Below are 72,089 nucleotides of genomic sequence, written 5' to 3'. Positions count from 1 at the left end.
ATCAAAGATATTATCCTATCCTGCCTTGTATCTGCCTCCTTGAAGACCCCACCGATGCCTGTCTCTTCTGGCTCTGGGCCATACTTCACTCTGCTTCCTGAATAATTTTTCTACAGAAACTTTCAGCCCATGTTTTCCCCTCTCCTCAAGATCCTCTAGTTGTTCTCCATCCATCTGCACATGAAACAGAAACTTCAACACGCTCACTCACCTTCCCCCCTCCTACCTCACCTCGCTACTCCTCTACTACAACCCAGCCCACATACTTAGCTCCTCTAATGCTAATCTTCTCACTGTCCCTCGATCTTATCTATCTCACCTGTGCCCCCTCACCCACATCCTGCCTCTGCCCTGGAATGCCCTCCCTCTTCACAACCAACATTGAAGGCACATCGTCTCCAAAGCACCCTCCCTGACAAAGACTTCTTTCCCTTTAATTCCATCCCTTCTGTGTCACCATGACTTGCTCCCTTTATTCAACCCCCTCCGAGCCCCACAGCATGCATGTACATATCTGTAACCTATTTATTTATATTAATATCTGTCTTCTTCTTACACACTGTAAACTTGCTGTGGGCAAGGGAATATCTGCTATGTTGTTATATTGTAATCTCCCACCACTTGCTCTACCCACAGTAACTGCTCAATAAATACTACTAACTGACCAATACAAGATCAAAAAACAAAAATTAGAGTTCATTTGCAAAGAAAGTCCTCTCTTTTAATTAGTTGTGCATTGCCTGTTATGGTTCAGAAGTGAGTGTAATTTTGTTCTGCACATAAGCGCCTAACAAATGCCATTATATATATAATGACAAAAAGAATACTTCCAAACTTGGCCTGCCTGCCACATAGCATTATTAAATGATCAAATTGGTCATGGTCAGAATGAAGTTTCCAGCAAATATGGAAAATAAACCAGTGGAATAGAAGATGGTGAGCAGAGGTGTAATGAGAAATCGGAGCTATGACCAGATTGTCAATAATTACTTTATGTAGTTTAATCCTCTTTGAGTTCGATCAAAGTATTTGGGGGGAATAAAGGTCTTTTTTGTGAGGTGGCATCATGACTTTAGGACGTTATAATTTGCAGGAGCAGATGGACAGAAGGAATTGGGAACATTTAAACATATCAAATGAGTATTAAATAGCAAATGCAAACTACAAGGATTTGGGAGGAACTGGATTAAAGGAAGATAAGTGAGGATATTCACATCTTGCCGGAGAAAGTGCAAACAATAGAGAAGTAAATAGGGAGAAATGGACTGTTTTATATAAAACAGCAGACTGTAAGATTGTTTGAACCTAATTACAAAACTTCAATGCAAGTCTGAAAAAATTTTTAAATTGAATAATTCTTGTGGAGATTTGGGAAGAGTTTTTCCAGTGAACTGTTCACGAACTAGATTGCTTCTGGTGGGAGATGAATGAAACCGAAATTGGTTTACCAAGTTCCTAAGTACTTGTGTGTGTTTGTGTGTGCGTATGAGACTGTCTGTGTTGGAGAAATATGGGGAGAAGGTTTGCCTGCCTCTCAGGGTACAAGAGACAAAAAGGTGGGAAAAATCTTTTTTATTTCAGCAAAACACCCAGTCTCGTGCCCAAAAGCCCCAAACTGTTCCCCTGACCAACCTGGTGTCAGCTCCAGTGGAGACAGCACTGCAGCTCCAAGACCAGGAGGTTGTTGTGGAGATGAGAGAAAAGGGGTGACCCTACCATGAATGGAAGAGAACTGCTGAAAGGTGGGGGGCTTGGGGCTTGAGGGAGCAGGGCTGACCTTATGCTAAGAGCTCCCCAAATCTGGCAGGCAGAACCCCATGTTGAGTATCCAGCTGGGAGGCAGGAATAGGATGGAGAAAGGGACTCAGAATTTGGCCAGCAGCCGGGAGTTATTTTACCATAGCTAATGAGTAGGGATATTAAGGCAGGGTGGGAAATTCACCTCGTTTGCGATGGGGCTGAGGATGTCTCATGGTCAGGGTGTGGGAGAACAGTAACATCTATCAGTCATTTTCCCTCTGATGCTGCTGACCAGTCCTCTCTTGGCCCAGGTCTCCAACGCCCCTCTGGCTTACAAAAAAGATGATCTTCTCTCTGTTCTGACCATAGAGTCAGCCATAATCAGGGTGGCCTAGAGAGAAGCAACATTGTATAGTTGATAGAGCCTGGCCCTGGAAGCCAGAAGGATTTGGATTCTAATCCCAACTCCACCACTTGTCAGCTGTGTGACTTTGGGCAAATCACTTAACTTCTCTGGGCCTCAGTTACCTCATCTGTCAAATGGAGATTAAGACTGTGAGCCCCTTGTGGGACAACCTGATTACCTCGTATTCCCCCCAGTGCTTAGAACAGTGCTTCTCACATAGTAAGCGCTTAACACATGCCATTATATATACTGGGTAATCTTCTGCAAATCACTTCACTTCTCTGTGCCCCAGTTCCCTCATCTGTAAAATGGAGGTTAAGATTGTGAGACCCATGTGTGATGTGGGTATCACATCACAATCTGATTATCTGATTATCTGACAATCTGATTATCTTGTATCTACCCCAATGCAGAGTACAGCCACTTGTCTGCTATGAGATCTTGGGCAAGCCACTTAACTTCTCTGTGCTTCAGTAACCTCATTTGTAAAATGAGGATTAAGATTGTAAACCCCATGTGGGACAACCTGATTACCTTGTATCTACCCCAGCAGTTAGAACAGTGCTTGGCACATAGTAAGTATGTAACAAATACCATTATTATTATTATTATTACAGTACCTGGCACATAGTAAGCACTTAATAAATACCATTTAAGAAAAAGGAAGGAGACACTCACCACGCTGCACTTTGATTCTGGACCTCAGTCATTCTCACCCCTCTGTGGTGGCCAGGGTGACATTTATAAGGAAAGGTTTCATGTCCTCACCTCCCTCCAGGCCAATGATTTTCTTGTCACTAGCAGGATCCTGACATTGTCAGGGGAAAGCAGGAGATGGCTTGTGCCCAGTGTCCAGAAATCACTTGGGTCAGCCCATCATAGTAACAAGCGAGAAGCAGCTGGGGCACAACTCTTTTCTCAATTTCTGGACTATCCCCTCAGCGATAAAAATAACAATAATAGCAATAGCAACTCTAACTGTGGCATTTGTTAAAGTCTTACTAAGTGCCAGGCAATGTATTCAACATTTCGAGAGATGCAAGATCATCAGGTGGGACATAGCCTCTACCTTCCATGGGGCTAACAATCTAAGTAGGAAAGATAACAGGTATCGAAACCCATTTTGGAGACGTGGAAATGGAGGCACAGAGGAATTAAGTGCCTTGCTCAAATTCACAGAAGAGGAAAATGGCAGTAGGAGGATTGGAACGCAAGTGGTCTGACTCCCAGTCACCAGACTCTTTCCACTAGGCCACACTGCTAGGCAGGCAGTAAGTGCTCAATATATGCCATTGACTGGTTGATTGACTGGGAAACTTATAGTCAGTTGGAACAGCAGGACTGGGAATCAGATTCTATATTTTCCCACCCTGCAGAAATACGAGAAGCAGCCTGGCTCAGTGGAAAGAACGCGGGCTTGGACGTCAGAGGTCATGGGTTCTAATCCCGACTCTGACACTTATCAGCTGTGTGACTTTGGGCAAGTCACTTCACTTCTCTGTGCCTCAGTTCCCTCATCTGGAAAATGGGGATTAAGACTGGGAGCCCTATGTCGGACAACCTGATTACCTTGTACCTCCCCCAGTGCTTGGAACAGTGCTTGGCACGTAGTAAGCGCTTAACAAATACCAAAATTATTATTATTATTATTATTAAGCACTGTTCAAGGCACTGGATACAAGTAGATACAAATTAATCCGGTTGGACCTGGAGCCTGCTCCATAGTCTAAATATAAAGGAGAACAAGTCATCCCATCAGCAACATGGGAGTGGAGGGAGAGTGGAGATTTCCGGGTAAAGGAGCCCTTGGCCAGCCAAACTCCCTCTCCTTCTTTTTTATGTGATTTGTTAAGCACTTCTTATATCCCAGGCAGTGTACTAAGTGTTGGGTTAGTTACAACCTAACCAAATTGGAGACAGTACATGACCCACATGGGGCTTAAAGTAGTAATCGCCAATTTACAGATGAGGTAACTGAGGCACAAAGAAGTTAAGTGACTTGCCTAAGGTCACCCAGCAGAAGCAGAGCAGAGCCTGGACTCAGGTCCTAAGAATTCCTCTAAAGGAGGGTTTGAATGACTGCAGTTGAGCTTCTAATTTAGGTCCAAAGAAAGTCTCTGTTGGTCCAGGGTGCTTGGGGATGGGAATGAAAGTGCTAAGTCCTGAGTACAAACTGCTTTCAAATGTGCTCATGTATCCCAGTGTACCGACCCCTTTTCCACATCCGCCCATTCGAAACCTTATTAAAAATCCATCTCCTCCAAGAGGCCTTCCCTGATTTAACCCCCCTTTCCCTTTCTCACTCTTTCTTCTGTGTTGTCTATACATTTGGATCTGTACCCTTTAAGCATTTGATATTCACTCCACCCTCAGCCCCACATCACTTATGTACATATCCATAATTTAATTATCTTAATGTCTGTCCCCTCCTCCAAATTTTAAGCTCCTTGCAGGCAGGAAATATGCTTAGAGAAGCAGCATGGCTCAGTGGAAAGAACCCGGGCTTGGGATGTCAGAGGTCATGGGTTCTAATCCCGGCTCCGTCACTTATCAGCTGTGTGACTTTGGGCAAGTCACTTCACTTCTCTGTGCCTCAGTTACCTCATCTGTAAAATGGGGATTAAGACTGTTAAGACTGTTAAGACTGTGAGCCCCATGTGGGACAACCTGATTATCTTGTATCCTCCAAGCACTTAGAACAGTGCTTGGCACATAGTAAGCGCTTTTGGATTACTGCATCAACCTCCTTGCTAACCACCCATCCTCTTGTCTCTGTCCATTCCAGTCCATGCTTCAGTCTGCTGCCTAGATCATTTTTCTACAAAAAAGTTCAGGACGTGTTTCCCCATTCCTCTAGTGGTTTCCCATCCACCTCCACATGAAACCAAAACTCCTCCCCATTGACTTCATAGTACTCAATCACTTTAAACCCCCCCCCAACCTCACCTTGCTACTCTCCTACCCAACCCTCACACATCACTCCTCTGATGCTTTCTCACTGTGCCTCAGTCTCATCTGTCTCTCTTCCAACCCCTAGCACACAATCACTCTATGCCCTAGAATGCCCTCCCCTCTCAAATCCAAAAGACAGTTACTCTGCCTCCCTTGAAAACCTTATTGAAGGCGTGTCTCCTCTAAGAGGGCTTCCCTGACAAAGCCTCCCCTTCCTCTTCTCCCATTCCCTTCTGTCACCCTGACTTGCTACCTTTGTTCTTCTTCCCTCCTAGACCACAGCACTTATGTAAATATCTGTAATTTATTTGTTTCAATTAATTTCTTTCTCCTCCCTCCCCGTCTAGACTGTAAGCTCACTGTGGACAGGGAATGTGCCTGTTTATTGTTGTATTGTACTCCCCAGCTGCTTAGTGCAGTGCTCTGTGCAATGTAAGCACTCGATAAATATGACCCAATGAATGAGTGAATGAATGACCCCTTTTATTCATTAGAAAAGAATTAGGCAGCAGAATGCAATATAGACTGGAGTGGGGAAAGACAGAAGACAGAGAGGTCAGAGAGGTGGGTATCAAGGGGTAATAGGATAAAAGCTTGGATCATCGTGGTAGCAGTTTGGAAGGAGAGGAAACAGCGATTTTAGCAATGCTGTGAAGGTCAAAGGAATAGGATTGGGTGACAGATTTTAGCCGAGGATCCAGAGCTTTCTGATGCTTGGATAGCTATCTGAGGAGATGAGAACTTCACTCCCAGAGGAGAGGAGAACAGGGACCAGAGGGATTCAGCACTTCCATCCCCCATTCCCAACCTTGGACTGAGACTTTCTTTGGATGTAAATGAGAAGCTCAGCTTTAGGGATTCAAATCCCCTGAAGTCAGTCAGTCAGTGACTTTATTGAGCACTCATTGTGTGCAGAGCACTGCACTAAATGGTTGCAAGATTACAACATAACAATATAATGGGCACATTCCTTGCCTACAACAAGTTTACAGTCTAGAGGGAGCTTACAGGGAGCTTGGCCAGATGAAGGCCCCTTTATTCTGAAATCCCATGGCTTTTTACCTTCTGCTTTTCAGAGATGTGCATCTGATTTCCTATTTATTCCTTGTTTCCATGTCTGAGACTTTGAAGTGTGTTGAAAATATTAATCAATCAATCAGTTGTTCTCATTGAGGGCTTACCTTGTGCAGAGCACTGTTCTAAGTGCTGGGGGGGATACAAGGTGATCAGGTTGCCCCAAGTGGGGCTCACAGTCTTAATCCCCATTTTACAGATGAGGTAACTGAGGCTCAGAAAAGTGAAGTGATTTGCCCAAGGTCACACAGCAGACATGTGACGGAGCCAGGATTAGAACCCATGACCTCTGACTCCCAAGCCCGGGCTCTTTCCACTGAGCCACGCTGCTTGGGAGAGTACAGTACAACAGAGGAAATTACGAGGAAATCACAGTCTAGATTGGGAGAGACATTAAAATAAATTACAATATGGATATAAGTCCTGTGGGCATTGTACTCTCCCAAGTGCTTTGTACAATGCTCCGCACATAGTAAGGGCTTACTAAAAACCATTGATTGATCGATTGATTGGCTGGGGCTGAGGACTGGGTGAATATCAAGTGCTGAAAGGGTACAGATCCAAAGAGAAGCAGCATGGCTCAGGGGAAAGAGCTTTGGAGTCAGAGGTCATGGGTTCAAATCCCTGCTCGCCGCTTGTCAGCTGTGTGACTTTGGGTAAGTCACTTAACTTCTCTGAGCCTGTCCCCTCATCCGTAAAATGGGGATTAAGACTGTGAGCCCCCCGTGGGACAACCTGATCACCTTGTATCCCCCCAGTGCTTAGAACAGTGCTTTGCACATAGTAAGCGCTTAACAAATACCAAATCAGATTTGGGGTTTTCTCATTTCCCTTGGAAATTTTTCACTGTTTTTTGGCTGTATGATGAATCTCTCAGCTTCTGTTCATGGGATTGGCTGTAATGCTGCAAAAGAGCAGTGGTGAAAAGAATGTGTTTACCTCTACATCTGGACTCTCACAGGGTTAGTACCAAATGGGTATTCTTAGGTGTGGATATGCCAGGGGAAGCAGTATGGTGTAGTGAGTAGAGCACAGGCTTGGGATTCAGAAGGTCATGGGTTCTTATCCTGACTCTGCCATATGTCTGCTGTGTGGCCTTGAGCAAGTCACTTAACTTCTCTGTACCTCAGTTACCTCCTCATCCGTAAGATGGGAATGAATACACTGAGAGCCCCAGGTGGGACAGGGACTGTGTCCTACCCGATTTGCTTGTATCCACCCCAGTGCTTAGTGTAGTGCCTGGCACATAGTAAGCACTTGACAAATACCACAATTATTGTTATTATCATTATTACTATTATCCTTAACTTTGTTAAACTCTTTGTCTCTGTATCCTCCTTTAAGGGAGGAAAATGGGGAAGATGACAAAGGATGAGGAGAAATGAGGGAGTATGAAAACCTGGTTACACCATGGATCTGGTTACAACAATAATGATAATAATAATAATATAATTATGGTGATGATCATCATCAATCAATCATATTTATTGAGCGCTTACTGTGTGCAGAGCACTGTACTAAGCGCTTGGGAAGTACAAATTGGCAACATATAGAGACAGTCCCTACCCAACAGTGGGCTCACAGTCTAAAACGGGGAGACAGAGAACAAAACCAAACATACTAACAAAATAAAATAAATAGAATAGATATGTACAAGTAAAATAAATAAATAAATAGAGTAACAAATATGTACAAACATATATACATATATACAGGTGATGTGGGGAAGGGAAGGAGGTAAGATGGGGGGATGGAGAGGGGGACGAGGGGGAGAGGAAGGAAGGGGCTCAGTCTGGGAAGGCCTCCTGGAGTAGGTGAGCTCTCATTAGGGCCTTGAAGGGAGGAAGAGAGCTAGCTTGGTGGATGGGCAGAGGGAGGGCATTCCAGGCCCGGGGGATGACGTGGGCCGGGGGTCGATGGCAGGACAGGCGAGAACGAGGTACGGTGAGGAGATTAGCCAGAAACGCTCCAGAAATGCTCTGGGCATATTACTCCCCTCCTCAAAAATCTCCAGTGGCTACCAATCAATCTGCGCATCAGGCAGAAACTCCTCACCCTGGGCTTCAAGGCTCTCCATCACCTCGCCCCCTCCTACCTCACCTCCCTTCTCTCCTTCTATAGCTCAGCCCGCACCCTCCACTCCTCTGCCGCTAACCTCCTCACTGAACCTTGTTCTCGCCTGTCCCGGCATAGACCCCCAGCCCACATCCTCCCCTTGGCCCGGAATGCCCTCCTTCCGCACATCCACCAAGCTAGGTCTCTTCCTCCCTTCAGAGCCCTACTGAGAGCTCACCTCCTCCAGGAGGCCTTCCCAGACTGAGCCCCCTCCTTCCTCTCCCCCTCCCCTCTGCCTTACCTCCTTTCCCTCCCCACAGCACCTATATATATGTATATATGTTTCTACATATTTATTACTCTATTTATTCATTTTGCTTGTACATATTTATTCTATTTATTTTATTTGGTTTATATGTTTTGTTTTCTTGTCTGTCTCCCCCTTCTAGACTGTGAGCCAGCTGTTGGGTAGGGACCGTCTCTATATGTTGCAAACTTGTACTTCCCAAGCGCTTAGTACAGTGCTGTGCAGACAGTAAGCGCTCAATAAATACGATTGAATGAATGAATGAATGACTACAACTAGGAATGTCCTTGGTTTAATGGTGATATTGCTCTTCCATGGTCTTCCTTGCTGGAGACACAGGATCGTCACTGGGTTCCCATCTCAAAGTGGGATGGCAGATAGCAGCATGGTCTGAGAAGACCTTCGGGTCTTATTCCCCAGAAAATCACCCAGGAACTTGATGACTCTGGTGTCACAGGTGAGCAAGACAAAGGGGCTGACAGTGGCATATCCATTTACCACAAACATGCTTGCATTCAGGAGGATGACATTATTCTTCATGGATGTCCCTAGAAGCAGGTAAAGGACAAAGTCTCCACAGTAGAAGACTACAAAGCAACTCACAAGCAGCATAATGATTTTGGTGGCTTGTCTCTCTGGTGATGTTTTACTAGCCTGGCTGGTACTGTGAAGATGCTGGACCTGGAGCCTGTGTCGGTGCAGAAGAAGGACCATGTAGCCACTGGAGCAGCTCATGAGACCCAGAGAGAAGATGTCGCGGAGAGCCACGAAGGTGACAATCAGCCTGTGGAGGAGTGTGTTTGAGGGCACAGCATAACAACTGATCCCAAAGGTGGTTGCATTATGTGAAGCAACCACTTGGTACCAAAGTTGGATGCTTATCAGCATGTTCAGAATCCACAAGATGGCTAAGACCGGGAGGATGAAGTTTGGGATCTGAATCTTAAGCTGGAACAGGTAGGAGGTGGTAGGACTGATGGTGATGGCCTGGACCATGCTCAGTAGAGAAGTAGTACAGATGGAGAGGCCCCGGGTGATGCGGCAGACATAGGCAAACAGCTTACACTCAGCATTGGTCTGTATGAGCCGCAGCCCCAATATTCCTGCTGTTCTGTTGATCCACCTGGTAAGAAGCATCACGGTGTGGACCAGAGCTAGGTGAATGATGACCAGGTCTGTGGGCTTTGGCTTGGAACCCAGGAGGAATGAGGAGAGGTAAAGCATGTTGAGAAGGGAGTTCCCCATGATACCTACTCCAGACTGGAAGAGGAAACAGACTTCCTGAGCCACATCAATGCTCATTGCTTTTTGATACAAATATCTGCAGCAACACAGGAGGAAGGATGGGCCAGAGACTGTGGAAGTTCATTCCTGGAGCTGAAAAGAAAATTGACAAAGAATCCAGAAAGAAGTGAATGTGTCAGTCAAATTGGTAGGGAATGGTCATGTTTATTCAGTAATGCCACAATCCATTTGTATGCAAACCATTTGTGTCAAAGGCTTTATGAAAGTCTAAATCTACATATTTACTGGTCAGTTCAAAGAACTCCATCTAATGAGTAGGGCACAATTTCACAGGTGCCTTGTTATCCTACCGCCAGCAGAGAGTGATTTTCCATGGGCCCACTGGGCCTAAACCTTCTTACAGTCTGCACTGATGTGCCAGGGTGACACATTCACTCAAGCTAACCTCACACAAAGTGGTCAGAGGGAAAGTGTCAGACATTGCTAGAGCCAGTAGTAGCTCACTCCAGATGACCTCCTCCCTGAGGGACAGGTAATTGAATTGAGTAAGAGGTAAGGGGTAACTCAGTATGATGATATCGGCCAACTCATGAAGACTGCAGAAAGAGGAATAGGCTAATTAATTGGGATGCCCCTCAAGCATTTTGAGTTAGAGATGGGACTGAACCATCCTGGGGAGACAAGGGATATGAGAAGCATTTAAGAGGTTAAAATCCCTGAAGATTCAGGAAACTATCTGAGGGGCAGGAAAATGATCATGTGGACCAGAAGGTCTTTTGCCCTGATCTCAGAAAATCTTGACAAAAGAATCAGCAGAGGATGGACCTGAGACCTGGGAGTCCTTGAGAGGCTTGAGGGATAAGGAACCAGACAGCACGATCCATACAGGATATGTAGAGTCCTAGGGAAGGGAAATGTGTGAGATATAAGCTCACTGTGAGCAGGGAATGTGTCCATCAACTCTCTTGTAGTATACTCTCCCAAGTGCTTAGTACAGTGCTCTGCACATAGTCAGCACTCAAGAAATACTCTTGATGATGGTGAGGAAAGGCCAAGGGATTTTCTATAGGAATGATTTTATACTGGCCAATTCATTTGTTTAAGATCATTTCAATTTGCTCTACATAGCGATCTACCCCAATTTAGATTGTGAGGTATGTGTGTAATCTGTCTTGAATTTACTCTAATCTAATAATAATAATTATAGTAACAATTGAGCCCACTGTTGGGTAGGGACCGTTTCTATATGTTCCCAACTTGTACTTCCCAAGCTCTTAGTACAGTGCTCTGCACACAGTAAGCACTCAATAAATGTGATTGAATGAATGAATGAATTGAGGTATTTGTTAAGGTCTTACTCTGTGTCAAGCACTCTGCTAAGCACTAGGGTAGGCAGAAGATAATCAGATCTAACATGGGGCTCCCAGGTCTAAGTAGGAGAGAGAACATGTATTAAATCCCTATTTTGCAGATGAGGATACTGAGGCCCAGAGATATTAAGTGACTTGACCAGGGTCACATAGCACTAAGTGATGAAGCTGGGTTTAGAACTGACTCCCAGGATCATCCTGACTCTGACTCCCAGGATCATCCTCCCGCCACAAGGAAATAGGCCATGCTGCTTCCTGCCAGAACTTAGTGTACAAATACCATTCCTAATGAACGGTCATTCATTGAATCATATTCATTGAGCACTTGCCGTGTGCAGAACACAGTACTAACCACTTGGCGGAGTACTCTTCATAACAATCAACAGACACAATCCCCACCCACAACGAGCTCACCATCTAGAGGGGGAGACAGACATTAATACCAATAAATAAATTACAGTTATGAACATATGTGCTCTGGGACTGGGTTGGGGGATGCTTGTTGTGATATAGGTTTTGTGATATTTCGGTTGCAAAGGGGTCTTGAAGGTGAGTGAGGGGTGTGAGGTAATAAGTCTGTAACCTGAGAACAAAAGACCAGGGACAGAAGGCTGAGTTTTATCCAAAATTTGGATTCCAAGGGGGGAATTGAATTATTTTATTATTTTTGACGCAGTGAATTGAACCTCCCTTTCTGGAGGACTTTGACTATTTAATGGAATTAGAGCTTCTCTATCCGGAGGAACATAATTACATGTTACTCACGTGTGACAAAACACCTAGGTCCCATTCCAGGAGAAATTCACTTCTGCTTTGTTTGCACATGATGAGGCAGCTAGCTCCCATCCAAGAGCATTTCCCACTTGGGAGGAATCCATTTAGGCATTACACACCCATGGCGAAGTGCCCAGCTTCCAGCCCCACGAGCATTCAGCGAGACACTCACCCATCCCATGACTCCTCACTTGGTGCAGGCAGGGTGGGCATCCCATGCTCTGGGCAGGGGTGACCCACAGTCAGCTGCTGCAAGTGTCGATCTGCTACACAGAAGGTATTTATTACCTGTGCTCCTAGGCAATTCCAGCTTCTGGATTCAGTGTATCCAATCTCCACCCTCCCAACTCCTCCATATCTAATTTGATGGGCATGGGGGCGAGGGACACCTTCCGAATTCCCGGCTTGAGCTGTCAATCTAGCAGTTTTGGTTGTGGGGGCAGTAACCTACCCACACTTCCGAGTTCCACCTTCCTGACTGGGGCAGTCACAAGATAGCATTTGAAAGCATTGTGGCTTAGTGGGAAGAGCATGGACTTGGAAGTCCGAGGATGTGGGTTCTAATCCTGGCTCTGCCACTTGCCTGCTGTGTTAACTTGGGCAAGTCACTTAATTTCTCTGTGCCTCAGTGACCTCATCTGGAAAATGGGGACTTAAAATGTGAGCCCCACGTGGGACAACCTGATAACCTTGAAAAAACCCCAGCGCTTGGAACAGTGCTTGGCACAAAGTAACAGCTTAACGAATACCATAATTAGTATTCTAGGGTGTACCCCGGGTTCACCTTGGGACAAGGTCATGAACTAAATGGTTAGGATGGAGGAATAACCTGAAAAAAGCAGTGATTGCACACTGGAAAGCAACAGGTGCTAGTGGAAAGAGGTTAGGCCTGAGAGTCAGAGGACCTGGGTGCTAATCTTGCTCCACCACTTGTTTGGTGTGTGACCTTGGACACGTCAGTTAACTTCGCTGTGCCTCAGTTAACTCATCTGTAAAATGGAGATTAAATACCTTTAGTTCCTCCCCCTTGAACTGTGAACCCCATGTAAGACAGACATTGTGCCAGAACTAATCAATCAATCAATCGTATTTATTGAGCACTTACTGTGTGCAGAGCACTGTACTAAGTGTTTGGGAAGTACAAGTTGGCAACATATAGAGACAGTCCCTACCAAACAGTGGGCTCACAGTCTAGAAGGTGGAGACAGAGATCAAAACCAAACATATTAACAAAATAAAATAAATGGAATAGACATGTACAAGTAAAATAAATAGAGTAATAAATATGTACAAACATATATACATATATACATGTGCTGAGGGGAAGGGAAGGAGGTAAGACTGGGGGGGTGGAGAGGGGCATGAGAGGGAGAGGAAGGAGGGGGCTCAGTCTGGGAAAGCCTCCTGGAAGAGGTGAGCTCTCAGTAGGACCTTGAAGGGAGGAAGAGAGCTAGCTTGGTGGATGTTGGAAGGAAGGGTGCATTCCAAGCCAGGGGAATGACATGGATCCCCCTGGATCTTGTATCATGCAATGATACAAAATCATACAAAATCATACAAATGATTGTGTATCTACCCTAGTGCTTAATACAGTGCATGTCAAACAGTAAAGACTTCATAAACATGACAATTGCGGTATTTGTTAATCATTTACCATGTGCCGAGCACTGTACTAAACGCTGGGGTGGATGCAAGCAAATCTGGTTGGACACAGTCCCTGTCCTGCATAACAGCTCACAGTCACAGTCCCCATTTTACAGATGAGGTAGCTAAGGTCCAGAGAATAATAATAATAATAATAATGATATTTGTTATGTTCTTCCTATGTGCCAAGCACTGTTCTAAGCAGTGGGGGAGATATAAGGCAATCAGGTTGCCCCACGTGGCGCTCCCAGTCTTAATCCCCATTTTACAGATGAGGGAACTAAGGCAAAGAGAAGTTAAGTGACTTGGCCAAAGTCACACAGCAGACAAGTGGTGGAGGCAGGATTAGAACCTATGACCACTGACTCCCAAGCCTGTGCTCTTTCCCCTGATATATTCATGCTGTTTCTCAATGGTATTTAAGCGCTTGCTATGTGCCAAGCACTGTTCTAAGTGCTGGGGGAGATACAAGGTAATCAGGTTGTCCCATGTGGGGCTCACAGTCTTAATCCCCATTTTACAGATGAGGGAACTGAGGCAGAGAGCAGTGACTTGCCCAAAGTCACACAGCAGACAAGTGGCAAAGCCAGGATTAGAACCCATGACCTTCTGACTCCCACATCCTGCCTCTGCCCTGGAATGCCCTTCCTCTTCACATCCAACATTGAAGGCACATCATCTCCCAAACACCTTCCCTGACAAAGCCTTCTTTCCCTTTAATTCCATCCCTTCTGTGTCACCGTGACTTGCTCCCTTTGTTCAACTCCTTCCCAGCCCCACAGCATGCATGTACATATCTGTAACCTATTCATTTATATTAATGTCTGTCTCCTCTTATAGACTGTAAGCTTGTTGTGGACAAGGGAATATCTGCTATGTTGTTATATTGTAATCTCCCAACCACTTGCTGGACACACAGTAACTGCTCAGTAAATACTACTAACTGACCAATACAAGATCAAAGAACAAAAATTAGAGTTCATTTGCAAAGGAAGTCCTGTCTTTTAATTAGTTGTGCATTGCCTGTTACAGTTCAGAAGTGAGTGCAATTTTGTTCTACACATATTATTATAATGATAAAAAGAATACCTCCAAACTTGGCCTGCCTGCCACATAGCATTATTAAATGATCAAATTGGTCATGGTCAGAATGGGGTTTCCAGCAACAAATATGGAAATTAAACCAGTGGAATAGAAGATGGTGAGCAGAGGTGGAATGAGAAAGCTGAGCTATGACCAGATTGTCAATAATTTCTTTCTGTCGTTTAATCCTCTTTGAGTACAATTAAAGTATTTGGGGGGAATAAAGGTCTTTTTTGGGAGGTGGCATCATGACTTCAGGACGTTATAATTTGCAGGAGCAGATGGACAGAAGGAATTGGGAACATTTAAACTTATATCAAATGAGGATTAAATAGCAAATGAAAACTACAGGGATTTGGGAGGAACTGCATTAAAAGAAGATGTGAGAATATTCACACCTTGCCAGGGAAAGTGCAAACAGTAGAGAAGTCAATAGGGAGAAATGGACTGTTTTATACAAAATAGCAGACTGTAAGATTGTTTGAATCTAACTACAAGCCTTCAATGCAAGTCTTAAAAATTTTTTAAATTAAATAATTCTTGTGGAGATTTGGGAAGAGTTTTTCCAGTGAACTGTTCACGAACTACATTGCTTAAGGTGGGAGATGAATGAAACCTAAATTGGTTTGCCAAGTTCCTAAGGACTTGTGTGTGTTTGTGTTTGCGTATGAGACTGTCTGTGTTGGAGAAATATGAGGAGAAGGTTTGCCTGCCTCTCAGGGGACAAGAGACAGAAAGGTAGGAAAAATCGATTTTATTTCAGCAAAACACCCAGTCTCGTGCCCAAAAGTCCCAACCTGCTTCCCTGACCAACCTGGTGTCAGCTCCCAGTGTAGACAGTTCTGCAGCTGCAAGACCAGGAGGTGGTTGTGGAGATGAGAGAAAGGGGGTGTCCCTACCATGAATGGAAGAGATCTGCTGAAAGGTGGGGGCCTTGGGGCTTGAGGGAGCAGGGCTGACCCTATGCAGAGAGCTCCCCAAATCTGGGAGGCAGAACCCCATGTTGAGTATCCACCTGGGAGGCAGGAATAGGATGGAGAAAGGGACTCAGAATTTGGCCAGCGGCAGGGAGTTATTTTACCATAGCTAATGAGTAGGGAGACTGAGGCAGGATGGGAAATTCACCTCGTTTGCTATGGGGCTGAGGATGTCTTATGGTCAGGGTGTGGGGGAACAGTAACTTCTAACAGTCATTTTCCCTCTGGTGCTGCTGACCAATCCTCTCTTGGCCCAGGTCTCCAACGCCCCTTTGGCTACCAATAAAGATGATCTTCTCTCTGTTCTGACCATAGAGTCAGCAATAATCAAGGTGGCCTAGAGAGAAGCAGCATTGTCTAGTGGATAGATCACGGCCCTGGAAGCCAGAAGGATTTGGATTCTATTCCCGACTCCACCACTTGTCAGCTGTGTGACTTTGGGCAAGTCACTTAACTTCTCTGGGCCTCAGTTACCTCATCTGTCAAATGGAGATTAAGACTGTGAGCCCCTTGTGGGACAACCTGATTACCTTGTATTCCCCCCAGCGCTTAGAACAGTGCTTTGCACATAGTCAGCGCTTAATAAATGCCATTATATATACTGGGTAATCTTCTGCAAATCACTTCACTTCTCTGTGCCCCAGTTCCCTCATCTGTAAAATGGAGGTTAAGATTGTGAGACCCATGTGTGATGTGGACTGTATCCAATCTGATTATCTTGTATCTACCTCAGTGCATAGTACAGCCACTTGTCTGCTATGAGACCTTGGGCAAGCCACTTAACTTCTCTGTGCTTCAGGAACCTCATCTGCAAAATGGGGATTAAGATTGTAAACCCCATGTGGGACAACCTGATTACCTTGTATCTCCCCCAGCACTTAGAACAGTGCTGGGCACATAGTAAATACTTAACAAATACCATTATTATTATTATTATTATTATTATTAATTATTATTATTAATTATTATTATTAATTATTATTATTACAGTACCTGGCACATAGTAAGCACTTAATAAATACCATTTTTAAAAAAAGGAGACACTCACACGCTGCACTTTGATTCTGGACCTCAGTCATTCTCACCCCTCTGTGGTGGCCAGGGTGACATTTATAAGGAAAGGTTTCATGTCCTCATCTCCCTCCAGGCCAATGATTTTCTTGTCACTAGCAGGATCCTGACATTGTCAGGGAAAAGCAGGAGATGGCTTGTCCCCAGTGCCCAGAAACCACTTAGGTCAGCCCATCATAGTAGCAAGTGAGAAGCAGCTGGGACACAACTCTTTTCTCAATTTCTGGACTACCCCCTCAGTGATAAAAATAACAGTAATAGCAATAACAATGATAACTCTGGTATTTGTTAAACTCTTACTAAGTGCCAGGCAATGTATTCAATATTTGGAGAGATGCAAGATCATTAGGTGGGACATAGCCTCTACCTTCCATGGGGCTAACAATCTAATTAGGAAGGATACCAGGTATCGAAACCCATTTTGGAGATGTGGAAATGGAGGCACAGAGGAATTAAGTGACTTGCTCAAGTTCACAGAAGAGGAAAGTGGCAGTAGGAGGATTAGAACTCAAGTGGTCTGACTCCCAGTCACCAGACTCTTTCCACTAGGCCACACTGCTAAGCAGGCAGTAAGTGCTCAATATATACCACTGACTGGTTGATGGACTGGGAAACTTGCAGTCAGTTGGAACAGCAGGTCTGGGAATAGGATTCTATATTTCCCCACCATGCAGAAATACTAGAAGCAGCATGGCTCAGTGGAAAGAGCGCGAGCTTGGAAGTCAAAGGTCATGGGTTCTAATCCCGACTCTGCCACTTATCAGCTGCGTGACTTTGGGCAAGTCACTTCACTTCTCTGTGCCCCAGTTCCCTCATATGGAAAATGGGGATTAAGACTGGGAGCCCTATGTGGGACAACCTGATTACCTTGTATCTCCCCCAACGCTTGGAACAGTGCTTGGCACATAGTAAGCGCTTAACAAATACCAAAATTATTATTATTATTAAGCGCTGTTCTAGGCACTGGATACAAGTAGATACAAGTTAATCCGGTTGGAACTGGAGCCTGCTCCATAGTCTAAATATAAGGGAGAACAGGTAATCTCATCAACAACCTGGCAGTGGAGGGAGAGTGGAGATTTCAGGGTAAAGGAGCCCTTGGCCAGCCAAACTCCCTCTCCTTCTTTTTTATGTGATTTGTTAAGCACTTCCTATATCCCGGGCACTGTACTAAGTTTTTGGGTTAGTTACGACCTAAACAAATTGGAGACAGTAGATGACCCACATGGGGCTTAAAGTAGTAATCACCATTTTACAGATGAGGTAACTGAGGCACAAAGAAGTTAAGTGACTTGCCTAAGGTCACCCAGCAGAAGCAGGGCAGAGCCTGGATTCTAACTCAGGTCCTAAGAATTCCTCTAAAGGAGGGTTTGAATCACTGCAGTTGAGCTTCTAATGTAGGTCCAAAGAAAGTCTCTGTTGGTCCAGGGTGCTTGGGGATGGGAATGAAAGTGCTAAGCCCTCAGTACAAACTGCTTTCAAATGTGCTCATGTATCCCAGTGTACCGACCCCTCTTCCACATCCGCCCATTCGAAACCTGATTAAAAATCCATCTCCTCCAAGAGGCCTTCCCTGATTAACCCCCCTTTCCCTTTCTCACTCTTTCTTCTGTGTTGTCTATACATTTGGATCTGTACCCTTTAAGCATTTGATATTCACTCCACCCTCAGCCCCACATCACTTACGTACATATCCATAATTTAATTGTATTAATGTCTGTCCCCTCCTCCAAATTTTAAGCTCCTTGCAGGCAGGAAATATGCTTAGAGAAGCAGCGTGGCTCAGTGGAAAGATCCCGGGCTTGGGGTGTCAGAGGTCATGGGTTCTAATCCCGGCTCCGTCACTTATCAGCTGTGTGACTTTGGGCAAGTCACTTCACTTCTCTGTGCCTCAGTTACCTCATCTGTAAAATGGGGATTAGGATGTGAGCCCCATGTGGGACAACCTGATTATCTTGTATCCTCCAAGCACTTAAAACAGTGCTTGGCAGACAGTAAGCCCTTACCAAATGCCGTCATTATTATTATTATTACCAACTCTGGTGTAATGTATCTTCCGGATGCTTAATACATTATTCTGAACTGTCTACTTGCTTGATCAATGCCATTGATTGATTGATTGATACATTTCTTTGAGGTACAGTAAGTAAATTGGCAATAGAGGAGGGAAGTGTGAGTGCTGGGTTGTAGTAGCAAATCAGTGAGGTAAGTAGTAAGGTAGGAGTGCTTTAAAGCTGATGGAAAGGCATTTCTGTGTGATGCGGAGGTGATGGGTTACCACTGGAGGTTCTTGAGGAATCCCCATTACTCAACAGAAACCATACTCTCAAAGGTCACCAATGATCTCCTTCTTGCCAAATCCAGTGGCCTCTATTCCATCCTAATTCTTCTCCACCTCTCAGCTGCCACTGACAATGTCGACCACCCCCTTCTTCTGGAAACATTATCCAACCGGGGAGTCACTGATTCTGCCTTCTCCTGGTTCTCCTCTTATCTCTCTGGTCACTCATTCTCAATTTTCTTCATGGCTTTCTCCTCTGCTTCATACCCCTAACTTTGGGTGGCCCTCAAAGTTCAGATATGGATCCCCTTCTATTCTCCATTTACACCCACTCCCTTGGAGAACTCAGTCGCTCCCATAGCTTCAACTACAAGCTCTACGCAGAGGGTGTCCAAATTTACTTCTCCAGTCGTGAACTCTCTCCCTCTCTGCAGTCTTACATTTCCTCCTGCCTTCAAGACACCTCAACTTGGTTGTCCTCCCCTCACCTCAAATTTAACATGTCCAAAACAGACGTTCTTATCTTTCCACCCAAACCCTGTCCTCCCTCTGACTTTCCCAGCACTGTAGACCGCACCATAATCCTTCCAGTTTTACAAGTCTGTGCCTCTGATGTAATTCATGAACAGTGTGGCTCAGTGGGAAGAGCACGGGCTTTGGAGTCAGAGGTCATGGGTTCAAAACTGGCTCCGCCAACTGTCAGCTGTGTGACTTTGGGCAAGTCACTTCACTTCTCTGGGCGTCAGTTACCTCACCTGTAAAATGGGGATTAAGACTGTGAGCCCCCCATGGAACAACTTGATCACCTTGTCACCTCCCCAGTGCTTACAACAGTGCTATTATTATTATTATTATTATTATTATTATTATTATTATTATTATTATTTCCACATAGTAACCACTTAATAAATGCCATTATTATTATTATTATTATTCAATCCACATATTCAATCCTTCACTAAATTCTGTAAGTCCCAACTTCCCAACATCGATAAAATCCACGCTTTCCTCTCCATCCAAACTGCTACCACATTAATACAATCACTCATCCTATCCCACTTGGATTACTGCATCAGCCTCTTTGCTGACCACCCAGCCTCTTGTCTCTGTCCATTCTAGTCCATGCTTCAGTCTGCTGCCTAGATCATTTTTCTACATAAAATTTCAGGACATGTTTCCCCATTCCTCAAGAACTTCTGGTGGTTTCCCATCCACCTCCATATGAAACAAAAACTCCTCCCAATTGACGTCACAGTACTCAATCACTTTACCGCCCCCCCACCTCACCTTGCTACTCTCCTACCCAGCCCTCACACATCACTCCTCTGTTGCTTTCTCACTGTGCCTCAGTCTCATCTGTCTCTCTGCCAACCCCTAGCCCACAATCAGCCTATGCCCTAGAATGCCCTCCCCTCTCAAATCCCAAAGACAGTTACTCTGCCTCCCTTCAAAACCTTATTGAAGGCATGTCTCCTCTAAGAGGGCTTCCCTGACCAAGCCTCCCCTTCCTCTTCTCCCATTCCCTTCTGTCACCCTGACTTGCTATCTTTGTTCTTCTCCCCTCCCAGACCCACAGCACTTATGTAAATATCTGTAATTTATTTGTTTAAATTAATTTCTTTCCCCCCCCCCGTCTAGACTGTAAGCGCACTGTGGACAGGGAATGTGCCTGTTGATTGTTGTATTGTACTCCCCAGCTGCTTAGTGCAGTGCTCTGTGCAGCAGTAAACACTCAATAAATATGACCCAATGAGTGAGTGAATGAATGACCCCTTTAACTCATTAGAAAAGAATTAGGCAGCAGAATGCAGTATAGACTGGACTGGGGAAAGACAGAAGACAGAGAGGTCAGAGAGGTGGGTATCAAGGGGGAATGGGATAAATTCTTGGTGCATCATGCTAGCAGTTTGGAAGGAGAGGAAACAGCGATTTTAGGAATGTTGTGAAGGTCAAAGCAATAGGATTGGGTGACAGATTTTAGCCGAGGATCCAGAGCGCTCTGATGCTTTGGTAGCTATCTGAGCAGATGAGAACTTCACTCCCAGAGGAGAGAACAGGGACCAGAGGGATTCAGCACTTCCATCCCCCATTCCCCACCTTGGACAGAGACTTTCCTTGGATGTAAATGAGAAGCTCAGCTGTAGTGATTCAAATCCCCTGAAGTCAGTCAGTCAGTGACTTTATTGAGCCCTCATTGTGTGCAGAGCACTACACTAAATGGTTGCAAGATTACAACATAACAATATAATGGACACATTCCTTGCCTACAAGAAGTTTACAGTCTAGAGGGAGCTTACAGGGAGCTTGGCCTGATGAAGGCCCCTTTATTCTGAAATCCCATGGCTTTTTACCTTCTGCTTTTCAGAGATGTGCACCTGATTTCCTATTTATTCCTGGTTTCCATTTCTGAGACTTTGAAGTGTGTTGGAAATATGAATCAATCAATCAGTGGTACTCATTGAGGGCTTACCTTGTGCAGGGCACTGTATTAATAGTGATAATAATGATGGCATTTGTTAAGTGCTTACTATGTGCAAAGCACTGTTCTAAGCGCTGGGGGGGATACAAGGTTATCAGGTTGCCCCACGTGGGGCTCACAGTCTTAACCCCCAATTTTCAGATGAGGTAACTGAGGCTCAGAGAAGTGAAGTGACTTGCCCAAGGTCACACAGCAGACATGTGGCGGAGCCAGGATTAGAACCCATGACCTCTGACTCTCAAGCCCAGGCTCTTTTCACTGAGCCACGCTGCTTCGGAGAGTACCACAGAGTTTGTAAGACATATTCTCTGCCCACGAGGAAATTACAGTCTAGATTGGGAGAGACATTAAAATGAATTACAATACGGGTATAAGTCCTGTGAGCATTGTACTCTCCCAAGTGCTTTGTACAATGCTCCGCACATGGTTAGTGCTTACTGAAAAGAAATGATTGATCGATTGATTGACTGGGGCTGAGGACTGGGTGAATATCAAGTGCTGAAAGGGTACAGATCCAAAGAGAATCAGCGTGGCTCAGGGGAAAGCGTTTTGGAATCAGAGGTCATGGGTTCAAATCCCTGATCGCGACGTGTCAGCAGTGTGACTTTGGGCAACTCAATTAAATTCTCTGAGCCTTTTACCTCATCCATAAAATGGGGATTAAGACTGTGAGCCCCCCGTGGGACAAGCTGATCACCTTGTATCCCCCCAGGGCTTTGGACAGTGCTTTGCACATAGTAAGCGTTTAACAAATACCAATACAGATTTGGGGTTTTCTCATTTCCCTTGGAAATTTTTCACTGCTTTTTGGCTGTATGATGAATCTCTCAGCTTCTGTTCATGGGATTGGCTGTAATACTGCCAAAGAGCAGTGGTGAAAAGAATACATTTACCTCTACATCTGGACTCTCACAGGGTTAGTACCAAATGGGTATTCTTAGGTATGGCTATGCCAGGGGAAGCAGTATGGTGTAATGAGTAGAGCACAGGCTTGGGATTCAGAAGGTCATGGGTTCTAATCCTGACTCTGCCATATGTCTGCTGTGTGGCCTTGTGCAAGCCACTTAACTTCTCTGTACCTCAGTTACCTCCTCATCCATAAGATGGGAATTAAGACACATCTGGACTCTCACGGGGTTAGTACCAAATGGGTATTCTTAGGTGTGGATGTGCCAGGGGAAGCAGTATGATGTAGTGAGTAGATCACAGGCTTGGGAGTCAGAAGGTCAGGGGTTCTTATACTGACTCTGTCATATGTCTGCTGTGTGGCCTTGAGCAGGTCACTTAACTTCTCTGTACCTCAGTTACCTCCTCATCCGTAAGATGGGAATGTAGACACTGAGAGCCCCAGGTGGGACAGGGACTGTGTCCTACACGATTTGCTTGTATCCACCCCAGTGCTTAGTATAGTGCCTGGCACATAGTAAGCACTTAACAAATACCACAATTATTGTTGTCATTATTATTATTATCCCTAGCTTTGTTAAACTCTTTGTCTCTGTATCCTCCTTTACAGGGAGGAAAATGGGGAAGATGACAAACGATGAGGAGAAATGAGGGAGTCTGAAAACCTGGTTACACCTTGGGTCTCATTACAATAATAATGATAATAATAATAATATGGCGATGATAATGATATGATCTTTGCTAAGTGCTTCCTCTGAGTCATACACTGTTCTGAGTGCTGGGTAGCTACAATTTAATCAGGGTTGGGCACAGTCTCTGATCACAGGAAACTCACAATATAACTAGGATAGAGAAATGGGGTTAAATGTCCATTTTACAATGGAGGAAACAGAGGTACAGACGGGCTAAGTTACTTACTTAGGGTCACATATCATGTAAGTGGCAGAGCTGGGATTAGAGTCCAAGTCCACTGACTCCTAGCCCCTCGTTCTTTCCTTTAGGCCAGGCTGCTATTCAGACAAAGAACAACTGAGGAGATAGAAAGCGCTGTGCACAGATCCAGCCATCGAACGGTACATAAAGATCTAGCAAAGCAAAATAGGAGATGGAGGGACTGTAGCCAGGAATCTGGGAAAGCTTTTAGAGAGGGATGTCTACAGTAGAAATTATCAGCACTGCAAAACCTCACACTTTAATGAAACTCTGATTATCTCCAGGGACTAACTCCTCACCCTCGGCTTCAAGGCTCACTATCAATTCGACCCCTCCTACCTCACCTCCCTTTTCTCCTTCTACAACCCAGCCCACACCCTCCACTCCTCTGCCGCTCATCTCCTCACTGTGCCTCGTTCTCCCCCGTCCCACCGTCGACCCCCGGCCGACATCCTCCCCCTGGCCTGGAATGCCCTCCCTCCGCACTTCCGCCAAGCTAGCTCTCTTCCTCCCTTCAAAGCCCTACTGAGAGCTCACCTCCTCCAGGACGCCTTCCCAGACTGAGCGCCCCTCCTTGCTCTCCCCCTCCTCCCCCTCCCCTGCATCCCCTCCACCTTACGTCCTTCCCCTCCCCACAGCACCTGTATATATGTATATATGTTTGTACATATTTATTACTCCATTTATTTTACTTGTACGTATTGATTCTATTTATTTTATTTGGTTTATATGTTTTGTTGTCTGTCTCCCCCTTCTAGACTGTGAGCCAGCTGTTGGGTAGGGACCATCTCTATATGCTGCAAACTTGTACTTCCCAAGCGCTTAGTACAGTGCTGTGCACACAGTAAGCGCTCAATAAATACGATTGAATGAATGAATGAATGACTACAGCTAGGAATGTCCTTGGTTTAATGGTGATATTGCTCTTCCATGGTCTTTCTTGCTTGAGACACAGGATTGTCACTGGGTTCCCATCTCAAAGTGGGATGGCAGATAGCAGCATGGTCTGAGAAGACCTTCGGGTCTTATTCCGCAGAAAATCACCTAGGAACATGATGACTCTGGTGTCACAGGTGAGCAAGACAAAGGGGCTGACAGTGGCATATCCATTTACCACAAACATGCTTGCATTCACGAGGATGACATTATTCTTCATGGATGTCCCTAGAAGCAGGGAAAGGACAAAGTCTCCACAGTAGAAGACTACAAAGCAACTCACAAGCAGCATAATGATTTTGGTGGCTTGTCTCTCTGGTGATGTTTTACGGGCTTGGCTGGTACTGTGAAGATGCTGGACCTGAAGCCTGTGTCGGTGCAGAAGAAGGACCATGAAGCCACTGGAGCAGCTCATGAGACCCAGAGAGAAGATGTCGCGGAGAGCCACGAAGGTGACAATCAGCCTGTGGAGGAGTGTGTTTGAGAGCACAACATAACAACTGATCCCAAAGGTGGTTGCATTATGTGAAGCAACCATATGGTACCAAAGTTGGGTGCTTATCAGCATGTTCAGAATCCACAAGATGGCTAAGACCGGGAGGATGAAGTTTGGGATCTGAATCTTAAGCTGGAACAGGTAGGAGGTGGTAGGACTGATGGTGATGGCCTGGACCACGCTCAGTAGAGAAGTAGTACAGATGGAGAGGCCCCGGGTGATGTGGATGACATAGGCAAACAGCTCACACTCAGCATTGGTCTGCATGAGCCGCAGCCCCAATATTCCTGCTGTTCTGTTGATCCACCTGGTAAGAAGCATCACGGTGTGGACCAGAGCTAGGTGAATGATGACCAGGTCTGTGGGCTTTGGTTTGGAACCCAGGAGGAATGAGGAGAGGTAAAACATGTTGAGAAGGGAGTTTCCCATGATACCTACTCCAGACTGGAAGAGGAAACAGACTTCCTGAGCCACATCAATGCTCATTGCTTTTTGATACAAATATCTGCAGCAACACAGGAGGAAGGATGGGCCAGAGACTGGCAGTTCATTCCTGGAGCTGAAAAGAAAATTGACAAAGGATCCAGAAAGAAGTGAATGTGTCCTGTTAAATTGGTAGGGAATGGTCATGTTTATTCAGTAATGCCACAATCCATTTGTATGTAAACCATTAGTGTCAAAGGCTTTATGAAAATCTAAATCTACATATTTACTGGTCAATTCAAAGAACTCCACCCAATGAGTAGGGCACAATTTCCTCTTAACAGGTGCCTTGTTATCCTACCCCCGAGCAGAGAGTGATTTTCCATGGGCCCATTGGGCCTAAACCTTCTTACAGACTGCACTGATGTGCCAGGGTGACACATTCACTCAAGCTAACTTCACACAAAGTGCTCAGAGGGAAAGTGTCAGACATTGCTAGAGCCAGTAGTAGCTGAATCCAGATGACCTCCTCCCTGAGGGACAGGTAATTGAATTGAGTAAGAGGTAAGGGGTAACTCAGTAAGATGATAGCGGCCATCTTGTGAGGACTGCAAAAAGAGGAAGAGGCTAATTAATTGGGATGTGGGTTCTAATCCCCAGCTCTGCCACTTGCCTGCTGTGTGACCTTGGGCAAGTCACTTAATTTCTCTGTGCCTCAGTGACCTCATCTGTAAAATGGGGACTTAAAGTGTGAGCCCCACGTAGGTACAACCTGATAACCTTGAATAAACCCCAGCGCTTGGAACAGTGCTTGGCACATAGTAAGCGCTTAACGAATTCCACAATTATTATTCTAGGGGGTACCCCGGGTTCACCTTGGGACAAGGTCATGAGCCAAATGGTTAGGATGGAGGAATAACCTGAAAGAAGCAGTGATTCCACACTGGAAAGCAACAGGAGCTAGTGGAAAGAGGTTAGGCCTGAGAGTCAGAGGACCTGGGTGCTAATCTTGCTCCACCACTTGTTTGGTGTGTGACCTTGGACACGTCACTTAAAGTCTCTGTGACTCAGTTATCTCATCTGTAAAATGGAGATTAAATATCTTTACTTCCTCCCCCTTGAACTGAGAACCCCAGGTAAGACAGACATTGTGCCGGAACTAATGATTTTGTATTTACCCCAGTGCTTAATACAGTGCATGTCAAACAGTAAAGGCTTAATAAACATGAAAATTTCGGTATATGTTAATCACCATGTGCCAACCACTGTAGTAAATGCTGGGGTGGATGCAAGCAAATCTGGTTGGACACAGTCCCTGTCTCGCATACGGCTCACAGGCCTAGTCCCCATTTGACAGATGAGGTAACTAAGGCCCAGAGAATAATAATAATAGTAATTAATACTGATATTTGTTAAGTGCTTACTATGTGCCAAGCACTGTTCTAAGCGCTGGGAGAGATATAAGGTAATCAGGTGGGGCTCACAGTCTTAATCCCCATTTTACAGATGAGGGAACTGAGGCAAAGAGAATTTAAGTGACTTGGCCAAAGTCACACAGAAGACAAGTGGTGGAGCCAGGATTAGAACCCATGACCTCTGACTGCCAATTCTGTGCTCTATCCACTGAGTCATGCATGCTGCTTCTCAATGGTATTTAAGTGCTTGCTACGTGCCAAGCACTGTTCTAAGCGCTGGGGGAGATACAAGGTTATCAGGTTGTCCCACGGGGGCTCACAGTCTTAATCCCCATTTTACAGATGAGGTAACTGAGGCACAGAGAAGTGACTTGCCCATAGTCACACAGCAGACAAGTGGCAAAGCCAGGATTAGAACCCGAAGCAGCTTGGCTCAGTGGAATAGAGCACGGGCTTTGGAGTCAGAGGTCATGGGTTCAAATCCCAGCTCCGACAATTGTCAATTGTGTGACTTTAGGCAAGTCACTTCACTTCTCTGGGCCTCAGTTCTCTCATCTGTAAAATGGGGATTAAGACTGTGAACCCCGCGTGGGACAACCTGATCACCTTGTAACCTCCCCAGCACTTAGAACACTGCTTTGCATATAGTAAGCGCTTAATAAAGGCCATCATTAATTAATAAATTAATTCTGACTCCCAGGCCTGTGCTGTATCCAGTCAGTCATATTTATTGAGTACTTACTGTGTGCAGAGCAATGTACTAAGCGCTGGAGAGAGGACAACTCATCAATTATTCATTATCTAATTACATTGCATCTACCCCAGCACTTGACACATTTGCAAGTGCTTTACAAATGCTAAAATATTATTATCATTACTTAAAAGAAGGATGGTCCCCTCACAAAGCATTAACAGTTGCATCCTGCAAATGAGTTTTCCTTTCCTTTTCTACAAAAACGTTCAGTCCATGTTTCTTCACACCTCAAGAACGTCCAGTTGTTGCCCATCCACCTCTGCATCAAACAGAAACTCCTAACCTTTCGCTTTAAAGCACTCCATGACCTTGACCTCTCCTACTTAACCTCACTGCTATACCAATACTATCTAGCCTGCTCACTTCTCTCCTCTAATGCCAGTCTATGCACTGTACCAAGACCTCGTCCATCTCTCTGCCAGCCTCAAACCTCAAACCTAAAATGTCTACAAGAGAACCCCTTGTCTTCCCACCCAAACTCTGTCCTTATCGGGATTTTCTCATCACTGTAGATGGCACCTCCATGCTTCCTGTCTCGCAAGTCTGTCGCTCTGGCTTTATCCTTGACTCCTCTCTCTCATTCAACCCAAACTTATTCAATCCATCACTAAATCCTGTCTGTTCAACCATCAGAACATCGCTAAAATTTATCCTTTCCTTTCTATCCAAACTGCTACCATGTTCATCAAAGAAGTTATCCTATCATCTGCCTCCTTGAAGACCCCACCTTGGCCTGTCTCTTATGGCTCTGGGCCATACTTCACTCTGCTTCCTGAATAATTTTTCTACAGAAACTTTCAGCCCATTTTTCCCCTCTCCTCAAGATCCTCTAGTTGTTCTCCATCCATCTGCACATGAAACAGAAACTTCAACACACTCAATCACCTTGCCCCCTCCTACCTCACCTCCCTATTCCTCTACTACAACCCAGCCCACATACTTAGCTCCTCTAATGCTAATCTTCTCACTGTCCCTCGATCTTATCTATCTCACCTGTGCCCCCTCACCCACATCCTGCCTCTGCCCTGGAATGCCCTCCCTCTTCACATCCAGCATTGAAGGCACATCGTCTCCAAAACACCTTCCCTGACAAAGCCTTCTTTCCCTTTAATTCCATCCCTTCTGTGTCACCATGACTCGCTCCCTTTGTTCAATCCCCTCCCAGCCCCACAGCATGCATGTACATATCCTGTAACCTATTTATTTATATTAATGTCTGTCTTCCTCTTCCACACTGTAAGCTTGCTGTGGGCAAGGGAATATCTGCTATGTTGTTCTATTGTAATCTTCCAACCACTTGCTCAACATACAGTAACTGCTCAATAAATACTACTAAGTAACTGACCAATACAAGATCAAAGAACAAAAATTAGAGTTCATTTGCAAAGGAAGTCCTGTCTTTTAATTAGTTGTGCATTGCCTGTTACGGTTCAGAAGTGAGTGTAATTTTGTTCTGCACATATTATTATAACAATAAAAAGAATACTTCCAAACTTGGCCTGCCTGCCACATAGCATTATTAAATGATCAAATTGGTCATGGTCAGAATGAGGCTTCCAGCAAATATGGAAATTAAACCAGTGGAATAGAAGATGGTGAGCAGAGGTGGAATGAGAAATCTGAGCTATGACCAGATTGTCAACAATTACTTTAGGTAGTTTAATCCTCTTTGAGTTCGATCAAAGTATTTGGGGGGAATAAAGGTCTTTTTTGGGAGGTGGCATCATGACTTTAGGACTTTATAATTTGCAGGAGCAGATAGACAGAAGGAATTGGGAACATTTAAACATATCAAATGAGTATTAAATAGCAAATGCAAACTACAAGGATTTGGAAGGAACTGGATTAAAGGAAGATAAGTGAGGATATTCACATCTTTCCAGAGAAAGTGGAAACAGTAGAGAAGTAAATAGGGAGAAATGGACTGTTTTATATAAAACAGCAGACTGTAAGATTGTTTGAATCTAATTACAAGCCTTCAATGCAAGTCTTAAAAATTTAAAAAATTAAATAATTCTTGTGGAGATTTCGGGAGAGTTTTTCCAGTGAACTGTTCACGAACTAGATTGCTTCTGGTGGGAGATGAATGATACCTAAATTGGTCTGCCAAGTTCCTAAGGACTGTGTGTGTGTGTGTGTGTGTGTGTGTGTGTCTGTGTGTGTCTGTGTGTGTGTCTGTGTGTGTGCGTATGAGACGGTGTTGGAGAAATATGGGGAGAAGGTTTGCCTGCCTCTCAGGGGACAAGAGACAGAAAGGTAGGAAAAATCTTTTTTATTTCAGCAAAACACTCAGTCTCGTGCCCAAAAGCCCCAACCTGTTCCCCTGACCAACCTGGTGTCAGCTCCAGTGGAGACAGTTCTGCAGCTCCAAGACCAGGAGGTGGTTGGGGAGATGAGAGAAAGGGGGTGTCCCTACCATGAATAGAAGAGATCTGCTGAAAGGTGGGGGGCTTGGGGCTTGAGGGAGCAGGGCTGACCCTATGCAGAGAGCTCCTCAAATCTGGGAGGCAGAACCCCATGTTGAGTATCCAGCTGGGAGCAGGAATAGGATGGAGAAAGGGACTCAGAATTTGGCCAGCAGCAGGGAGTTATTTTACCATAGCTAATGAGTAGGAAGACTGAGGTAGGATGGAAAATTCACCTCTTTTGCGATGGGGCTGAGGGTGTCTCATGGTCAGGGTGTGGGGGAACAGTAACTTCTAACAGTCATTTTCCCTCTGATGCTGCTGACCAGTCCTCTCTTGGCCCAGGTCTCCAACGCCCCTTTGGCTTACAATAAAATGATCTTCTCTCTGTTCTGACCATAGAGTCAGCAATAATCAGGGTAGCCAAGAGAGAAGCAGCATTGTCTAGTGGATAGAGCATGGCCCTGGAAGCCAGAACGATTTGGATTCTAACCCCGACTCCACCAACTTGTCAGCTGTGTGACTTTGGGCAAGTCACTTAACTTCTCTGGGCCTCAGTTACCTCATCTGTCAAATGGGGATTAAGACTGTGAGCCCCATGTGGGACAGCCTGATTACCTTGTATTCCCCCTGCTTAGTGCTTCGCACATAGTAAGCGCTTAACAAATGCCATTATCTCATTCATTCATTCATTCATTCAATCGTATTTATTGAGCGCTTACTGTGTGCAGAGCACTGTACTAAGCGCTTGGGAAGTACAAGTCGGCAACATATAGAGACGGTCCCTACCCTACAGTGGGCTCACAGTCTAGAAGGGGGAGATCGTATCTATTGAGCGCTTACTGTGTGCAGAGCACAGTACTAAGCACTTGGGAATCAATCAATCAATCAATCGTATTTATTGAGCGCTTACTGTGTGCAGAGCACCGTACTAAGCGCTTGGGAAGTACAAGTCGGCAACATATAGAGACGGGCTCACAGCCTTTCAAGTTCATAGCAAATGCTGGACAAATACCATAATTAAGAGACCCCTCTGGGGCGGGAGATCCGGGTGACCTTTGGCAAATCACTTCACTTTTCTGTGCCCCAGTTCCCTCATCTGTAAAATAGAGGTTAAGACTGTGAGACCCATGTGTAATGTGGACTGTATCCAATCTGATTATCTTGTATCTACCCCAGTGCATAGTACAGCCATTTGTCTGCTGTGAGACCTTGGGCAAGCCACTTAATTTTTCTGTGCTTCAGTAGCCTCATCTGTAAAATGGGGATTAAGATTGTAAACCCCATGTGGGACAACCTGATTACCTTGTATCTACCCCAGTACTTAGAACAGTGCTTGGCACAAAGTAAGTACTTAACAAATACCATTATTATAATTTTTATTACAGTACCTGGCACATCGTAAACACTTAATAAATACCATTTAAAAAAAGGAGACACTCACCACGCTGCACTTTGATTCTGGACCTCAGTCATTCTCACCCCTCTGTGGTGGCCAGGGTGACATTTATAAGGAAAGGTTTCATGTCCTCATCTCCCTCCAGGCCAATGATTTTCTTGTCACTAGCAGGATCCTGACATTGTCAGGGGCAAGCAGGAGATGGCTTGTCCCCAGTGCCCAGAAACCACTTGGGTCGGCCCATCATAGTAGCAAGCGAGAAGCAGCTGGGACACAACTCTTTTCTCAATTTCTGGACTACCCCCTCAGCGATAAAAATAACAATAATAGCAATAACAACGATAACTGTGGCATTTGTTAAACTCTTACTAAGTGCCAGGCAATGTATTCCACATTTGGAGAGATGCAAGATCATTAGGTGGGACATAGCCTCTACCTTCCATGGGGCTAACAATCTAATTAGGAAGGATAACAGGTATCGAAAACCCATTTTGGAGATGTGGAAATGGAGGCACAGAGGAATTAAGTGACTTGCTCAAGTTCACAGAAGAGGATAATGGCAGTAGGAGGATTAGAACTATACATTTGGATCTGTACCCTTTAAGCATTTGATATTCACTCCACCCTCAGCCCCACATCACTTATGTACATATCCATAATTTAATTATATTAATGTCTGTCCCCTTCTCCAAATTTTAAGCTCCTGGCAGGCAGGAAATATGCTTAGAGGAGCAGCATGGCTCAGCGGAAAGAGCCCGGGCTTGGGATGTCCGAGGTCATGGGTTCTAATTCCCGCTCCATCACTTGTCAGCTGTGTGACTTTGGGCAAGTCACTTCACTTCTCTGTGCCTCAGTTACCTCATCTGTAAAATGGGGATTAAGACTGTGAGCCCCATGTGGGACAACCTGATTATCTTGTATCCTCCAAGCACTTAGAACAGTGCTTGACACATAGTAAGCACTTAACAAATGCCATCATTATTATTATTATTATTACCAACTGTGTTGTAATGTATCTTCCGGATGCTTAATACATTACTCTGAACTCTCTACTTGCTTGATCAATACCACTGATTGATTGATTGATTGATTGATACATTTCTTTGAGGTACAGTAAGGAAATTGGCAATAGAGGAGGGAAGTGTGTGTGCTGGGTTGTAGTAGCAAATCAGTGAGGTAAGTAGTAAGGTAGGAGTGCTTTCAAGCTGATGGTAAGGCATTTCTGTGTGATGCGGAGGTGGATGGGTTACCACTGGAGGTTCTTGAGGAGTCCCCATTACTCCACAGAAACCATACTCTCTAAGGTCACCAATGATCTCCTTCTTGCCAAATCCAGTGGCCTCTATTCCATCCTAATCCTTCTCAACCTCTCAGCTGCCACTGACAATGTCGACCACCCCCTTCTCCTGGAAACATTATCCAACCGGGGAGTCACTGATTCTGCCTTCTCCTGGTTCTCCTCTTATCTCTCTGGCCACTCATTCTCAATTTTCTTCATGGCCTTCTCCTCTGCTTCATACCCCTAACTGTGGGTGCCCCTCAAAGTTCAGATATGGATCCCCTTCTATTCTCCATTTACACCCACTCCCTTGGAGAACTCAATCAGCTCCCATAGCTTCAACTATGACCTCTATGCAGAGGGTGTCCAAATTTACTTCTCCAGTCGTGAACTCTCTCCCTCTCTGCAGTCTCACATTTCCTCCTGCCTTCAAGACACCTCAACTTGGTTGTTCCTCCCCTTACCTAAAACTTAACATGTCCAAAACAGAAGTTCTTATCTTTCCACCCAAACCCTGTCCTCCCTCTGACTTTCCCATCACTGTAGACCGCACCACAATCCTTCCTGTCTTACAAGTCTGTGCCTCTGATGATATACATGAACACTGTGGCTCAGTGGAAAGAGCACGGGCTTTGGAGTCAGAAGTCATGGGTTCAAATCTCGGCTCCGCCAACTGTCAGCTGTGTGACTTTGGACAAGTCACTTCACTTCTCTGGGCCTCAGTTACTTCACCTGTAAAATGGGGATTAAGACTGTGAGCCCCCCATGGAACAACTTGATCACCTTATCACCTCCCCAGTGCTTACAACAGTGCCATCATCATTATTATTATTATTATTATTTGCACATAGTAAGCACTTAATAAATGCCATTATCATTATTATTATTCAACCCACATATTCAATCCATCACTAAATTCTGTCAGTCCCACCTTCCCAACATCGATAAAATCCACCCTTTCCTCTCCATCCAAACTGCTACCACACTAATACAGTCACTCATCCTATCCCACTTGGATTACTGCATCAGCCTCCTTGCTGACCACCCAGCCTCTTGTCTCTGTCCATTCCAGTCCATGCTTCAGTCTGCTGCCCAGGTCATTTTTCTACAAAAAAGTTCAGGACATGTTTTCCCATTCCTCAAGAACCTCTAGCGGTTTCCCATCCACCTCCACATGAAACAAAAACTCCTCCCCATTGACTTCATAGTACTCAATCACTTTACCGCCCCCCCACCTCACCTTGCTACTCTCCTACCCAGCCCTCACACATCACTCCTCTGATGCTTTCTCACTGTGCCTCAATCTCATATGTCTCTCTGCCAACCCCTAGCCCACAATCAGCCGATGCCCTAGAATGCCCTCCCCTCACAAATCTGAAAGACAGTTACTCTGCCTCCCTTCAAAACCTTATTGAAGACATGTCTCCTCTAAGAGAGCTTCCCTGACAAAGCCTCCCCTTCCTCTTCTCCCATTCCCTTCTGTCACCCTGACTTGCTACCTTTGTTCTTCTCCCCTCCCAGACCACAGCACTCATGTAAATATCTGTAATTTATTCGTTTCAATTAATTTCTTTCTCCCCCCCCCCCCAGACTGTAAGCTCAGTGTGGACAGGGAATGTGCCTGTTCATTGTTGTATTGTACTCCCCAGCTGCTTAGTGCAGTGCTCAGTGCACAGTAAGCACTCAATAAATATGACCGAATGAATGAGTGAATGAATGACCCCTTTTATTCATTAGAAAAGAATTAGGCAGCAGAATGCAATATAGACTGGAGTGGGGAAAGACAGAAGACAGAGAGGTCAGAGAAGTGGATATCAAGGGGGAATAGGATAAATGCTTGGATCATCGTGGTAGCAGTTTGGAAGGAGAGGAAACAGCGACTTTAGCAATGTTGTGAAGGTCAAAGGAATAGGATTGGGTGACAGATTTTAGCCGAGGATCCAGAGCGCTCTGATGCTTTGGTAGCTGTCTGAGGAGATGAGAACTTCACTCCCAGAGGAGAGGAGAACAGGGGCCGGTGGGATTCAGCACTTCCATCCCCCATTCCCAACCTTGGACAGAGACTTTCTTTGGATGTAAATGAGAAGCTCAGCTGTAGGGATTCAAATCCCCTGAAGTCAGTCAGTCAGTGACTTTATTGAGCACTCTGTGTGCAGAGCACTACACTAAATGGCTGCAAGATTACAACATAACAATATAATGGACACATTCCTTGCCTACAAGAAGTTTACAGTCTAGAGGGAGCTTACAGGGAGCTTGGCCAGATGAAGGCCCCTTTATTCTGAAATCCCATGGCTTTTTACCTTCTGCTTTTCAGAGATGTGCATCTGATTTCCTATTTATTCCTGGTTTCCATGTCTGAGACTTTGAAGTGTTTTGGAAATATTAGTCAATCAATCAGTGGTACTCATTGAGGGCTTACCTTGTGCAGAGCACTGTTCTAAGCGCTGGGGGGGATACAAGGTTATCAGGTTGCCCCACGTGGGGCTCACAGTCTTTATCCCCATTTTACAGATGAGGTAACTGAGGCTCAGAGAAGTGAAGTGACTTGCCCAAGGTCACACAGCAGACATCAATCAATCAATCAATCGTATTTATTGAGCGCTTACTGTGTGCAGAGCACTGTACTAAGCGCTTGGGAAGTACAAGTTGGCAACATATAGAGACAGTCCCTACCCAACAGTGGGCTCACAGTCTAAAAGGGGGAGACAGAGAACAAAACCAAACATACTAACAAAATAAAATAAATAGAATAGACATGTGGCGGGGGCCAGGATTAGAACCCATGACCTCTGACTCCCAAGCCCGGGCTCTTTCCACTGAGCCACGCTGCTTGGGAGAGTACAGTACAACAGAGTTTGTTAGACACATTCTCTGCCCACAAGGAAATTACAGTCTAAATTGGGAGACATTAAAATAAATTACAATATGGATATAAGTCCTGTGGGCATTGTACTCTCCCAAGTGCTTTGGACAATGCTCTGCACATAGTTAAGTGCTTACTAAAAACCATTGATTGATCGATTTATTAACTGGGGCTGAGGACCGGGTGAATATCAAGTGCTGAAAGGGTACAGATTCAAAGAGAAGCAGCATGGCTCAGGGGAAAGAGCATGAGCTTTGGAGCTTTGGTCATGGGTTCAAATCCTGGCTCTGCCGCTTGTCAGCTGTGTGACTTTGGGCAAGTCACTTAACTTCTCTGAGCCTCAGTGACCTCATCTGTAAAATGGGAATTAAGACTGTGAGCCCTCCGTGGGACAACCTGATTACCTTGTATCCCCCCAGTGCTTAGAACAGTGCTTTGCACATAGTAAGCGCTTAACAAATACCATCATTATAGAGAAGCAGCGTGGCTCAGTGGAAAGAGCCCAGGTTTTGGAGTCAGTGATCATGGGTTCAAATGCCGGCTCTGCCAATTGTCAGCCCTGTGACTTTGGGCAAGTCATTTCACTTCTCGGTGCCTGTTACCTCATCTGTAAAATGGGGATTGACCGTGAGCCCTCCGTGGGACAACCTGATCACTCTGTAGCCTCCCCAGTGCTTAGAGCAGTGCTTTGCACATAGTAAGCACTTAATAAATGCCATCATTATTATTATCATTATTATTATTATAAGCCACATAGGTGGCAGAGGGAGTAGGGGAAATGAGGGCTGATATTAGAAAGAGGAGATTTTACAGCTCCATCTTCCAACTTCAATTCTGAGCTATATTCCTCAATTCTGGTCCCTCAATTTTTTTTCCAGCTTTATTTCCAACGGATGGTCCAGCATGAACCATGACCACTGCGGCAGAAACAACCTAAAGTTATGTTCTACAGGGGTATGCTATACCTTTCCCATTGTAATGTTTGACATCTGAGCAATGTTCACCCCAAATGACAAAGGGCCAGAAAAGGGACGTTACCACGTTTTCAAGGACATAGGGCACAAATGTACAAGAGATTAACACTCAATAATACTCACTCTCATACACATCATCTCACCATCAGTAGCATCATTTTTAAATTGAAAAACAGCCCTGATGTAAGCATATGCATCTGTGGATGGTATACATAAATATATTAAAGTTGGATGACTTTGGTGTTTGTGATCACTTATTGACACGTTTTAAAAACTAGCATTTGTTAAGTGCTTTCTATGTGCCACACACACAGTGGGGTAGTTACAAAATCATCAGGCTGGACACAGTCCATGTAACCCATGGGGCTCACAGCTCTAACTCCCATTTTACAGCTGAGATAACTGAGGTACAGAAGTTAAGTGACTTGCCCAAGGTCATACAACAGACAAGTGGCAGACTCATGAGTAGAACCTAGGTCCTCTATTACAAGGCTCGGGATCTTTCCACTAGGCCACACTGCTTCCAGATGTTGATGTTGAGTGTAGTTCAGTCATTATACCAACAGAACCACTCAAGGAGTCAGACATCTCCATCTGGATGTCTGCCCGCCACCTAAAGCTCAACATGTCGAAGACTGAACTCCTTGTCTTCCCTCCCAAACCTTGCCCTCTCCCTGACTTTCCCATCTCTGTTGACGGCACTACCATCCTTCCCGTCTCACAAGCCCGCAACCTTGGTGTCATCCTCGACTCTGCTCTCTCATTCACCCCTCACATCCAAGCCATCACCAAAACCTGCCGGTCTCAGCTCCGCAACATTGCCAAGATCCGCCCTTTCCTCTCCATCCATACCGCTACCTTGCTCATTCAAGCTCTCATCCTATCCCGTCTGGACTACTGCATCAGCCTTCTCTCTGAGCTCCCATCCTCGTGTCTCTCTCCACTTCAATCCATACTTCATGCTGCTGCCCGGATTATCTTTGTCCAGAAACGCTCTGGGCATATTACTCCCCTCCTCAAAAATCTCTAGTGGCTACCAATCAATCTGCGCATCAGGCAGAAACTCCTCACCCTGGGCTTCAAGGCTCTCCATCACCTCGCCCCCTCCTACCTCACCTCCCTTCTCTCCTTCTACAGCCCAGCCCGCACCCTCCGCTCCTCCGCCGCTAATCTCCTCACCGTACCTCGTTCTCGCCTGTCCCGCCATCGACCCCCGGCCCACGTCATCCCCCGGGCCTGGAATGCCCTCCCTCTGCCCATCCGCCAAGCTAGCTCTCTTCCTCCCTTCAAGGCCCTACTGAGAGCTCACCTCCTCCAGGAGGCCTTCCCAGACTGAGCCCCTTCCTTCCTCTCCCCCTCGTCCCCCTCTCCATCCCCCCCATCTTACCTCCTTCCCTTCCCCACAGCACCTGTATATATGTATATATGTTTGTACATATTTATTACTCTATTTATTTATTTATTTATTTTACTTGTACATATCTATTCTATTTATTTTATTTTGTTAGTATGTTTGGTTTTGTTCTCTGTCTCCCCCTTTTAGACTGTGAGCCCAATGTTGGGTAGGGACTGTCTCTATATGTTGCCAATTTGTACTTCCCAAGCGCTTAGTACAGTGCTCTGCACATAGTAAGGGCTCAATAAATACGATTGATGATGATGATGATGATGATGACTTTGGGCAAGTCACTTCACTTCTCTGGGCCTCAGTTACCTCATCTGTAAAACGGGGATGAAGACTGTGAGCCCCCCGTGGGACAACCTGATCACCTTGTAACCTCCCTAGCGCTTAGAACAGTGCTTTGCACATAGTAAGCACTTAGTAAATGCTATCATTATTATTACAACTGAATTAGCAGACGTTCCCTACCCTGTACTGAGCACTTGGGAGAGAACACTACAAGTGAGTCAGCAGTCACGTTCCCTGCCCATAACAAGTTTACAGGCTAGAGGGACAGTCTATATCACTCAATCAATGGCATTTATTGAGTGGTTAGTGTGTGCAGAGCACTGTCCTAAGTGCTTGGGAGAGGCCAATACAACAGAGTTGGCAGACCCATTCCCTTCCCCTAAGGAGCTTCCATTCATTCATTCATTCAATCGCATTTAATGAGCACTTACTGTGTGCAGAGCACTGTACTAAGCACTTGGGGAGTACAAGTTGGCAACATATAGAGACGGTCCCTACCCAACAACGGGCTCACAGTCTAGAAGGGAGAGACAGACAACAAAACAAAATGTGGTTAGGTGTCAAGTCATCAGATTAAATAGAAGTAAAACTAGATGCACATCATTGACAAAATAAATAGAATAGTAAATATGGACAAGGGCTTCCAGTCTCGAAGCCCTGGCCACCACACACCCGCTCTCAGGCTCCTCCCTACTGACAAAGGCTCAGGGAGTTAGAAGGGTGTTGAACTCACCTGTGTGATCCAGACAAGACGTCTCTCCATTCTGAGGTCATGAACTTCTCCTGGATTCGCCCAGATTATTTCCTGCCGGATTTGGCCCAGTCCATCGCTCCTGCCACACTCGGGATAGAAACGTTCTGTCTCGATGCTCGACGGAATAGTGGACAACGATGGAGAATCTTGCCTTCTCGCAGTTCAATCGACCGTATTTTTTGAGCACTTTATACAGAGCACTGTACTGAGCACTTGGGAGAATCCGATAGAACAAAATCGGGAGACACATTCCCCGCCCACAACAAGCTTACAATCTAGAGCGAGAGTCAGACATTCATATAAATCAATAAATTACGGATATCAATCAATCAATCAATCGTACTTATTGAGCGCTTACTGTGTGCAGAGCACTGTACTAAGCGCTTGGGAAGTACAAGTTGGCAACATATAGAGACAGTCCCTACCCAACAGTGGGCTCACAGTCTAAAAGGATATGTACATGAGTGATGTAGGGCTGACGGAGGGGTGAATAATCGGAGCAGATCAGGGTGATGCAGAAGGGAGTGGGAGAAGAGAAAATGAGGGCTTAGTCAGGGAAGGCCTCTTTATCTCCTCAGGAGATAACCAGCCCCAGCAGGACACCGTGTGGTATTTGTTAAGCGCTTACTATATGCCAGACACTGTACTAAGGGCTGGAGTAATCAGGTGAGACAAAGTCCATGTCCCACATGGGGTTTACAGTCTTCATCCCCATTTTAGAGAAGCAGCATGGCTCAGTGGAAAAAGCACGGGCTTTGGAGTCAGGGGTCATGGGTTCAAATCCTGGCTCTGCCAATTGTCAGCTGTGTGACTGGGCAAGTCACTTCACTTCTCTGGGCCTCAGTTCCCTCGTCTGTAAAATGGGGATTAAGACTGTGAGCCCCCCGTGGGACAACCTGATCTCCTTCTAACCTCCCCAGTGTTTAGAACAGTGCTTTGCACATAGTTAGCGCTTAATAAATGCCGTCATTATTATTATTATTTTATAAAGTGTGTGCTTAATGAATGCACTTGATTGACTTTACAGATGAGGGAACTGAGCCACACAGAAGTGAAGTGCCCAAAGACACATACCAGTCAAGTTGGCAGAGTCAAGATTAGACCCCAGATCCTTCTGACTCCCAAACCTGTGCTCTATCCATTAGACCACACTGCTTCCCTTGAAGCCACCTACTTGCGAAGAATGAAACACACAAACTGGGACATATGGGGCGAAGAATAAGGAAAGGCTGGAGGGGGAGAGCTGAAAGAGCCGGCACCTGGAAGTCAGAAGGACCTGAGTTCTAATTCCAGCTCTGCCGCTTGTCTGCGGGGTGACCTTGGGCAAGACACTTCACCTCTCTGGGGTCAGTTACCTCATCTGTAGAACAGGAGTGAAGATTGTGAGCCCCATATAGGACAGGGACTGTGTCCAACCTGATGAGCTTGAATCTTCCTCAGTGAGAAGAACAGTTTCTGGCACCTAGTAAGCGCTTAATAAACAGGAATGAAGACTGTGAGCCCCATATAGGACAGGGACTGTGTCCAACCTGATGAGCTTGTATCTTCTTCAGTGAGAAGAACAGTTTCTGGCACACAGTAAGCGCTTAATAAACACCATTAAAAAAAAGTGCAAGTGTTAGGCCCAGAACTGGGGACAGGCCCCAGCAACTTCAGACCTTGAGATGGATATCCAGGATCTGAGTGCTATTGCTTAACTCACTGAACAGCTTCACTACACTTTGGTCAAGAAGAACGTAGACAAACACACCCTGCTTATGGATTATCTCCAGCACATCATGGAAGAGTTCCACTTCTGTGAAGCAGCAGTGTGGCTTAGTGGAAAGAGCCCAGGCTTGGGAGCTAGAAGTCATGGGTTCTAATCCCAGCTCTGCCACTTGTCAGCTGTGTGACTCTGGGCAAGTTCATTCATTCATTCATTCAATCGTATTTATTGAGCGCTTACTGTGTGCAGAGCACTGTACTAAGCGCTTGGGGAAGTCCAAGTCGGCAACATGTAGAGACGGTCCCTACCCAACAGTGGGCTCACAGTCTAGAAGGGGGAGACAGAGAACAAAACAAAACATATTAACAAAATAAAGTGCCTCAGTTCCCTCATCTGTAAAATAGGGATTAAGACTGTGAGCCCCACGGAGGACAACGTGATTACCTTGTATCTTCCCCAGCGCCTAGAACAGTGCTTGGCTCATAGTAAGCACTAAGCAAATACCCTAAATATCATTAGTCCGAGCAGCATGGCTCAGTGGAAAGAGCCCGGGCTTGGGAGCCAGAGTTCACGGGTTCAAATCCTGGCTCCACCAACTGTCAGCTGTGTGACTTTGGGCAAGTCACTTAACTTCTCTGAGCCTCAGTTACCTCATCTGTAAAATGGGGATCAAGACTCTGAGCCCCCCGTGGGACAACCTGATCACCTTGTAACCTCCCCAGCGCTTAGAACAGTGCTTTGCACATAGTAAGCGCTTAATAAATGCTATCATTATTAGTATTACTATTATCCATCGAGATGGCCAGCACCTGGCTTGGCACAAGGCAAGGTGTTTATCCTTTTATCTTTTTCAATGGTATCTGTTAAACACCTAATATGTGTCAAACACTGAGTAGTTCACAGTCCCCTCTACCCTCAGGCCACCCGGCCTCTCCCCTCAGCCAAGATCCCCAGGTCTTGCCCATTTTATGCCTGTCAGCCCAGGTCTTGGCCAGTCTGTCCCCTGACGAGTACCGATAAGGCACTGGACACAATTGCCACCCATTGTTTTTCATTTTAAAATCACCAGGGTCCAGAAGCGGCTCCCCAGTTTGTAGGGATGAATCAGGGGAAGCGGAACGGTTCTGGAGCATGGGCGTAGAGGCCGATCCATGGGGGCGAAGAGGGTGATGGAGTGATGGCTCCCAACTTTCCATGTCCCCGCTTGCCCAGGTCTCAGAGAGTTGCCAATTTAGGCTGAAAGGAAACCCAGACAGCAACTTGCTGGCTCCTTAGCCCTTTGAGGGCAGGGATTGCATCGACTCACTCTAGTGGACTCTTCCAGTTGCTCAGTACAGTGCTTGACACAGGGAAAGTAATTAGTAAATACTGTTGATTGACTGTTGTTGGATTGAAACCTGCCTCATATTAATAATTGTGGTATTTGTTAAGCACTTATTATGTGCCACACACTGTTTTAAGTACTGGGTTAGATATTTATTTTGTTAATATGTTTTGTTTTGTTCTCTGTCTCCCCCTTCTAGACTGTGAGCCCACTGCTGGGTAGGGACCGTCTCTATATGTTGCCAACTTGTACTTCCCAAGCGCTTAGTACAGTGCTCTGCACACAGTCAGTGCTCAATAAATACGATTGAATGAATGAAATGAATGAGACTGGACACAGAGTCTGTTCCACATTCATTCACTCATTCAGTTGTATTTATCGAGGGCTGACTGTGGGCAGAGCACTGTACTAAGTGCTTGGAACACAGTCTTAATCCCCATTTTACAGATGAGTTAACTGAGGCACAGAGAAATGAAGTGGCTTGCCCAAGGTGACACAGCAGAGGTGTGGCATCTCAGTCCATCCTCCGCACCCTATAACAGGAAACCTGTTCTATGGTAAGTCCTGAGGGGCCTGGTGTGGCATGTCCCAACCCCAGGCATTCTGGGAGGGGAGGCCGGACAACCCCACGGCAGACCCGCTCGCCGCGTGGCCTCGGGTGAGTCACGGGCCCGCAGAAAACGTGTCCAGTAGAGTGGCTATTTGTCCTGTGTCTTGTGTGTCTTGTGGAAAGAGCCCGGGCTTGGGAGTCAAAGGACCTGAAGTCTGATCCGAGCTCCACCAAATACCCGCTGTGTGACCTTGGGCTAGTCGCTCCACTTCTCTGGGCTTCGGTTCTCCTACTTAGACTGTGAGGCCCACACGGGACGGGGACTGTCTGACCTAATTCACTTGTAAATACCCCAGTGCTTAGAATAATCATATTAATAATGATAATGGCATTTATTAAGCACTTACTAAGTGCAAAGCCCTGTTCTAGGCTCTGGGGAGGTTACAAGATGATCAGGTTGACCCACGGGGGGCTCACAGTCTTCATCCCCATTTTACAGATGAGGGAACTGAGGCCCAGAGAAGTTAAGCGACTTGCCCAAAGTCACACAGCTGACAATTGGTGGAGCAGGGATTTTAACCCATGACCTCTGACTCCCAAGCCCGTGCTCTTTCCACTGAGCCATGCTGCTTCTCCATAATGTTGGTATTTGTTAAGTGCTTACTATGTGCCAAGCACTTTTCTAAGCACTGGGGTAGATACAAGGTGATCAGGTTATCCCACGTGGGGCTCACAGTCTTCATCCCCATTTTACAAATGAGGGAACTGAGGCCCAGAGAAGTTAAGTGACTTGCCCAAGGTCACACAGCTGACATGCGGCGGAGCCAGGATTAGTACCCACGACCTCTGGCTCCCCAGCTCTTTCCACTGAGCCACGCTGCTTCCTGGATTCCAAGCCCGACTCTGCCAATCCATCTGCTTTGTGATCCTGAGCAAGTAACTTCACTTCTCTGGGCCTCAGTCACCTCATCTGTAAAATGGGGGATAGAGAGTTCGAGCCCTATATGGAACAGGGATCCTGTCCAACCTGATCATCTTGTATCCACCATGGGGCCCAGCACAGTGGCTGACACTTAGAAATTGCTTAACAAATACCATTAAAAGCAAACAAAAAGGGGAAAAGAGACACAGAGCAGAGGGGACAGTGGGGCCTGGGAACTGGGGAGGCCTCAGTGAAAAGCTTGAGTTCATTCATTGTTTCAGTGATTGATTCATTTGTTCTTATTTACTCAATACCCTCCCAGGATGCAAAACACTGTACTAAGCGCCGGGAAAGCAAGGAGGAGCATTAGACCTGTTACTCAAAGAGAATGTAAATGGGTTGCAGGTGTTTATAATTGAGTCTGCTTTTCTAAATCCTTTTAACGATGGGCAGCTGCGAATCCCCTTCTCCTTAATAGCCTTCTGCCTCTTCCTTCCTTGATTCTCCAGCCCCACCCCAAGAAACCCAGTCTCTCCATGAGGTGCCCTTCAATGGGGCAAGTGGCACTGGGCCTTTAAAGCCCCCAGAGGCTTCTGGGTATTTTCGTGCTCCATTTTGTGCCCTGTGGAGTTGGCTTCCTGGAGGCAGTTTTGGTGAGCTGGGCCTGTGATTTTCCCCTTGGTTATCTTATCTTTTGTTTATTCATGCAATTGTATTTATTGAGTGTTTGCAGTGTGCCAAGCCTTGGAGGAAGTGCTTGGCTGATAGTCAATGCTTATTGAATTGGTGGTGCTAAGGGTTGATTTTGATGGCCCAGAACTGATTTGGGTTGATGCTTTGAGGGAACAATTTAAGGCTGGGCTAATTGATGGTGACTACGTGGGTGAGGGGGTGGTTTTCAGGGGGCTTTGGTTTTTTATGGAAGATTCAGAAATGACTTTGGTGTTTAGGCTTGCCATACCTGGTGACTTGATTCGGGACAACAAAATGCCTCTGGAATAGAGGAAGTTGAGGGGTTGCAATGCTATGAAGTTTTATCTTTATGCTCTGTGTCTAGAGATGACGGTTTGTGTCCGGGGAGAAAGGGATGGGGCAGAAACCATGGGGTGCATACTCAATTGTCTCTGTGTGTGTCTGCCATTGTATCCTCTTCGGTGTGCTCTTGCCAGCCCCTAGTTAGCTAGGATTTCCCCCCAAACTATAAAGTCACCAAGCCCAGTGTCCTTACCCGCATGGGACCCTGCGCCTGGAATGAGGTAGAAGGGGCTGAGTTTCTTCTGCAAGGCTGGTGAGCCCCCTTATCGTTTCCAAGGGGGTGCACATGCGGCCCCCATTCAGTGGTAACCTTCCCACCGCCCTCCACCATCCTCCCTCGATTCAGGGCCATGTGTCGGTCCTGGAAGCGTCGGTATCGCAAGCAGCAACAGAATGTGAGCCCCACCGGGGCAGGAACCGAGACCCGCAGACCAGAGAGGGGTGAGGTTCTTAAACAGGAAGCCCCTCTGAGGGCAGGATTGTGTCGACCCCAGCTGGCTGGTTGGGGACTCTTTTGGGGCTTCCCAATTCCTCTACCCCAAGATACAACTTGCCCCTTCACCCCTGTGGGACTCCATTATGACTCCTCAAAGGCCCAACACTGAGTTGGGGTTCCCTAGCCACCTGTGTGGAGGAGACTGGAAGCTCGTTTTGGGTAATTTGTCTGTTAACTTGTACTCTCCCAAGTACCTTAGTGCTGTGCGCTCAGAACTGAGGGACTGACCCTTAGCACCACAAACACAAGCGCCGTTGTAGCAGCAGAAGCTGACTCATCCACGGTATTCATTGAGCACTTGGTAGATGCAGAGCACTGTACTGAGTGCCTGGGAAACTGAGTGAGAGTGTAAATCTTGTCCTTGAGTTGGAACCTAGTCTGTAGAATATTTCCAGGTGACTCCTCCCCCGATATGTCATGGCTTCCTACATAAATGGGTGTAATTTATATCTATTATCTGCCTTCTCCTCTATGCCGTAAGCTCATACCGAACAGGGAATCTGTCTGTTGATTGTGAAACTGTGCTTGGCCTATGGAAAGTGCTGGACAAATACAGGTGACCTGAAATGGTTGTCCTTAGCAATCGAGGTCTCTCTCCCTCGGTCCTCCTCATCGTACAGGTACTCCGTCAAGTAGCGTACAATAAACACTATTGATGTCTTAATGTGGTAATACCATCCTTCACTCTAAGTACTCATTTACTCTGTTGAATCTTCTCGTACTGCCGACTGGAGCTTATGTCAGGTTCAGCGTGCGTCGCTTCTTGTACCTGACCGCGTAGATGCCATTCCTCCTGTGTACCTCAGCGTTAATGTCTGTCACAGATTGGATGCTTCTTAAGAGCAGGGTCCATTTATGTTATGTACTTTGGGAAGCGTTCGTACTGTTTTTTCCAACATCCGTGCTTCCCCTTCTAGGCTTGTTTTGGGTAGGGTGGGTGTCTGTTAAACTTTTCTAATGTATGCTCCCAAGGGCTTAGTACAGTGCTCTGCACACAGTAGGAGCTCAAATCCTACCACCTGATGGATCGAGTGACTTACATTGTGAGCTCCCAGAGGGCAGGGACTGCTGCTCTTACACCCAGCTGGCCAAAGAGGGGGCTTAACGGGGTGTGGTCTCACTCTGGGAAGAGGGGCAAGGATAAGGCTCATCTTCTCCATGAGCCCTTCCCTGACTGAGCCCTCATTTCCTTATCTTCAACTCTCTTCTGCCTCCCCCTGACTTACTGCTATTATTCATCCCTGTTCCTAGCCTCACAGCTCTTCTGTACATATCCGTGGTTTTATTTCTTTATGCTAATGCCTGTTTTTCCTCTAGTCAGTAATTTTCAGGGCCTCGGCTGCAGGAGGAGAAAAGGCAGAGGTCCAACTTGTTTCTGCCTCCCTGGAGAAGCTTTCCAGACCTGCCCACTCAGAGGTGTGACCCTGGGGAAGTGGGTGTGGGTGGGTGTATCAGGGAGTAGGGCTGCAGGGGTAAGACTCTGGTGGGGGAAATCCAGATGGTTCTCCCCCAGGCTAAGCCAGCCAGGGTCTCCCCCGCAGGGAGGGTGAGTGGCGGCTGCTCTGTCTGTCTCAAAGAGGGTTTCCTGTGTGTGTGTGTGTGTGTGTGTGTCTGTCTCTCTCTCTCTCTCTCTGCCTCCTCTCTTGGTCTCCTTTTCCTCTCTTCTCTCTCCAGTGAGCGTGCATGGATCAGTCCAGTGGAGGAGTGAGGGCACAGATGAAGCTGGGCATGGGAGGTGGTACCCCCTGACACGAGCAGGGGGCCAGAATGAGATTGCCCTGAGGCCTGACTAGGTAATAATAATAATGCTCATATTTGATAAGCACTTCCTATGTGCCATCATCATCATCATCATCAATCGTATTGAGCGCTTACTATGTGCAGAGCACTGTACTAAGCTCTTGGGAAGTACAAATTGGCAACATATAGAGACAGTCCCTACCCAACAGTGGGCTCACAGTCTAAAAGGGGGAGACAGAGAACAAAACCAAACATACTAACAAAATAAAATAGAATAGATATGTACAAGTAAAATAAATAAAGAAATAGAGTAATAAATATGTACAAACATATATACATATATACAGGTGCTGTGGGGAAGGGAAGGAGGTAAGATGGGGGGATGGAGAGGGGGAGAGGAAGGAAGGGGCTCAGTCTGGGAAGGCCTCCTGGAGGAGGTGAGCTCTCAATAGGTCCTTGAAGGGAGGAAGAGAGCTAGCTTGGCGGATGGGCAGAGGGAGGGCATTCCAGGCCCGGGGGATGACGTGGGCCGGGGGTCGATGGCGGGACAGGCGAGAACGAGGTACGGTGAGGAGATTAGCGGCCGAGGAGCGGAGGGTGCGGGCTGGGCTGTAGAAGGAGAGAAGGGAGGTGAGGTAGGAGGGGGCGAGGTGATGCAGAGCCTTGAAGCCCGGGGTGAGGAGTTTCTGCCTGATGCACAGATTGATTGGTAGCCACTGGAGACTTTTGAGGAGGGGAGTAATATGCCCATAGCGTTTCTGGACAAAGATAATCTGGGCAGCAGCATGAAGTATGGATTGAAGTGGAGAGAGAACAGTGCCAAGCACTGTTCTAAGCGCTGGGGTAGAGACAAGGTAATTAGGTTGTCCCACAAGGGGCTGACAATCTTGATTCCCATTTTACAGATGAGGTGACTGAGGCACAGAGAAGTTAAGTGACTTACCTAAAGTCCCACAAACTGACAAGTGTTGTATCCTTAGGACCAAAGCAGGAGCCCGAGCCCCCGATGCGTCACGGGAGACCTGGCCCCCTCATCCATCCCTACCTCTCCAAGTACATCGGGGGGCGGACCGACAGGAAGGTGAGTGTCACGTTCTAGGCCTGGGGCTGTTGGGGCTCTGTTTCGGGCAAGTGGGAGGAATCGATGATGTTCATTGAGCCCTACAGTCTGGAGCACTGTACTGAGTGCTTGCGAGCGTAGAGTGAAGGGATCCTTATCTCCAGCTACAATTCATTCATTCATTCAGTCGTGTTTATTGAGCCCTTACTGTGTGCAGAGCACTGTACTAAGTGCTTGGGAAGTACAAGTTGGCAACAGTTAGAGACGGTCCCTACCCAACAGTGGGCTCACAGTCTAGAAGGGGGAGACAGTCCCCTACATCCTTATCGTCCACAACTCCACGCAGGGACCGAGCCCCACCTGGCCCAGGAGTGACCCCTGGCCCGGCTCCTATCCGACGTACAACTTTCTGTTTCAGCCGGAGGCCCGGGCTCCCCGTTGGAGACCCATCCACGCTTTCTCCCCTCCAACCGCCTAAACCGTGATGGGGTGGCACTCTCCCCGGGTGTGGGCTGGGGCACACCTCGTCATCCAATCAACGGTCACATCTGTCCCCAGGAAGCCGTGGTGCTGACCTGAACCGGACCGTCGGACCACTGGACGGCGGAGGACTGACCGGCCGCTCTCGGGATGCCATGAACACCGCACCGGCCCCCCTTTGAGGGTGTCTGTTGGCACTGGGCTGCCATTCCCCGGACACCCCGTCCCACCCCCAACCCATGATTGTATCCCCTTCCTTCAGACAATGCCATTTCCTTCGGGTAGAGGTGAAGGGTCAAACACTGTATCGTAGGTGCCACACGAATCTCTGGCAATTTCTGGAAGTGATGGATGTGCTGGTGAAGGTGATGTGAGAACGAGCGTCAGGACCAGAGCAGGGTCAGGGGGCCGCCCGTCTTTGGATGGGGTGACGGGTTCTGGAAACCGGGGTCCGGTGTTCGGGATGGGTGTACCGAGGATGGACCTCAAGACCCAGTGTGAAGTCTCCCGGGGGCCCTTAATTCAATAGACGGAGCGGTTTCCACTGGGTCCGGTCCATCTGGAGTCATCTGCCCCAGCTCTGGCTTCAAGAGTACAGACTTGCCTGCCTGCTGGAGGGGGGTGCCCCTGGGAGAGCGGGGTACGAGGGACAGGAGCAGTCGGGGGTGTGTGTGTGCGACTGCTGTGTGTCATCCATCTCTGGCGGAGATGCCGAATGTGGGGTGGGGAGCAGCAGGAGCAAAGTGGGAAGGTGCAAAGTGGTTTCCCCCGACACGCTACCCAAAGAAATGGCACAGTCTGGCCCCCTCCTTCCCTCCTCCTGTCTCTGTCCCCTCGGCAGCTTGGCCTCTGTCAGGCCACATGCATCTATGTGGAATAAAATGTCTGTGTTCTGCATCACACCTGAGTCTCCTTGAGCTAGTGGTAGCTGACCTGCTCCACAGACGGATTCTAATTTGGGGATACTGGCTGTGTATTCAAAGCAGAGGCCTACCACCAGCTTCTAACTTGTAGTTGGGCAGTTTAGAACTCCCACTCCTCCCTCCCCACCCCCAACTCTCATTCCTTTGGTCTCTGCCAGGCCGGGTAAAGGGGCGGGAGACTTGAGAGGTCAAACAGAGGGAGTGATGATACCTCTCGTTCTCCTGCCCACTCTGCCGCTCCAGCCTAAGGGTCTCTAAAGGAAGGGACTGGAATAGAGTGGCTCCCTTTGGCTGGAGAGCCTCTGATGTCTCCCTGCCCCTATCGACTGGGCTGGGCGTGCGTGGGAGGCAGGACTCTCTAGGCCCAAGAGCCAAGGAGGGGGCGGCACAGGGGGCGGGTGAGCAGGGGCTCAGACTGGAGGTTGTCTGTGAGTCAATCAGTCATGTTTAAGCCACTGAAGGTCATTCACTCAATTGTATTTATTGAGCACTTACTGTGCATTGTACTAAGTGTTTCAGAGAGTAGAACAATAAGCAGTCACACTCCCTGCCCACAATGAGCCTATAGTTTAGAGGGGAGATAGACATCAATAAAAATAAAGTGATATGTACACAAATGCTGTAGGGCTGGTTGGGGTGAGGGGGAAGAGCAAGGGGAGCAAGTCAGGTCCACATGGAAGGGAGTGGGAGATGAGGAAAAGTGGGGCTTAGTCTGGGAAAGCCTCTTGGAGGAGAAGTGCCTTCAACAAGGCTATGAAGGTGGGGGAGAAGAATCTTCAGTCAGATTTGAGGAGGGAGGGCGGGCTGTGCCGGAGGTGGGACGTGGGCTAGGGGATGCCTACAAGAGGGGTGAAATGGAGAAACAGTGAGAAGGTTAGCGTCGGAGGAGTGAAGTGTGGGGGCTGGGTTGTAGAAGGGGAGAAGTGAGGTGAGGTGGGTCAGACAAGGTGGTGGAGCGCTTTAAAGCTGATGGAGAAGAATTTTAGTTTGTTATAGAGGTGGATGGGCAACCCCTGGAGTATTCTGAGGAGCTGGGTGATGTGTTCTGAATGTTTCTGTAGAAAAATGTTCCATGCAGCAGAAGGAAGTATGAACTGGACATGGGGGGAGACCAGAGGCCGGGAGGTCAGCAAGGAGGCTGATGGGGGAATCCAGGTAGGATAGGATGAGTGTAGGAGTTAACTTGGTATTAACTTGAACGGAGAGGGGAAAGGGTGGATATTAGCGATGTTGCGAAGGAGAGACTACGGGATTTAGCGATGGACCGGATATGCGGGTCGCACGACGGAGAGGACTCGAGGATGACATCAAGGTGATGGGCTTGCGAGTCAGGAAGGATGGTAGTGCCATCTTCACTGATGGGAAGGCCGGGATTTGGGTGGGGAGATAGGGAGCTCTGGTTTGGACGGCCAGGTTTAGGTGACAGGAGGATATCCAAGTAGAGATGTCCTGAAGGCGGGAGGAGATGGGAGATTGGAGAGAGGGGGAGAGATTAGGGCCGGAGATAGAGATTTGGGTATTGTAGGCATAGAGGTGCTAGTTGAAGTCTCGGGAGTGAATGAGTTCTCCAGGGGAGCGTGTGTAGGTGGAGACTAGAAGGGGACCCAGAACTGAACCTTGAGGGACCCTCCAAAAGTGACGGGGTGGGAGAAGGAGGAGGAGCCTGCGAAGGAGCCTGAGAATGAATGTGTGACTGTCTGAGAGACCTTAAGGGTGTCCCTCAAACTCTCTGGGTTTCTGCCTTCCCCTCTCCATTTATCTAAGAATAATCACAATAATTGTGATATTACGCCCTTGCTAAGTGCCAGGATCCCTTCTCAGGGTCGCACCTGGAGAGTTTCCAGTACTTTACCAGTCTCGACCCCTGGAGGGAGAGTCAAGCAGAAGCCTGTCCTGTTCCATTCCTAGCTTGGGCAGTGACTAGCGAGTGGCAGGCAATCTGCTACAAGTCAGAAGGCGCCCGTGCTTGGCAGCGGCGTCACGGGAAAGAGTCGAGGGCGGAGACTTAAGTTTACCAAGCAGAAGGAGGACTATGGTAAACCGCTTCCGGATTTTTACCAAGAAGACGCTACGGATACGCTACCGGAACGCCTGCCGATGGAGGTGGGGCGTTCTAGGAGAGATGTGTCCGTGGCGTTGCTGTGGGTCAGGAGAAGTCTGGACGGCGTAAGGCAAGACGAGCGTCAGGGTAGCTGCCGTTTATTTATATTCATGTCTGTCTCTCCCTCTAGTCTGTAAACTCTTTGTAGGCAGAAAATATCTACTAACACTATTTTATTTTAATAGTAGTAATAACGATAATTGTGGGATATCTAAAGCAGTTACCTTGGGCCAAACAGCACACCAAGTGCCAGGGATAGATCCAAGGCAGTCGGATCGAACGCAGCCTCCATCCCACACGGGACCCACATCCTCTGTCCCCATTTGACAGGTGAGGTAACTGAGGCCTGGAGAAATTCCGTGACCTGCCCGAGGTCCCCCAGTAGACAAGTGGGGGATTAATTAATCGTGGTACTGGTTAAGCTCCCATAACCGAGCACTGGGGGGGAATAATAATAGTAATAGTGATGGCATTTGAGAGTTTACTCTGTGTGAAGCCCTGTTCTAAGTGCTGGGGTGGGATACAAGGTGATCAGGTTTTCCCACGTGGGGCTCGCATTCTTAATCCCCATTTTACAGATGAGGTAACTAAGCCCCAGAGAATTGAAGTCATCTGCCCAAGGTCACAGAGCAGACTAGTGTGCGGGGCATGGAGACACCCTAGGTGGGCACGTACACCCACCGCAAGACAGACAACTCAAAATATATATTTACACAGGCATGCACAGATAGCCCATGTGGGCATGCACATTTGTCCACACAAATATATCTTGTGCCGCAGATATCCCCTCCCCGATCTGTAATTTTATTTTAGTGTCTGCCTTCCCCAGTAGACTGTTCTGCGCTTTAGAACAGTGCTTTGCACATAGTAAGTGCTTAGTAAATGCCATTATCATTATTATGTAAGACCCTTGAAGGCAAGGAATAGTGTTTACCGGCCCCGGTGAATGCTACCAAGTGCTCGGTAAAGTGGTCTGCGTAAAATAAACCCTGTCGATCGATCTCCCAAGTGCCCATTTCGGCAACGTGCAGCCTGCCGAGCCAAGCGACCCTCCTCTACTTATCAAGGCAAAAGGAGGAGAGGACGGAAATCTGTTGAGAAACCTCTTTCCTCCCACCCGCTCCTGCATAATAATAATAATGGCATTTGTTAAGCGCTTTCTATGTGCAAAGCACTGGTCTAAGCACTGGGGAGGATACAAGGTGATCAGGTTGTCCCACGTAGGGCTCACAGTCTTAATCCCCCTTTTACAGATGAGGTAACTTAGGCACAGAGAAGTGATTTGCCGAAAGTCACACAGCTGACAATGGGCAGAGCTGGGATTTGAACCCATGACCACTGACTCCCAAGCCCGTGCTCTATCAGATGTTGCTAGAGCTGGTAGTAGCTCACTCCTGATGACCTCCTCTCTGAGGGACAGGTAATTGAATTGAGTAAAAGGTAAGAGGTAACTCAGTAAGATGGTCACAGCCATCTCAGGGGAAAACTGAGAAAAGGGGAAGGGGCTGATTAATTGGGATGCCCCTCAAACATTTGGATTTAGAGATGGACTGAGCAAATCCTGGGGAGGCAGGGGATTGGAAAAGTGGTTAAGAGGTAAAGATCCCTGTGAAGTCAGGCAACTATCCCAGGGGTAGGAAAACGATCATGTCTACTGGAAGGCCTTTTGCCCTGGTCTCAGAAAATGCTGACTGAAGAATCAGAAGAGGGTGGACCTGAGACCTGGGATTCCTTGAGAGGCTGAGGAGCAAGGACCAGACAGCACGATGGATATAGGAAAAGTAGAGCCCTGGGGAAGGGAAATGTGTGAGATAGAAGCTCACTGTGAGCAGGGAATGTGTCTGCCAACTCTCTTGTGCTTTGTATGGTGCTTAGTCTAGGTACCTGACCCTCCTGGGTAATTTTTTCCTAGCTGTTATTGGTTTAGGATTGGGCCTTCTGAGAATTCAAAGGACATCGGACACTCTGCCTTAACAGACAGTTCCTGCTAAGCAATCATCAGAGCCATCTTCGACTTGATCTGTGATGTAAAAGCTTCAGGAAAAGGTATGTGCTCCTGGCAGATCCAGGAAAGACAGGCACTGGCATCATCTGGAGAAAGATGGGAACTTGAAAACCACAAGGAAGCTGTGTTGCCTAATGGATAAAGCATGGGCCTGGGAGCCAGGGGACTGGATTCTACTCCCTACTCTGCCACTTGCCTGCTGTGTGATCTGGGATAGTCACTTAAATTTTCTGTGCCTCAGTTTCCTCATCAGGAAAAAAGGGGGATTCACTACCTGATCTCAGTCCCACTTGATTGTGAGCCCCATTTAGGATAGGGCCTTTTTAACTAGAACCTACAGCAATGCTTAGACACCCACTGAGTGCTTTACAGATGCCATTAAAGAGGAGATATTTTTCTTTGTTGGCTTGTTTCATATAATTGTTGGGTGGGTCTTTACTGACCTAAAATGTGAGTTTTAAGGATCAGAGACCCTGTATGGGATTTGCACACAATCTTGTTGGAATGGGGTGCAGTGGGCCACAGGACAAGATCATGGGGAGGTGAGGAAAGTGATTTTCAGCATGACATATTGAGAAGCAGCTTGATGTAGTGAATAGAGCACCCATCCTGGGAGTCAGAAGGTCATGGAGTTCTAATCCCAGCTACACCATAGGTCTGCTGTGTGACCTTGGACAAGTCACTTTATTTCTCTGTGCCTCATTTACCTCATCTGTAAAATCGGATTTGCGACTGTGAGCCCCACTTGGGACAGTGACCATGTACAACCCAATTGGTTTATATCTACTCCTGAGCTTAGTACAGTGGCTGAAACAATTTGAGCATGACTACAGGAACGTTATGGTGGTGACATTCGGAGTGTCAGTTTGATTGTGGAGCTCCTTCGTGGGCTCCTTCTTTGCCTCCCATGCCCTGACTGTGAGGGTCCCTCAAAGTTCAGTTTGGATCCCCTTCTATTCTCCATCTAAACCCACTCCCGTGGAGAACTCATTTCCTCCCATGGCTTCAAGTACCATCTCTATGCAGATGATACCCAAATCTACATTTCTAGCCCTGTCATCTCTCCCTCTCTCCAGTCTCACAACTCATCCTGCCTTCAAGATATCTCTACTTGGATGTACTCCCATCACTTCAAACTTAACATGTTCAAAACAGAGCTCTTTATCTTCCCACCCAAACCCTGTCCCACCCCCTGACTTTCTCATCACTTTAGATGGCACCACCATCCTTCCTGTCTCATAACACCATTCACCTAGGTGATATCCTTGATTCTTCTCTCTCATTCAACCCACATATTCAACCTGTCACCAAATCCTGTCGCTCCCACCTTCACAACTTCACTAAAATCTGAACTTTCCTCTCCAACCATACTACTACCACATTAATTCAATCCTTCATCCTATCCTGCCTGGATTGCTGCATCAGCCTCCTTGCTGACCACTCAGCCTCCTTTCTGTCCCCACTCCAGTCCATCCTTCACTCTGCTGCTTGCATCTTTTTTCTACAAAAACGTTCAGAACACGTCATCCCCTCCTCAAAAAACTCCAGTGGTTGCCCATCCACCTCCGTATCGAACGAAAACTCCTCATCATTGGCTTTAAAGCACTCCATCACCTTGTCCCCTCCTACTTCATCTTGCTTCTCTCCTTCTACAACCCAGCCTGCACACTTTGCTCCCCTAGTACTAACCTTCTCACAGTGCCTCATCTCCCACTCCCTTCTGCATCAGTCACCCTGACTTGCTCCCTTTGTTCTTCCCACATCCCAGCCCCACAGCACTTATGTTAGAGAAGCAGGGTGGCTCAGTTGAAAGAGCCACGCTCTTGGGAGTCAGAGGTCCTGGGTTCTAATTCCAGCTCCACCACATGTCTGCTGTGTTTTCTAGTCCTGACTTCAGGCTGGAGCTTGTCTCATAAGAGTTTTCTGTCCAACAATGTCATCAGTCACAAGACCACAGGATACTCAGAACAAAAGCCATGCAGACGTCCTTCTCATATTAGATTTGAGACTTGAAAAGCCACATTTTCTCAACATTTAAGGTAAGACCAAGTATTAAGTAAAATCAAATACGTGAATCAACACTTAATGAAGTTTGAAAATGGAACACAATAATAACTTCCTCCTTGCACCCCAATCCTACTTTTGCAACATTACACTTCCCCCATCCCTTTTTTTCCCCTTCCTTCAAAGTTCATATCATCAACCTCTATTACCACACAATCAAGATTCAAGGAAGCAGCAGAGCCTGGTGGAAGAAGTGACTTGGGGGTACTGCTGTCCCATTAAAATCCAGCCCACATACCTCACTCCCCCAATGTCAATTTATACACTTGTACATAGATCTCATCTATCTCACCATCAATCTCTCACTCACATCCCGCCACTGGCCTGGAAAGCCCTTCCCTATTCTATCTGACAGACAATTACTCTCCCCACTTTCAGAGCTTTATTGAAGGCACATTTCCTTGGCCTGGGCTATATGATGGAAGTGGCTCGGTGCTCACTTCATTACAATGGAGCTCAACAACAAAGAAAACAAGTAGAAAAAGGCTGCCAGACAGAGCCTGCCTGTGGATGAAACAAAGTATTGCCAAGTACTGTGCTACACTGAGGTAAAAGCAAAGCTGAGGTAAATGCAAGGTAATCACATCAGACACAGTCACTGTCCCACATGAGGATTACAGTCTAATGGGGAGAGAGAACAGGTAGCTCATACCCATTTTGTAGTTCTTGTTCCTCAAATAAAATGTGAATAGTAATTCAGACAATCAAGAATTGAACAGGTTTAGGTGTCGGCCAGATTGTACTATGTAAATCCTATATTTTTGCACTTCTCTTGCTTCTTTCATGATTAATAACCTACTGAGATAGGGAATGGACAGGGTACAGACATGTGAAGGGGACAGGGAGGGGCAGATGGATAGGCAGTACACAAGAATAAACACACTTTAGACTGTGAGCTCCTTACAGGCAGGTAACATGTTTATGAACTCTGTTCCATAGGATGCTCCCAAGCATTTAATACAGCCATGTCATGTCTTTGTCGAGTAATATATGTTAAAGGAAGGTAATATGGGAGAGATGGAATTGCAGCTGATTTTATTCCCCTCCTCCAATTCTCTCCTTGACCCCACCAAATCTGGCTTCTGTCCTCTTCACTCCACAGACACCACCCTTTCAAAGGATACCACTGATTTCCTTCTAGCCAAATCCAATTGCCTCTACTCCATCTTAATCCTTCTCGACCACTCAGGGATCTCTGACACTGTGGATCACCCCCTCCTCCTGGAATCATTATCCAACCTCAGCTTTGCTTCCACTGTCCTTTACTGCTTCTATTCCTATTTTTCCATCTGCTCATTCTCAGTTTCTTTCATGGGCTCCACCTCGGCCTACCAACCCCCAACTTTGGGTGCCCCTCAAGCTTCAGTTCTGGGTCCTCTTCAATTCTCCATCTACAGCCACTCTTTCGAAGAACTCATTCACTCCCATGGCTTCAACTACCACCTCTATGTGGATGACTCCCAAATTTACATCTCCAGCCCTGATCTCTCTCCCTTTCTGCAGTCTCACCTTTCCTCCTGTCTTTGAGACATCTGGTCTTGGATGTCCCACTCTCACCTCAAACTTAACCTATCTAGAAGAGAACTTATCTTCCCACCCAAACTCTGTCCTTCCTCTGACTTTCTCATCACTGTAGATGGCACCACCATCCTTCTTGTCTCACAAGCCTATAAGCCTGGTGTTATACTTGATTCCTCTCTCTCATCCAACCAACACATATTCAAACCATCACTAAATCCTGTCGGTTCAACCTTCACAACATTGCTAATAATCCGTCCTTTCCTTTCCATCCAAATGGCTACCATGTTAATCCAAACAATTATCCTATCCTTCCTTGTATCAGCCTCCTTGAAGATTCCATTGACTCTTGTCTCCCCCATTACTCTTGTCTCTCATCAATCCAGTCCATACTTAACTCTGCTGCCTGGATCATTCTTCTACAAAACCTTTGAGTCCATGTTTCCCCACTCTGCTACTTTTCAGCTGTGTGACTTTTGGCAAGTCACTTAACTTCTCTGTGCCTCAGTTACCTCATCTGTAAAATGGGGATTAAGGCTGTGAGCCCCATGTGGGACAACCTGATCACCTTGTATCCCCCCCAGCACTTAGAACCGTGCTTCACACATAGAAAGTGCTTAACAAATATTATCATCATTATTAAAAATAGACAGCTGGGAGGCAGGAATAGGATGGAGTAAGGGACTCAGCATATGGCCAAGAGCAAGGAGCTATTTTGCTACAGCTAATGAGTAGGAAGGACTGAGGCAGGAAGGGAAATTCACCTCATTTGAGAGGGGTCTGGGGGTGTCTGATGGTCAGGGTGTGAGTAAATGGCCACTTCTAACAGTCATGTTCCCTTTTGATCCTGCTGATCAGTCCTCTCCTGGTCCAAGTCTCCATCGACCCTCTGGCTTTCAAAAAAGATGATGATCTCTCCGCTCTGACCACAGAATAAGCAAGAATCAGTGTGGCCTAGTAAGAAGCAGCATTGTCTAGTGGATAGAACACAGGCCTGGAAGTCAGGGTCTGGATTCTAATCCCAACTCCACCACTAGCCTACTGGATGACCTTGGAGAAATCACTCAATTTCTCTGTGCCTCAATTCCTTCATCTGTAAAATGACAGATAAGACTGTGAGACCCATGTATGACACAGACTGCGACCAACCTGACTAGCTTGTATCTACCCCAATGCATAGTACAGTGTCTGGCACATAGTAAGCACTTAGCAAATACCATTAAAAAAGGAGACACTCACCCAGCTGCAGCTTGATTCCGGGACCTGAGTCTCTCTCACCCCTTTCTGGTAGCCACGGTGACATTTATAAGGAGAAGTTTCATGTTGTCATCTCCCTCCAGGCCAGTGATTTTCTTGTCACTAGCAGGATCCTGACAATTTCACGGGAGAGAGGGAGATGACTTGTCCCGAGTGCCCAGAAACCACTTGTGTCAGCTCATCATAGTAACAAGTCAGATGCAGCTGGGCCACAACTCTTTTCTCACTTTCTGAACTACTCCCTCAGCTATAAAAATCATAATGATAACAATGGGAATTGGGGCATTTGCTAAGCTCTTGCTAAGGGTCAGGCAATATATTAAACATTTGGAGAGATGCAAGATCATCAGTTGGGACATAGCCCCTATCCTACATGGGGCTAACAACATAAATAGGAGGGATGACAGGTATCAAAGCCTATTTTATAGGTAGGGAAATGTAGGCCCAGAGAAATTAAAGGACCTGCTCAAGTTTACAAAAAAAGGGAAATGACAGTGGCAGGATTAGAACTCAAGCTGTCTGACTCCCAGTCCCAGGCTCTTTCCCCTAGGCCACACTGCTAGACAGACAGTAAGTACTCAATGTATACCAGCGACTGATTGAGTGATTGGGAAAACTGCAGTCAGTTGGGACAGCAGCAGTTGGGGAACTGATTCTCTCTTCCCCCACCATGCCGACCTATGGACGTATTTCACTGCCATTGTTAATGTACTCATTGACTAAAACTGTATGTAATTTTATTTCTTATGTAAATGCAATCATTAATTCATTCAATCATATTTATTGAGCCCTTACTGTGGGCAGAGCACTGTTCTAAGCGCTTGGAAAGTACAATTCAGTAATAGAGACAGACAATCCTTACCCACACCGGGCTCACAGTCCAGAAGGGGGGGAGACAGACATCAAAACAAGTAAACAGGCATCAATATAAATAAATAGAATTATAGATATATACACATCAAAACAAATTAACAGACATTGCTATAAATAAATAGCATTATAAATATGTACATATATACACAAGTGCTGTGGGGCGAGGAAGGCGGGAAGAGGAAAGGGAGCGAGTCGGGGTGATGCAGAGGGGAGGGGGAACTGAGGAATAGGCGGGCTTAGTCTGGGAAGGCCTCTTGGAGGAGGAACACCTTCAGTAGGGCTTTGAAGGGGGGAAGAGTGATTGTCTGGCAGATTTGAGGAGCGAGGACATTCCAGGCCAGAGGTAGGACGTACACCCTCTCAAAGGAATCAAATAATATACATTATATATTATATCTCAAAGGATTTGAGATATGAATATATTGAGATATATGTGATATGTCTTGTCTTATGCTGACGAGTCTTTTCCAACCCATAGTGACACGACAGACACATCTCTCCCAGAATGCCCCGCTCTCCATCTGCAATCGTTTTGGTAGTGTATCCATAGAGTTTTTTGGTAAAAATACAGAAGTGGTTTACCATTGCCACCTTCCATGCTGTAAACTCGAGTCTCTGCCCTCGACTCTCTCCCACACCACTGCTACCCGGCATGGGTAAATTTTGATTGCAGCAGATTGCCTTCCACTCGCTGGCCACTGCCCAAGCTAGGAATGGAATGGGTAGGCCCCTGCTTGATTCTCCCTCCTGTAGCCATGGCTGGTAGAGTACTAGAAACTCTCCAAGTGTGACCCTGAGAGGGGTATGTGATATGTATCATATATATGGTGTATATGTTATATTGCCATTCCTTTGCGAGATAATGAGAAAGAGCAGCAAGAAGAAGTAACTTTCAGCTCATCCATATGTGAATGGAAGAGAGCTCTGAATGAATGAATTATCTTTTCTACTCCACTGTAAGAAATCACAGTCACTATTCCCGTGCACTCTAATGGCTTGTTTGCACTCATCTTTTCCCTAGGATTCCTAATAACCATAATGGTAATGATGGTATCTTTTAACACTTTCTATGTGACAAGCACTGCTCTAGACACTGGATACAAGTAGATACAAGTTAATCAGCTCAGAAGCAGCCCCTGTTCCATAGTCCAAGTAGGAGAGAGAACAGGCAATCTCATGAACAACCTGGCAGTGGAGGGAGAGTGGGGATTTCAGGTTAAAGGAGCCCTTGGCCAGCCAAGCTCACTTTCCTTCTTTCTTATGTGATTTGTTAAGCACTCACTATGTCCCAGGCACTGTATTTAGTCCTGGGTTAGTTACAATCTGAGCAAGTTGGAAACAGTACACGTCCCACATAGGGCTCACAGAAGTAACCATGTTTTACTGATGAGGTAACTGAGTCACAGAGAAGTTAAGTAACTTGCCTAAGGTCACCCAGCAGACAGAAGGCAAAGTCTGGATTAGAACCCAGGTTCTAAGAATCCCTCTATAGGAGGATTTGTTTCACTACAGCTGAGCTTCGAGTTTAGGTACAAAGAAACTCGGTTTGTCCAGGGTTGGGGGTGGGGGATGAAAGTGCTAAACCTTGCATAGAAATTGCTTTCAAATGGGCTCATGTATCCCAATGTATTCCCTATCCGAAGTAAACCCTCCCTTAACCCCATGTCTCCCTCCAGTTATCTCCCCATCTCCCTCCTACCATTCCTCTACAAACACCCTGAGCAAGTTGTTCAGATCCACTGCCTCTGCTTCCTCTCTTCCAATCACCAATTCTCTCCTTGAGCCCAGAGAATCAATGTTATTTGTTTAAGGTTTATTGGGTGTGGAGGACTATAATAAGTGCTATAATATTATAAGTGCTATAATAATGTAATAAGTATAATGAGGACTATAATAAGTCTAATAAGTACAATATTACAATATAACAAACACAATCTCTGCCAACAACAAGCTTACAGTCAAGAGAGGGAGGCAGACATTAATATAAATGAATGAATTATGGATATGTACGTAAGTGCTGTGGGGCTTAGGGGAGGAATGAATAAGAGGAGCAGAAGGGAGTGGAAGAAAAGGAAAAGAGGGTTTAGCCAGGGAAGGCCTATTGGAGGATATGTGACTTCAATAATGCTTAGAAGAGGGGGAGAGTTATTGTCTGTCAATTATGAAGAGGGAGGGAGCCCCATATTCGAGACATCAGCAACAAGATAGATGAGATTGAGGTCAGTGACTAGGTTGGCTTTAGAGGAGCGAAGTATGTGGGTTGGGTTATAGAAAGGGAGTAGTGAGGTGAGTTAGGAGGGGGCAACGTGACTGAGTGCTTTAAATTCAATGGTAAGGAGTTTCTGTTTGATAAGGAGGTAAATGGGCAACCACTTGAGGTTCTTGAAAAGAGGAGAAACATAGCCTGAACGTTTTTATAGAAAAATGAAGCTGGCAGCAGAGTGAAATATGAACATCAAGGGGGAGAGAGGAGGCAGGGAGGTCTACAAAGAGGCTGATAAAGTAATCAGTGAGTGTTCCAAGAGAGTGAGTGAGTATAGATGGAGGATAGGAGGGGACTTAGAACTGATCCTTGAAGGACACCCTCTGTTAGGGGGTGGTAGGTAAAGGAGGAGTCTGTGAAAGAGACTGGGAATGGTCAGGCAGAGTGATAGGAGGAGAACCAGGAGAGAACAGGGCCAGGGATGCCAATATTGTATAATGTTTCCTAAAGAAGGAGATGGTTGACAGTGTTGAAGGTAGCTGAATGGCCAAGGAGGATTAGGATGGACTAGAAGCTGTTGGATTTGGCAAGAAAGATTTCATTTGTGAACCTTGAGAGGACAGTTTATTGGAGTAAAGGGGTCAGAAGCCAGTTGGAGGGGGCCAAGAAGAAAATTGGAGGAGAGGAACTTGAGGCAGCAGGTGTGGACACCTCAATCAAGGAGTTTGGAGAGGAATAGTAGGAGGTAGATGGAGTTATAACTATAAAGAGCTGTTGGGTCAAGGGAAGATGTTTTTAGGATAGGTGAGATGTGGGCATGTTTGAAAGCAGTGGGAAAGAAGTCATTGGAGAGTGAACAGTTGAAGATGGTAGTTAGGGAGGAAAGAGGGACGGGGCAAGCATTTTGATAAGGTGCAAAGGGATGGGGTAGAATGCGTGGGTAGATTTTGAGAGTATACAAAATTTTCCTCTTGAGATACTGCTGGGAAGGATGGGAGAGTTGAATAAGGGGCAAGAAGGGGGAGGAACTGGAGAGAAGATTTTTGGTAGATCACGCCTGATTGTTTCAATTTTCTCGATAAAATAGAGGGTCATGTCACTAGGGGCAAGATATGGGGGAGGTAGGGGGACAGGGGTTTGATGAGAGAGTTAAATGTCTAAAACAACTGTTGAGGTCAATGGGCATGGATGTCAGTAAGGATGGAGAAATAATTTTGCTGCACAGAGGAGAGGGCAGAGTTAAAAGCATGCAAGCATAAATTTGAAGTGGACAAGGTGGGCTTGATATAAGCAGTGTTCTGCTTCTTGTGCACAAGACTGAAGGAAGCAAATTGTGGCAGTGATCCAGGGCTGTGGGCTAGCGGTACGAGATCAATGAAGGGATAGGGGAATGAGCGAATTGAGCTCGGTAGATAGGTTAGTATTGAGGGCATCAATTTGGACATCAAGGGAAGGCCGAAAGAAAGAAAGTCATGATGACATGACTTGAGAAAATTGGATGGGGTCAAAAGATCGGAGGTCTCTGTGGGAGAGCAGTGCATATTTGCAGGGAGGAGTTGTGTGGAAGAGAGAGGTTTTGCGAAGATAGAGGGATTTCAGAGTTGGTGAGGGTAGAGGTAGGACTACACCTAGAACTCTGCCCTCTCCACTGCCTGGTAAAATTATTTCTCCATCCATATTGACAACCATGCCCATCGCTCTCGACAGTTGTTCTAGCCCCCTGACCCCCTGTCTCCCTTGCCCCCAATGACCTGGACACCTACTTTATTCAGAAAATTGAAACTATCAGGCGTGATCTCCCTAAAAGTTCCCCTGCCCCTCCCCAGTTCCTCCCTCCTCCGGCCCCTTCTTCAACTCTACCATCTTTCCCAGCAGTATCTCAAGCAGAGATCTCCTTTCTTCTCTCAATATCCACCACCTCCATCTGCGCCTCTGACCTTATTCTTTCACATTTTATCAAAATACTTGCCACCCTCCCTCTTTATAAAATACTTTATCACCGTCTTTATCAAAATACTTGCCATATTACATATGTAATAAATATGTACAAGTAAAATAAATAAATAAATTAATAGAGTAATAAATACGTACAAACATATATACATATATAGAGGTGCTGTGGGGAAGGGAAGGAGGTAAGGCGGGGGGGATGGAAGGGGGAGGAGGTGGGGGAGGTTGGCAACATTAATAATAATAATAATAATAATAATAATAATAGCATTTATTAAGCACTTACTATGTGCAAAGCACTGTTCTAAGTGCTGGGGAGGATACAAGTTGATTAAGTTGTCCCATGTGGGGCTCACAGTCTTCATCCGCATTTTACAGATGAGGTAACTGAGGCACAGAGAATTGACTTGCCCAAAGTCACACATCTGACAATATAGAGGCGGTCCCTACCCAACAACGGGCTCAGTCTAGAAGGGGGAGACAGACAACAAAACAAAGCATAGTAACAAAATAAAATAAATAGAATAAATATGTACAAGGGAATTCCGGGTTAGTGAGGGTGGAGGTTGTTCAGTGGTTTGAGATGACGATGTGCTTATATTGGAGTGTCTGGGAGGTGAAGTGGAGTAGGAATTGAAGAGTAACAGAAGCAGCGTAGCTCAGTGGAAAGAGCCAGGGCTTTGGAGTCTGAGGTCATGGGTTCAAATCCCACCTCCGCCAACTGTCAGCTGTGTGACCTTGGGCAAATCACTTCACCTCTCTGTGCCTCAGTTACCTCGTCTGTAAAATGGAGTTTAGACTGTGCGCCCCCCGTGGGACAACCTGATCACCTTGTAATCTTCCCATCGTTTAGAACAGTGCTTTGCACATAGTAAGCGCTTAATAAATGCCATCATTATTGTTATTTTTCTCTGGGCCTCAGTTCCCTCATCTGTAAAATGAGGATGAAGACTGTGAGCCCCCCGTGGGACAACCTGATCACCTTGTAACCTCCCCAGCACTTAGATCAGTGCCTGGCACATAGTAAATGCTTAACAAATGCCATCATTATTATTATTATTCTCTGGGCCTGAGTTCCCTCATCTGTAAAATGGGGATGAAGACTGGGAGCCCCCCGTGGGACAACCTGATTACCTTGTAACCTCCCCAGTGCTTAGAACAGTGCTTTGCACACGGTAAGCCCTGTGGGCATTGTACTCTCCCAAGCATGTTATACAGTGCTCTACACATACTAAGTGCTCATTAAATATCATTGATTAACTGATTGATTGGAGCTGAGGGTGGGGTGAATATCAAGTGCTTAAAGAGTACAGATCCAAGTGCATAAGACTCAAAGGTAGGAGAGGGAGTAGGGGAAATGAAGGCTAATATCAGAGAGAGGAGATTTTAGATCACCATCTTTTGGCTTCAGGTTTGAATTAATAGTCCTCAATTCCAGTCAATCAATTTTATTCCAGTTTTATTCCCAACAGATGGTCCAACATAAACCATCACCACTACTGCAGAAATCACTTAAGGTCTTGTTCTGCAGAAGTTAGGATATCCCTTTCCCATCATAATTTTTGGGATCCCAACATCATTCACCCCAAATGATCAAGGACCAGAAACAATGAACTACCATATTTTCAAGTACATACTGGGCAAACGTACAAGAGTTTAACGCTCAATAAGACTCACTCTCATAGACATCATTTCACCATCGGACGTAACATTTTTGGATGGAAAAACAGCCTAGATATGTGTGTATGTGACTATGGATGATATATATGAATATATTAAAGTTAAATGCCTTTGGTGTTTGTGATCACGTACTGTGACATTAAAAAAAGTAGTATTAATTAGATGCTTCCTATATGCCAGGCACTGTACTAATCAGTGGGGTAGATACAAGATCATCAGGCTGGACACAGCCATGTAATAAAGGGACTCACAGCTTTAACCCACATTTTATGGGTGAGGTAGCTGAGGTACAGAAAAGTTAAGTGACATACCTAAGGTCACACAGCAGACAAGTGGAAGAGTCATGAGTAGAACCCAGGTCCTCTATTCCCAGGCTCAAGTTCTTTCCACTAGACCAGACTGCTTACTGATATTGACGTTGAGTTTGATTCAGATATTATACCAAAAGAACTGCTCAAGGAGTCACAGGAGTCATTTATGGAAGGACCATGTGCCATGACTTTAGGGAAATTTGGATTAGATACACTTCTGTGGATCTTCAATTTGGGTGGAAGTGCATTACTTTGTGCCGTTCTACCTCATTATCTCTTGAAGAAATAGGGATATATTCTCTCTCTTTGAAAATCTCCATACACCAACCCACATGAACACACATATATCTCTTCAATAGGGATATACTATGTATAGTACAGCATATCTAGTGTATATAGTATAGGGATATCCCTACATCCCTAGATGTTTTATCAACTCACAATATAAGTAGGAGAGAGAAATGGTGTTAAATGTCCATTTTACAATGGAGGAAACAGAGGCACAGAAGTGCTAAGTTATTTACTTAGGGTCACACATCATGTAAGTGACAGAGCTGGGATTCGAGTCCAGGTCCACTGACTCCTAGCCTCTTGTTCTTTCCATTAGGCCAGGCTGCTATCCAGACAAAAAACAACTGAGGATATAGAAAGTGCAGTGCACAGATCCAGCCATCGAACATTACATAAAGATCTGGCAAAGCAAAATAGGAGATGGAGGGACTGTAACCAGGAGTCTGGGAAAGCTTTTAGAGGAGGGATGTCTACAATAGAAATTATCAGCACTGCAAACTCTCACACTTTAATGAAACTCTGATTATCTCCAGGGACTAACTCCTCACCCTCAGCTTCCAGGCTCTCCATCAACTCGCCCCCTCCTACCTCACCTCCCTCTTTTCTTCTCCTGCCCAGCCCGCACCCTCCGCTCCTCTGCCACTAATCTCCTCACTGTGCCTTGTTCTCGCCTATCTTGCCATCGACCCCCGGCCCATGTCCTCCCCCTGGCCTGGAATGCCCTCCATCCGCACATCCGCCAAGCTAGCTCTCTTCCTCCCTTCAAAGCCCTACTGAGAGCTCACCTCCTCCAGGAGCCCTTCCCAGACTGAGCCCCCTCCTTCCTCTCCCCCTCCTCCCACTCTCCATCCCCCGCGCCTTCCCTCCTTCCCCTCCCCACAGCACCTGTATATATGTATATATGTTTGTTCATATTTATTACTCTATTTTACTTGTACATATTTATTCTAATTATTTTATTTGGTTTATATCTTTAGTTTTGTTGTCTGTCTCCCCCTTCTAGACTGTGAGCCAGCCGTTGGGTAGGGACCGTCTCTATATGTTGCAAACTTCTACTTCCCAAACGCTTAGTACAGTGTTCAGCACACAGTAAGCACTCAGTAAATATGATTGAATGAATGAATTAATGACTACAGCTAGGAATGTCCGCAGTTTAATGGTGATATTGCTCTTCCATGGTCTTCCTTGCTTGAGACACAGGATCGTCACTGGGTTCCCATCTCAAAGTGGGATGGCAGATAACAGCATGGTCTGAGAAGACCTTCGGGTCTTATTCCCCAGAAAATCACCCAGGAACTTGATGACTCTGGTGTCACAGGTGAGCAATACAAAGGGGCTGACAGTGGCATATCCATTTACCACAAACATGTTCGCATTCAGGAGGATGACATTATTCTTCATGGATGTCCTTAGAAGCAGGGAAAGGACAAAATCTCCACAGTAGAACACTACAAAGCAACTCACAAGCAGCATAATGATTTTGGTGGCTCGTCTCTCTGGTGATGTTTCAGGGGCTTGGCCAGTACTGTGAAGATGCTGGACCTGGAGCCTGTGTCGGTGCAGAAGAAGGACCATGAAGCCACTGGAGCAACTCATGAGCTCCAGAGAGAAGATGTCACGGAGAGCCATGAGGGTGACAATCAGCCTCTGGAGGAGTGTGTTTGAGGGCACAGCATAATTGCTCTCAATGGTGGTTGCATTTCGTGAAGCAACCACGTGGTAAAAAAGGTTGGTTTAAAGCAGCATGTTTGGAATCCACAAGATGGCTAAGACAGGGAGGATGAAGTTTGGGATCTGAACTTTGAACGGGAAGAAGTAGGAGGTGGTAGGACTGATGGTGATGGCCTGGACCATGCTCAGTAGAGAAGTAGTACAGATGGAGAGGCCCCGGGTGATGCGGCAGACTTAGGCAAACAGCTTACACTCAGCATTGGTATGTACGAGCCGCAGCCCCGATATTCCTGCTGTTCTGTTGATCCACCTGGTAAGAAGCATCACGGTGTGGACCAGGGCTAGGTGAATGATGACCAGGTCTGTAGGCTTTGGTTTGGAACCCAGGAGGATTGAGGAGAGGTAAATCATCTTCAGAAGGGGGTTCCCCATGATACCTACTCCAGTCTGGGAGAGGAAACAGAGTTCCGGAGCCACATCAATGCTCATTGCTTCTTGATACAAATATCTGCAGCAACACTGGAGGGAGAAGGATGGGCCAGAGACTGTGGCAATTCATTCCTGGAGCTGAAAAGAAATTGGCAAAGGATTCAGAAAGAAGTGAGTATGTCAGTCAAATTGGTAGGGAATGGTCATGTTTATTCAGTAATGCCACAATCTATTTGTACGTAAAGCATTAATGTAAAAGGCTTTATGAAAATCTAAATCTACGTATTTACTGGTCAATTCAAAGAACTCCATCCAATAAGTAGGGTACAATTTCCTCTGAACAGGTGCCTTGTTATCCTATCCCCATCAAAGAGTGATTTTCCATGGGCCCACTGGGCCCAAACCTTCTTACAGACTGCACTGATGTGCTAGGGTGACACGTTCACTCAAGCTAACCTCACACAAAGTGGTCAGAGAGAAAATGTCAGACATTGCTAGAGCCAGTAGTAGCTCACTCCAGATGACCTCCTCCCTGAGGGACAGGTAATTGAATTAAGTAAGAGGTAAGGGGTAACTCAGTAAGATTAATCAATCAATCATATTTATTGAGCGCTTACTGTGTGCGGAGCACTGTACTAGGCACTTGGGAAGTACAAGTCGGCAACACACAGAGACAGTCCCTACACAACAGCGGGCTCACAGTCTAGAAGGGGGAGACAGAGAACAAAACTAAACATACTAACAAAATAAAATAAATAGAATAGATATGTACAAGTAAGATAAATAAATTAATTAATTAATAGAGTAATAAATATGTACAAACATATATACATATATACAGGTGCTGTGGGGAAGGGAAGGATACGATTGATGATGAAGGAGGTAAGATGGGGGGATGGAGAGGGGGACGAGGGGGAGAGGAAGGAACGGGCTCAGTCTGGAAAGGCCTCCTGGAGGAGGTGAGCTCTCAGTAGGGTCTTGAAGGGAGGAAGAGAGATAGCCTGAAAGATGGGCAGAGAGAGGGCATTCCAGGCCCGGGGGATGATGTGGGCCGGGGGTCGATGGCGGGACAGGCGAGAACGAGGCATGGTGAGATTAGCGGCAGAGAAGCGGAGGGTGCGGGGTGGGCTGTAGAAGGAGTGACGGGAGGTGAGGTAGAAGGGGGCGAGGTGATGGAGAGCCTTGAAGCCGAGGGTGAGGAGTTTTTGCCTGATGCGCAGGTTGATTGGTAGCCACTGGATATTTTTGAGGAGGGGAGTAACATGGCCAGAGCGTTTCTGGATAAAGACAATCCGGGTAGCAGTGTGAAGTATGGATTGAAGTGGGGAGAGACACGAGGATGGGAAATCAGAGAGAAGGCTGATGCAGTAGTCCAGACGGGATAGGATGAGAGCTTGAACTAGCAGGGTAGCGGTTTGGATGGAGAGGAAAGGGCAGATCTTGGCAATGTTGCGGAGCTGAGACCGGCAGGTTTTGGTGACGGCTTGGATGTGCGGGGTTAATGAGAGAGCGGAGTCGAGGATGACACCAAGGTTGCGGGCTTGTGAGATGAGATGACGGTAGTGCCGTCAACAGAGGGAAATTCAGAGAGGGGGCAGGGTTTGGGAGGGAAGACAAGGAGTTCAGTCTTGGACATGTTGAGTTTTAGGAGGCCGGCAGACATCCAGATGGAGAAGTCCTGAAGGCAGGAAGAGATGTGAGCCTGGAGAGAGGGGGAGAGAGCAGGGGCGGAGATGTAGATCTGGGTGTCATCAGTGTAGAGATGATAATTGAAGCCGTGGGAGCGAATGAGGTCACCAAGGGAGTGAGTGTAGATCGAGAACAGAAGGGGACCAAGCACTGAACCTTGAGGAACCCCCACAGTAAGGGGATGCGAGGGGGAGGAGGAGCCTGCAAATGGGACTAAGAATGAATGACCGGAGAGATAAGAGGAGTACCAGGAGAGGACAGAGTCTGTGAAGCCAAGGTCGGATAGCGTGTTGATGAGAGGGGGGTGGTCCACAGTGTCGAAGGCAGCTGAGAGGTCGAGGAGGATTAGGATAGAGTATGAGCCGTTGGATCTGGCAAGCAGGAGGTTATTGGTGACCTTTGAGAGGTAAGATTATAGCGGCCATCTCATGAGGACTTCAAAAAGAGGAAGAGGCTAATTAGTTGGGATGCCCCTCAAGCATTTTGAGTAAGAGATGGGAGTGAACAATCTTGGGGAGACAAGGGATATGAGAAGAATTTAAGAGGTTAAAATCCCTGAGGATTCAGGAAACTATCTGAGGGGCAGGAAAATGATCATGTGGACCGGAAGGCCTTTTGCCCTGGTCTCCGAAAATCTTGACAGAAGAATCAGGAGAGGATGAACCTAAGACCTGGGAGTCCTTGAGAGGCTGAGGGGTAAGGAACCAGACAGCACGATGCATACAGGATAAGTAGAGTCCTGGGAAAGGGAAATGTGTGAGATATAAGCTCATTGTGAGCAGGGAATGTGTACGTCAACCCTCTTGTAATATACTCTCCCAAGTGCTTAGTACAGTGTCTGCACATAGTAAGCACTCAAGAAGTACTCTTGATGATGGTGAGGAAAGGCCAAGGGATTTTCTATAGGAATTGTTTTTTATTGGCCAATTCTTTTGTTTAAGATCATTTCAATTTGCTCCACATAGCGATCTATCCCAATTTAGATTGTGAGGTAATCTGTCTTGAATTTACTCTAGTCTAATAATAATAATAATAGTAACAATTGAGTCCAGCGGTTAGGTAGGGACTGTCTCTATATGTTCCCAACTTGTACTTCCAAAGTTCTTAGTACAGTGCTCTGCACACAATAAGCACTCAATAAATATGATTGAATGAATTTATGAATTGAGGTATTTGTTAAGGTCTTATTCTGTGTACAGTAGAGAAGTAAATAGGGAGAAATGGACTGTTTTATATGAAACAGCAGACTGTAAGATTGTTTGAATCTAATTACAAGCCTTCAATGCAAGTCTTAAAAATTTATCAAATTAAATAATTCTTGGGGAGATTTGGGAAGAGTTTTTCCAGTGAACTTTTCACGAACTAGATTGCTTCTGGTGGGAGATGAATGAAACCGCAATTGGTTTGCCAAGTTCCTAAGGACTTGTGTGTGTTTGTGTGTGCATATGAGACTGTCTGTGTTGGAGAAATATGGGGAGGTTTGCCTGCCTCTCAGGGGACAAGAGACAGAAAAGGAGGAAAAATCTTTTTTATTTCAGCAAAATACCCAGTCTAGTGCCCAAAAGCCCCTACCTTTTCCCCTGACCTACCTGCTGTCAGCTCCAGTGGAGACAGCTCTGCAGCTCAAGACCAGGCGGTAGTTGAGGAGATGAGAGAAAGGGGGTGTTCTTACCATGAATGGAAGAGATCTGCTGAAAGGTGGGGGGCTTGGGGCTTGAGGGAGCAGGGCTGACCCTATGCTGAGAGCTCCCCAAATTCAGGAGGCAGAAACCCATGTTGAGTATCCGGCTGGGAGGCAGGAATAGGATGGAGAAAGGGACTCAGAATTTGGCCAGCAGCAGGGAGTTATTTTACCATACCTAATGAGTAGGGAGACTGAGGAAGGATGGGAAATTCACCTCGTTTGCGATGGGGCTGAGGATGTCTCATGGTCAGGGTATGGGGGAACAGTTACTTGTAACAGTCATTTTCCCTCTGTTGCTGCTGACCAATCCTCTCTTCGCCTAGGTCTCCAACGTCCCTCGGGCTTCCAATAAAGATAATCTTCTCCCTGTTCTGACCACAAAGTCAGCAGTAATCAGGGTGGCCACTATTGGGTAGGGACTGTCTCTATATGTTGCCAACCTGTACTTCCCAAGCGCTTAGTACAGTGCTCTGCACACAGTAAGCTCTCAATAAATACGATTGATGATGATGATGATGATAAGGCATGGCCCTGGAAGCCAGAAGGATCTGGATTCTAATCCCGACTCCACCACTTGTCAGCTGTGTGATTTGGGACAAGTCACTTAATTTCTCTGGACCTCAGTTACCTCATCTGTCAAATGGAGATTAAGACTGTGAGCCCCTTGTAAGACAACCTGATTATCTTGTATTCCCCCCAGCTCTTAGAACAGTGCTTCGCACATAGTAAGCGCTTAACACATGCCATTATATATACTGGATGATCTTCTGCAAATCACTTCAGTTCTCTGTGCCCCAGTTCACTCATCTGTAAAATGGAGGTTAAGACTGTGAGACCCATGTGTGACATGGACTGTACCCAATCTGATTATCTTGTCTCTACCCCAATGCATAGTACAGCCACTTGTCTGCTATGAGACATTGAGCAAGCCACTTAACTTCTCTGTGCATCTGTAAAATGGGGATTAAGATTGTAAGCCCCATGTGGGACAACCTGATTACCTTGTATGTCCCCCAGTACTTAAAACAGTGCTTGGCACACAGTAAATACTTAACAAATACCATTATTATTATTATTATTATTATTATTATTATTATTATTATTACAGTACCTGGCACATAGTAAGTGCTTAGTAAATTATATTTTTTTAAAAAAGAAGGAGACACTCACCACGCTGCACTTTGATTCTGGACCTCAGTCATTTTTACCCCTCTGTGGTGGCCAGGGTGATATTTATAAGGAAAGGTTTCATGTCCTCATCTTCCTCTAGGCCAATGATTTTCTTGTCACTAGCGGGATCCTGACATTGTCAGGGGCAAGCAGGAGATGGCTTGTCCCCAGTTCCCAGAAGCCACTTGGGTCAGCCCATCATAGTAGCAAGCGAGAAGCAGCTGGGACACAACTCTTTCTCAGTTTCTGGACTACCCCCTCAGCGATAAA

The 72,089-nt window shown here is 46.3% G+C and overlaps 2 protein-coding genes, 1 non-coding gene and 1 pseudogene across 5 annotated transcripts; all 4 read right to left on the bottom strand.

The window, feature by feature from the left end:
* Positions 1-8,894: 8,894 nt before the first annotated feature.
* LOC119931373 (vomeronasal type-1 receptor 90-like) lies at positions 8,895-9,877 on the bottom strand. Its single transcript, XM_038750021.1, has one exon. The coding sequence runs from the start codon at positions 9,834-9,836 to the stop codon at positions 8,895-8,897; it is 942 nt and encodes a 313-aa protein (XP_038605949.1). The 5' UTR covers positions 9,837-9,877.
* Positions 9,878-24,205: 14,328 nt separating this feature from the next.
* Positions 24,206-49,014, bottom strand: LOC119931372 (vomeronasal type-1 receptor 90-like). Of its 3 annotated transcripts, none has more exons than XM_038750020.1 (3): positions 48,934-49,014; positions 38,668-38,874; positions 24,206-25,288 (listed from the first exon to the last, which is right to left on the bottom strand). In XM_038750020.1, exons 2-3 carry the CDS (start codon positions 38,706-38,708, stop codon positions 24,274-24,276), a joined length of 1,056 nt encoding a protein of 351 aa, XP_038605948.1. In that variant the 5' UTR covers positions 38,709-38,874; positions 48,934-49,014; the 3' UTR covers positions 24,206-24,273. The 3 variants fall into 3 exon arrangements, with proteins under 3 accessions (XP_038605948.1, XP_038605946.1, XP_038605947.1); XM_038750018.1 differs by having other exon boundaries at positions 48,904-48,987; XM_038750019.1 differs by having other exon boundaries at positions 38,668-38,900; positions 48,904-48,942.
* A 10,392-nt stretch (positions 49,015-59,406) lies between these two features.
* Positions 59,407-59,544, bottom strand: LOC119931853. The gene has a single exon (XR_005452161.1). It is a non-coding gene; the product is annotated as a small nucleolar RNA SNORA7 (small nucleolar RNA).
* A 6,853-nt stretch (positions 59,545-66,397) lies between these two features.
* On the bottom strand, positions 66,398-67,336 carry LOC119931377 (annotated as a pseudogene).
* Positions 67,337-72,089: the final 4,753 nt, after the last annotated feature.

This window comes from Tachyglossus aculeatus, chromosome 8 (assembly GCF_015852505.1).
Source record: "Tachyglossus aculeatus isolate mTacAcu1 chromosome 8, mTacAcu1.pri, whole genome shotgun sequence".
Taxonomy (NCBI): Eukaryota; Metazoa; Chordata; class Mammalia; order Monotremata; family Tachyglossidae; genus Tachyglossus; species Tachyglossus aculeatus.
The sequence above is the reverse complement of the archived record's forward strand: the minus strand, read 5'-3'. Positions and strand labels throughout refer to the sequence as shown.

Coding starts and splice junctions, on each gene's coding strand:
- LOC119931373 (XM_038750021.1), bottom strand. CDS start 9,836: ATGAGCATTGATGTGGCTCAGGAAGTCTGTTTCCTCTTCCAGTCTGGA.
- LOC119931372 (XM_038750020.1), bottom strand. CDS start 38,708: ATGACCTCAGAATGGAGAGACGTCTTGTCTGGATCACACAG. Junction 25,289..38,667: donor GTCTTGTCTGGATCACACAG/GTGAGTTCAACA, acceptor TTTTCTTTTCAG/CTCCAGGAATGAACTGCCAG.